Raw genomic sequence first — 68,010 nt, forward strand, 5'->3', positions numbered from 1 at the left:
GGGAATGGGTTTTCTGAGGTGAGGCAGCAGGAGCATGGAGGGAGGGGGAGCATATTAATCGTTTTGCTTTCGTTTTGTTTTGGCCACGCGGCACAGCTTGTGGCTTGTGGGATCTCAGTTCCCGACCAGGGAATTGAACCTGGGCCACAGCAGTGAAAGCCCAGAATCCTAACCACTAGACCACCAGGGAACTCCCTTAATTGTGTTTTTTATTTTCTGTTATCTTATGGTGTTTTGACATTTGGAAAATCTTGCTGGCCCAAGAGAGATGGCACTGCAGGGTAGCCAATTCTTAGAAATAGCAAAGGGTTTCTCCAGGAGTGTGCTTTTTACATGCAAACCAACGCATCCAGAGTCCATACCCACTACTACCCACTTTATCTAACTCTCACACACCAAACCAATACTTCCCTGCCCTAAATCATCCAGCTAACTAGGCAACTAGAGACCACCCCTACAGCCATGGAAACCCCAGTAAAGGACCTTAAGCTCCCTACATCCTTGCTTCTGTCTCCAATTCACCCAGATGTCTTTCTCATGTGACCCTGAGTGGCCTGGGGCAACCCCCTTCCCTTGGAAAGTGTAAGTAATCAATTCTTTTTTCAGTGACATTAGCCTCTCTGAGTCGTCACTCAGTCACCTCCATAAATTAAAATCTGTGGGTACAATCATTGAGACCGGGGGATTTGATTGGGGAGGGGCATACAGAGCTCTTCAAGGTAACAGTAAGGTTCTATTTCTTAAATGGACTCGTGGGTTCAAGGGCATTATCGTTATTCTTCAAACTGCATGTATATGCCTTTGTATTTGTGGTATATTCCACAATAAAAATGAAAAAGTCCATAAGCATTTTTATTTATTATAAAAGTAACGCATCGTTGCACCAACATTAATTTCTTAGTTTTGATAAATGTACTATAGTGAGGTAGGATGGCAACATTAGGGGAACCTAGGCAAAGGGTATGTTGGAATTCTTTATATTGTCTTTGCAAGTCTTCTGCAAACCTGAAATTACTTCAAAATGAAAAAGTTTTTATAAAGTACTACAGAGGGACTTTCCTGGTGGTCCAGTGGTTAAGACTTTGCACTTTAGGGACTTCCCTGGTGGCGCAGTGGTTAAGAATCCGCCTGCCAATGCAGGGGACACAGGTTCAATCCCTGGTCGTGGAATTAAGATCCCGCATGCGCGATGTGGAAAAAAAAAAAAAAGCACTGAAGAAGCCAAACCATGCAGGGCCTTCCTTGGAGGCCACTCTGAAGTGTTTGGATTCTGTCCTCTGAGCAACAGGGCGTCACTGGAGGGTTTTCAAAAGGTGGGGCAGAGTCCAATGGATGTGAAAAGACAAAACACAGCTTCTCATAAAAATTGAAGACAAAAAAACCCAAAAACAAACCACCGCACAGCTTCTTAAGAATTTCTGAATTGTCATAATGTGGAGGCAGAGCTTCCCCGCCGCCAGATGAAGATGGCCTTGACTGACCCTGGACCATGTGATCCCTGTGACGGTGGACACATGGTGGGGGGAACGCCAGAGAGAACACAGCATCCATTGATGGAGTGGACAGCGGTGGGGAGGGAGTGTCCCACAGCCGTGTCATAGGAGGGTCCTGGGGGAGATGGGGAGGAAATGGGAAGGACAGAGGCTGCCGGGGCTGGTGGGGGATTGGGAGGGAGGCCTGTGAACAGAGAGAGCTGGGGAGCCACCACCCTCAGGCTTCCTGTGTCCCTCAGCCAAGCCCTCAGCCTTCTCATACCCACCCTGCAGCTCCATCGGCTGTTCTCCTGCTTCAGCTCCCTTCCTCCCCTCCCTGACACTCATGCTGATACACCCGCCTCTTCACTTCCTCCCTCCCTTCCTCATAGCTCCCAGAAGAGGCCCAGCTCTCCACCTGGGGTCCCGCCCCCCTTTCCTGAATTTCTTTGAGCTTCTCAGCTCATGAAATTCTTCCTCGTAAAATTCGATGAAACTTCCCTTTGATCCCAGGCCTCCCTCCAGCTATCACCCTCCACCCCCTCCCCACTCAGCCCCTGGAACCTTCCATCCCACAGATAAGAGCCACACCTTTCCTTTGGCCTACTCATCCCCTAGTGCTGCTGTCTCTCCCTCGATTACACCCCTCACCTCCTGAGGAATCATATGCTTATTGGCTTATCATCTGTCTCTCTCACTAGATCATAAGGTGATGTCATGAGCTGAATAGTTCTCCCTCCAAATTCGTGTGTTGGAGTCCTAACTCCCGGTACCTCGCAGTGTGGCCTTATTTGGGGATACAATCTTTAGAGACTTTAATCGTGTTAAAATAAAGTCATGAGAGGGGGCCCTAATCCAATAGGATGGGTGTCCTTATAAAAAGGGGGAAATCTGGACACACATATACACAGGGAGAAGGCTTTGGAACATGAAGATGGCCATTCATAAAGCAGGGAGAGAGGCCTGGAATGGATTCTTCTCTCAGAGCCCTTGGGAGGAACCAATCTTGCTGACACCTTGATTTTGGATGTCCAGCTTCCAGAGCTGTGAGGAAATAAATTTCTGTTGTTTTAGCTCCGCAGTCTGTAGTATTTTGTTATGGTGGCCCTAGCAAACGAATCAGCTGACGACAGCAAGAACTTTGTTTTGCTCACTTCACTGTTTCTGGTGCCAAGAACAATGCCTGGCACACAGTAGGAACTCAATACAAGTGTCTGTTGTTTGAAGGAATGAAAGAACTCCTTTCCAAACTCAATGGACACTTCTTCCAGTCACCTGATAATTATTGTTTAAAATATATTTATTAGAATAGGGGAAACATGGAAAAGATACAAAGGGATTAAACAGTGAAAAGCATATCTGCCCAGAGATGTTCTATGAAATAAGCATCACATGCTTATGTAGATGGGTGGCCTTTGAAAGACTTTCACAAATCATTGTGTACCAAACACGCTGCTGGGCACTTGATGGTCTTACTGTCTTCACCTTGTGAAGCCAGCCTCCAAGATGACCCCCGGTGACCCCTGCCTTTTTGTAAAGTCCCCTCCCACACTGAATAGGACTATGATAGGATATTGTGGAAATAACAGTGTGTGACTTCTGAGGTGAGGTCATAAGATATTGTGGCTTCCACGTGCTCTCTTGGATCACTTGCTGGGGGAGGAATCCCATCGTCACGTTGTGAGGCTGCTCAAGCAGCCGTGTGGAGAGGCCTGCTGGGTGAGGAACTGAGGCCTCCTGACAGTAGCCAGCACCAAATCATCAGCCATGTAAGTGCGCCAACTTGGAAGCAGGTCTGTCAGCCCCAGTCAAGCCTTCAGATAACTGTAGCCCTGGCCACCATCTCGACTGCAACCTCGTGAGAGACTCTGAGCCAGAACAGGGCAGCTAAACCTTCCCAAATTCCTGATCCACAGCAACTGTGAGACCCAATAAATGTTCACTGTTGCTTTAAGCTGCTGAGTTGTCAGTCATTTGTTACCCAGCAGTAGATAATGAATACAGCCTTGAAGACAGCTCCACATCAGCCCATTGAGAGCAGTGTCGTTCTGTTTACTGCCTGACAAAGATCCCATGGGCATATTTTAGTCCCTGATTGAATGTGTCTCTGAGCGCCCTTAACATAGCCTATCTTTCTCCCAATGAAGCATCCCCTGGCTTTACCCAAAAGACTCTCTCCTCACTTCCTTGGGTCCCAGCTCTCTGGTTCTTATTCCCTTGTGGGTGTCTATTCCACCCCTTAAACGCTGGGGCTTCCTGGGGTTCTATTCTGGGCCCTCTTTCCTTCCCATTCAACATTCATGAACCATCTCAAATGACCAATCTGTCCAGCCTCTCCCCAGCCCCTCATTATGCTGCCAACTCCCCAAACCCCCTCTCTGTCTCATATCTCTCTAGAGCCCTAGATCATCCTCCCTCTGGACAGGGGCATCCCACAGGAACGCCAGGCTCAGGAGTTAAAAAATTAAATGTATCTTTTTCCCCAGTCCTGCTCGTCCAGGTCCAAGTATGCCTCCAACTAAGAGATGGTCATGCCTCCCACCTATAACCTGATGCCATCCCGGACACCTCCTTCTCTCCCAACAATAGCAACCAATCCAGCCTTGTGGATTTTGCTTCTTGGAGAGTTAGTTTAGGATTTCTTTTCTCTTCCTCATCAACCCCCTCAGTCCAGGCCACCGTCTCCTCCCACCTGGACAGCGATAGCAGCCTCCTCACTGGTCTTCCTGCTGCCATCTGCTCCATTCTCTAAATGACAGTCAAAAGGACCTTTAAAGTCTACATTTGACTTTGTCCCCTCCTCTGCTCAAATCTTTTGCTGACTTACACTTTCCATAACGAAGAAAAACAAAATTCTTAACATGTTGCATAAGTTCCTCCTTGAATTGGCCTGCACCAACATTTCTCCATCTCACTCCTGCCTCAGGACATTTGCACTTGCTACTCCCTCTTCCTAGAACACATTCCACTCAGATACTTTATGAGTCACTGCCTTGTTTCCTTTAAGTCTCCACTAATGGCCATTTTCTCCAGGAGGCCTTCCTGTCTGCCCCTCATGAAACAGGAACCCCCAGCCTCTTACCCTACTTTATATTCCTCCTCAGCACTTATCACCTCATGCATGTTATTTGCTTGTTTGCTTACCAGTTTGTGTTTTTCCCTCCTTCCCACTAGAATGTAAGTCCCATGAGCGCAAAGATTTTGTCCACTTTGTTCACTGTGCCCAAACCCAGTGCCTGAAAAAGGTCCAGCATACAGCAAGCACTCAATAAATATAATCAGTGAGTGAAATTCCTACTTCTTCCTCCCTCAGATTTTGGGCTTCAGCAACACTGAACTGCTTTTGGCTGCCCAAGCACACCATGCTGTTTATCACCTCCAAGCCTTTACTCATGCAGATCCACCTTCCTGGAGGGCCCTTCCTCCGCTACATAGATATTTCATGGGATTCCTTGAAGAGTCTGCTTGGGTTATCACCTCCTCCAGGCAGCCTTCCCTGATTACTGCTCCTTTGCCTGGTTAAGTACCCTTTCCTGGGCTCCTGCAGTATCTTGGACATCTCAATGGTCAGACTTATCATTGTGCTTTTGAAGGACCCATTTGTTGCTTGTTTGGTTATTGTGAGCATCTTGTTAGCAAACCTTCTTTCTGGTAAATCCTTAACATACAGTCTGGTAGAGTCAGCGCTGAGTGAATGCTTTTATGACTGACTGAATGCTTTTATGACTGACTGAATGAGTTGGCTTGGGTCTAGCCATAAAAATCACTCTGTGACTGTGAGCAAGTCCACGGCTCTCTGTGGACCTCAGTTTTTCTCAGTCTGTGAAACCAGGTGTCTCACCTACCAGCTGTGTTTATGAAAATATACAATTTCCAGTCCCAGCCCTGGAGGTCCTGATTCTGGAGAAGAAAGGGACTTCTGCGTGTAATATACCCCATGGGTCATTCTGATGTGGTGACAGCTGGACACCATGGCTTCTGAGACCCCCTTCTCACTCTGCAGACCTGAGATTCTGCTTTGACAAGAAACCAGAAAGGGAAAGTGGCACTTGATAGCCCCTGTAGAATAGTCCTGGGGGATTCCCTGGGGGTGGGGGGTAGAATACAGGCAGGAAGAAAGCGACCTTCCCCCCGACCCTATTAGCACTGCAGATTGAAAGAGGAGGAAAAAAACAAGCACAGCTGCACAGTACAATTTAGCCCTTTCATTAGGAGCTAAGTTCTTGGCTGGCTGGTGGGAAGAGGCCGCAGTATGACCCTGGCCCCCTCCCTGTCGCCATTGCCATAGCACCATCTGCCCAGTTTTTTCGCACTGCCCAGGCCGTTTTACCCTAGCAAGAGGCCTGGGGTGTCCTTGGGTGGCCCTAGAGCCGTGAAGTGGGGCCACAAGGGGAAGGGGTGTTCTCATGAGAAAAGAGGGAGAAAGAGCTAGAGATTTGGGGAAGGAGACATTTTAGGCCTGAGAATTCCAGGGATGAAGGTAAATCAGGCTAAGCTGTGGCTGTTGGGGGCATACATAACTTGGGAAGCCCCACATCCTATGTTTTTGCAGCTCTGCCATTCCAAGGTGATGCGGGAGAAATTCTACCAGCCCCTCGAGCCCCACTTACCTTCTCTGTGAAATGGGTGTCCCCATAGTGGCAGCTTGGGTAATATTGTAAACAGGCCTGTTGTGTGCCTCCCATTTCCAGCACTCTGGAATTTGGGGGTAGATTCCTGGGCTAGAGGTCAGGATAGAGGGTTTGAATCTTGATCTGCCATGGACACTCTGTGTGTCCTTGGAGAAGACTATTGCCCTCTCTGGGTATTTTTGCAAGGTAGGTGGGAGCAGAATCGAGGCTGTCTAAGGCAGTTTGTACTTCAATTACCTTATCCTTGCCCACATATCAAGAGTATTTACTATCAACAGAATTTATCACTGTTGCTGTTGACCTTAATCACCTGGCTGAGGTAGTGTTTGTCAGGTTTCTCCATGTAAAGTTACTCTTATTTTTCCTCTCCACACTGTGCTCTTTGGAAGGAAGTCACTATGTGCAGCCCACACTTTAGGAGTGACAAGTTACGCTCCATCTCCTTGAAGGTGATGTATCTACATAAATAATTTGGAATTCTTCTGCAAGGAGATTTATCTATTTTCTCCCACTTATTTATCCACTCATTTATTTATATCAGTATAATGCTTTATTTTCTTGCTCAAATTGTCCCAGCTTTGGTCATTAGAAGCTCTTTCAGTTGTTTCCTGTGTCCCTTTGACATGCTGCCATCATTGCGGGTTTTGTTTGTTTTTTAGCACTTCCTTACTTTCTGGCACTGCAAGATGGTCCAGGCTCATCTTGTGTACTCCTATCCCAGTCCTAGAATAAGCCACTTTTCCAAGGAGCCCTGGTTCTTTTATTGGAGAATGGTATTAGAAACCAAGTTGTGGATGCTAGATGGGCTCATTGCTACTGGGGTGTTGTTGTTTCTAAGCCCTCTCAGCTGATGGAGCAAGGAAATAAGTGTGTATAGGCTAAATTCTGTGTATACACATATCCATACATATTTTTATATGTATCTATCAATCTACCAATCTATCTACATCTGTATCTACGTTAAGCTAAGCATGATGAGTTCACACTGTCTCCAGCTCTAACCCATTACCACATGGACCAGTCTAGTCCCTTGCTTGTCTGTAACTTCTCACTCCAATAGTGAGAGACCCGCACCATTCTTCTTCTGACGGTCAAATTGTCTGAACTTTGGCTGATGGAAGTCCTTTTAAGCTGGCTTCTTTCACTTGGCTTCACCATTCTTTGAAGGCTTTCTTGCTTCCTGACACAAGACATTTCAGGTTCACCTCGCACCTTCCCCGCACAATCCTGGAATCAGCCATTTCTCTAAGAATGTGGGTCTCCTTCAGTGGGGAATGGTATTTAGGAGCCAAGATCTGAGCAATGGGTATGCTAATTGCTATGGGAGTGTTCCCTAGCCCTCTCAGTGGGCAGAGCTAGAGAATATGTGTGTGTGTGTAAAGCATGAGCTCACACTGATGTCTCCAAATAAAACTCATAGCCACAGACCCTTCCTCTGTTCCATATTTTAAACTTCCATTTCCCATAGTGAGAACCCAGGTTCCCAAATCATCAATATATTTACTCATTTCTTCTATCAGACAACAGATAGTAGTTTCAGAATTATAACACCAATACCTTTGCCAAGTACTGCTAATTAAAGTTTCTTTGTAGTTCTCTTTGTTCTTAGAATATATCCTACTAAGAGTCTAGGAATAAGAGTTCTGTGGCCAAACTTACTTAAATTAATTGTTTTCTTTGTGTGGTTATATTATGAATTTGACATACAATTAAGCTCATTTTTTTCTCTTTGTTTTCAAGCTTAGAGTCTAGGTTTTCATCTTCTCATTTAATTTTATTTTTGAAAATGTAAAATGTCTACATGGTTAAAAAATCAAAACTGTATAAAAATATATTCAGAGAAGTCTCACTCCCATCTCTTTATTCTCTACTGCATTGCCACAAACTCCTTACGAGTAACCGTTTGGGGTTGGCCAAAAAGTTTGTTTGGGTTTTTCCAAAAAACCCAAATGAACTTTTTGGCCAACCCAAATAATAAGTTTCTGATTTAACCTTCCTGGGTTTCTTTTGCATGATCAAATAAATAAATACATGCGGAAATATATAATTAAAAAGTTTTTTCTTACATGAAATGTAGCATACTATACATAATCCTTTACACTTGTTTTTATTTTATCTTTTGGTTTAACAATGTATGTTTTAAATCACTCCATACAGGTTCATAGAGATCTTCCTCCCAGCTTTTATGGCTGCATAACATTCGTTGTATGGTACCAAAATTCATTTTGCTATTACAAATAATACCTCAGTGAATAATCTTGTATATAAGTTTTTAAATATTTGTGTAATTATAGCTTTAGAATAAATCCTAGAAGTAAGAATCCTGGGTCAGAGGGTACAGCATGTCATTCTGCTGATATTACCAAATTCCCACCAATGATGTATGAGAGTGCTTATTTGCTCAAAGGCTCATCAACATGTGTTGTCAAGCTTTTGAACTTTTGCCAGTTTGATGGATGAGAAATGGCATCTCAGTGCAGTCTGATTTGCATTGAAACTTCTCATATGTGTCAGTCCCATTCGTGTATACACTTCCCCAGAAGGGCTGGGCCATTTCAAACAACCCCAGTAGACTAGATTTCAGGGTTGACCTAACCCCATGTTTGGTTGGTGGCCATGGCTCCCATCATGCCCAGGGCCAGTGGGGTCTCCGCAGAGGATCGCAGCTCCTCACTCCCCCTCTCTGGTTCCTGAAGGCCACTGACCCTACCCTCAGCCCCCCACCAGGCAAGGGAGAAACTGCTTCCTCCACACAAAGAAGACTCTGAGTGAGAAGGATGACGAGGCCTCTGAGAAATGCTGACGTCTTGACCTCCTCCACAACTCAGAGGGCCAGCTGGGGCCGAGGAATGACGAAGCCAGGACCTCAGGGTGCAAAAGACTGGGGTGGGACTGCTTTTCGAGGAAGTTGGATTTGGAGACACAGGGCACCCAGTCTCCCCAGGATGATTGACACAGCCTCTTGCTTACCTCTCAGACTTAAGGCTCTCCCACTCCATCCTCCCCTACCTGGCTGCCTGTGTGACATGCCTAAAACTTAGAGATGACTACGGCACTCCTGTATCACAAACTTTTTTCGGCTTTCTAGTTCAGATCTGACCTCTACTCACTTTCTGAATAGAATCTCCCTCCCTACCTACACACCCTATATCCATCCATCCTCTCATCCATCCATCCATCCATTTATCCCTTCATTCATTCATCCATCCATCCATCTATATTAGTTAGATGCACAACAAATTACCTCCAGCTCAGCATTTGAAACAAAAATAAATACTTATTTTTTTACACAGTTTCTGTGGATTAGGTGTTTGGAAGCAGCTTAGCTGGGTAGTTCTAGCTCAGGGTCTCTCATGAGGTTGCAATCAAGTTGTCAGCTGGGGCTGCAGCCACCCAAAGGCTTGTCGGGCTGGAAGGTCCACTTCCAAGACGGCTTGCTTGCATGGCTGCTAAGTTGAGCAACATGGTTAGTGACAGAAGTCCTCAGTCCCTCGACACATGGGCGTTTCTGTAGAGCCTCCTGAGTGTCCTAACAACATGGTGGCTGGCTTCCCCCACAGCAAATGATCCAAGAGACAGCAAGGTGGAAGCCACAATGTCTTTTATGACCTAGTCTCAGAAGTCACACACCGTCACTTCCTCCACATTTGATTCTTTCAAGGTAAGTCTCTAGATCCAGCCCACACTGAAGGGGCCTCCACTTTGGGAAAGGAGGAGTGTTAAGAAATTCGGGGAGACTTCCCTGGTGGTTCAGTGGTTAAGAATCCGCCTGCCAATGCAGGGGACACAGGCTCAAGCCCTGGTCCAGGAAGATCCCGCGTGCCGCGGAGCAACTAAGCCCGTGCGCCACAGCTACTGAGCCTGCACCCTAGAGTCCGCGAGCCGCAACTACTGAGCCCGCGTGCCACAACTACTGAAGCCTGCACGCCTAGAGCCCATGCTCCGCAACAAGAGAAGCCACTGCAATGAGAAGCCCACGCACGGCAACGAAGAGTAGTCCCCGCTCGCCACAACTAGAGAAAGCCCGGGCACAGCAACGAAGACCCAATGCAGCCAAAAATTAATTAATTAATTAATTAATTATTTTAAAAAAGAAAGAAATTCGTGGGCATGTTTTAGAATCACCATGCTATCCATCCACCTAGCTAACAAACATTAATTGAGCACCTGTTGTGTGCCTGGCCTTGTGAGCAACTCATAGTCCAGAACCTTGAAAAAAGCATATTATCTGGATCAGGGGTGCAAACGCAGAAGTCCGCAGGGTCCAGGAAGTAGCATGAACAAGTAAAGTGAACCAGGTGGGGACTCTGGTGAGCTGGCTACCAAGTGCCTCAGTGAACGGAGAGGTTGCCACCCAGCTTCAGAAGTTTATGTAAAGCCTCCTTATTTTTAGACATTGACAACTGATTTTCTTTGGTTTTTTTTAAACCTTCTGTTTGCCTGGTTTGGCTCATATGCCACCAGTTTGCAGCCACATTGACTTTTTTCAGTGTTCTTCCCAAACATTCATTTATTCATCACAAACATTTGTATGCACGGGGCCCCTTTCACACATTACAGATATTACCTGTCATCAGCCCCTGCACACCCTGTTTCTTTCTCCCCACAGTGAACTCCTATTCTTCCTTCACAACCCCGGTGCCAGTGTCCCTCCTCTGGGAAAACTCCTTGGACCCCACCTCTAGGGGGTGTTACTGGTACCCTCCTCTAGGCTCCTAGCATATTTGTGTCCACAGCTCCATTCCAGCACTTTCCTGCTTCCTTTACCAGAAAGTGAGCTCCTGAGGGATGAATGAAAAGACAGGTGCTGCTGAGCAGAGCGGGGAAGATCGCCTGGGGCCACCAGGCAGGGCTTCCCAGAGGAGGTGGTCCTGGGAGGACGAACAGGACTTGCAAAAAGGGGATCCCCTGGTGAGGGGAAGAGGATGAGCAAAACGACAGAGGCAGGAAGGCGTAGGTCATGTCTGAGGCTGACAGAGGCCCAGCTCCTTCCTCCTTGGACCTTCCCTCAGCTGGGGGGCTCTTGGCTGCCTCCCCAGATGGTGAGGGGCGAGGTCTGCAGGCCCTGAGGAGCTCCAAGTGGCCAGGGACGGGGGGAGATGGCTGGAACGAGAAACCCAACTCCTGGATGAGTCATCCATGGAGCCAATCCTACAATAACAAGAAAGGGCTGGACTAGGAGGAAAAGAGATGGGGGGTGGGGGGCTAATGGATGGACTGAGGGAAGCAGGATGGCCCTCAGTGCCCCCTGCCTTGGGGTCTCCAGCCCCAAGTTCCCCTGGGGCCTTGGCTCCTGGTTTCCACAGCCCTTGGAGCTAGACACTTCTCCAGTCCTCCATAGCCCCCTTGCTGGTGGGTGTCCCTTCAGCCCCTGCCTTCCTTCTACTGTGTTCTCTACCCAGCAGCTAGAGGAATCTTGAAAAAAAAAAGCTGATCACATTACTCCCTCCTCAATTCCCTCCATGGCTTTTCAGGACTCTAAGGAGGCAATTCATACTCTCTGTGATCTGCAGAACCCTGCCCACCTCTCCCACTTCTCGTGTCCCTGTCCCCCTCACTCTGCCTCCTTTGTGCCTTCAACCCGCTCTCCTGCCACAGGACTTCTGCATGTGCTGTTCCCTCTGACTGTAATGCTCTTCCCTGCCTTCTTTCATTAGTTAATGCTTCCTCTCTTGTCAGATATCAGCTTAAGCATTCAGGACACCTCTCCCAGACCCCTAGAATCTACTGGGTTCCTTTGATATGTACTCTTTTTTCTCTTTAACAACAATACCCCCATTTGTATGAAGTGTTCATTATTAAGATTTGATCCCTTACCACACTGTGTGCTACACGAGGGCAGGGACTCTCTGTTATGTTCACCCTGCTACTCCAGCTCCCAGTACACACGCTGTCCGTGGAATAGAGTGGGCAATCAATCAGTGCATCTCAGGAACCACTATCCCATGCAGGACATGAAAAGTGCTTGTGGCTATTGCCTCACAACAGGCAAGGGATGGAGCCAAAGCAGAGGCTACTGGTTCCATTGTACAGCCAAGAAAACTGAGGTTCAGAGAATTTAGGCAAACCCCCATGATCCCCCAGGGAGGTAGTGGGCAACCAGGGACTTGAACTCAGGGCCCTTACATATATATCATGGGCTCCTCTACCATGGAGCAGTTTTAAGAGCAGACCAAGTAAGAAAGATAGTAGTCCTGGCTGGGCAGTGTGACACTGTGTGAGTCACCCCTCTCTGGGTGGATCTCCCTGCTGTAAATTAGGACAGTTAAACAGTTAAGTTTTAAGTTTCATGGGCCCTGAGAGGTTTTGTTCTCATGGATTTCCTTCTCTGTCCCTGCTACCAGATTGTGGGCATCCTAGGAGAAGTTGGGACAGTGTCTAGGGTACCTGTGTGTCCACAGGCGTCCTCCACTCCTAACGCAAGACCTGGTATCAGGGAGCTCACTTAAACATCATGTTTTCCCCTGCAAGAAGAGAAGGTCATTGAGGGAGAAAACCATGTCTTTTCTGTCTTTTTTCTTCCTACTGTTTATGAAGTGGGCAATGATCATCAAAGCTTTTGTTGGCCTAACCTGCATTTCCATCTCCCTCCTTCTGGTTTCTTTGAGAAGTTCTCCCCACTCCATGCAGTCCTGGTAGAGCTACCACCATGTGTTCCCACCTGAGGAGTGGGCACAAAATCTATTTTGACCAATCAGATTACCCTTGTTACCCTGACCATAGTGATTGGTTCAGGAATAGACATGTGACCCAAGCAAGGCCAATCAGGATCTTCCCTAGAATTAGTATATAGATGTAGGGGAAAAAACTTGTTGTCATTGTACTAGGACCTGAGTAAGCCTGGAGTTCCTGGAGGCCTTCTTCCTTGGCCACAGGGAAAAAACCACCAGAAGAATGATGACAGAGCTCTGGCACCAGTTCTCACTTTTAAGACCCTAAATCCCTTTTTTATTTAAACTAGGTTGAGTTGAACTTCTGTCATTTACAATCAAGAGTCCTTGATGGGTAAGGCCAATTTCATCCAAGGGAGGCCATGGGTTATGTTACTGTGCCCTTCAGCCTCCCTGTTCTGAGTCGCTCTTGGCCCCCAGCCTTCACAATCATCTCTGTGCCACCCCCTACTGTCACCATCAGAGAAGAGAAGCAAACCACTCCTTTCCAACCCAGACTTACGTAGCTCAGTGCTGTGTTAGTTGCAGCCTCTGAGAAACAGAAGCCAGAGACAGAGTTAGAAGTGCAAGGGATTCATTGGGGGTGGTGCTTGTGAGGAGGATAAAGGGGAGAGGGAGCAGGGAGAGTCAAGGAAGAGCCTTCAAACCATGCCACAGGTTCGACATCTGTGAAAGGAAAGGGGGAGGAAAGAAGGATTGGGTAGAAAGAGCTTCGGCCTGTGCTAGAGCACTGAGGAAGTCTCAGCCAGCCCAATGGGGAGCTCTGGAACAGAGGCTGTTTACCGAAGAGTCCCATATCAGGCGGAAGGGGTAAACCCTTGTACACAGTGTGCTCAACCAGGGGCTGCCCAGGAAGCATGTGGCCTCAGTCACAAGCTGTATCTTGAGTCATCCACAGCTCACCGAACTTCCTGCAGCAGGCTTTCTGTTGAAGGGACATGTGAGTGGCACACTCCATGGCTGATACAATACCTTGGAACCTACTCATTTTAGTAAGGGTGTGTAGGGGGCAAGATTCAAACCCAAGCCTTCTGTCTGCAGAGCCTGTGTCTTCTCCAGTGTCAATCTTCCTTGTACTTAGGGACCACAGATGGTAAATAAGTCTTGTCTGTAATGCCAGCTCATATTGATTGGTAGCAGCTGCCTGGGCTCTGTGTTGAGGAGGATTCTGAGGATGCTTTTAGGTTCAGCAGGAAGTTCCATGATTGATTAATGATGTCTACTGTGGGTAGGAGAGGGGTGAATGTACACACGTGTGCCAAGTATTTGCTATCCTGATAGTAGGAATAAATAAATATTTATTGAATGAATAAATTCTGAATCCCATGACATTTTAAAGAAATTAGGCAACTGTCTTCCCCCAAGTAAGACTGTCCCTTGATGAGATGTCCTGGCATCTGGCCCTGGGAATCTCAGAATCATAGGTAGAGCTGCCACTTGCCAGGGACCTATTATATGCCAGGCACTGTGTGAAGCCCTTTCAATGCATTATCTCATTGGATTCTCACTAAAATCTCATGAGGAGAGGATTATAACCTCCATTTTATGCTGAGGGTACTGTGGCCTCAATCTGTGCAAGGCTACTCAGCACATCAGTAGCAGAGCCCATTTTCACATCCCGTCCCGGTTTTCTCCACTCCACCATACATAAGACCGGTGATGGATTTTGTTATTTCTCCAAATTCAGTGTAGCAATTGGAGCAAGATTCAGTTATTCATTTACCAAGAGAGAGGAAATGAATACTTGAATAGTCTTTGGAAAATCCTTTGGAAATTTCCTGAGAGATGAATCAAATCCAATCCAGCAGTTAAGCCCGTGTATTTAGAGGCTGATTTCACAGCCATTCGTCCCTAACATAAACACCACCATTTTATGTGTTGTATATTAATTCTGCTCTGTACCAGACACAATGCAAAGCACCTTACACTCATTAATTTACTTAATCCCCACCATGATCCTATGAGGAAGTAAATATTATTCTCTCTGGCTTACAAAGGATGAAGCTGAGGCTCAGGAAGGTGAACTTATTTGAGGTCACACACAATATGAGGCCAAGGGTGTATGGATATGTATGTGTGTGCACATTTTTGGTTGGATGTGGACTTGAACCATCTAAGTAGAAAGTATTTTTGGAAGAACATGTGATAGTAATAAAGTTGCAAAGAATGTCAAGAGACCCAAGGAATGGACTTTATAATGAGCACTTGTGGTTTATATGCAATTTCAGATCCATTCCCACCCTTCATATGCAACCTAATTTCCTTTTGGATGACCAGCTGTTCCTGATATGTTCAGGGTTAGTGGAACCTTGGGCACGTGGCCCAATGAGCATCTCTCTTTTAAGTCTTTGAACCTGTCAAGGAGAGACGCATAGCTTGGGATTCATTGTGGTAGCACAGGAAGGTAGTTTGTACCATCATTTCTAGAGATGGATAGCCTTGTCCAATTTTGGACTCCACAGTTAACTCCTATCCAACTTTAGGCAAGCTACATAACCTCTCTGTGCCCCAGTTTTTTTTTCTTCATCTGTAAAATGAGGACAATAATAGAATCTTCATCATAACTCTGTATTACACACTTAGAGAAGTACCTGACACAAGGAAAGTTCTACTTTGGTGTGTTTGTCTGTCTTGATGTAATTCCATTGGTCATCAAGGGTTTACAACTCATTCCTGCCGATGAGACTCCTGGAGCATCTCACTTATCTTGTGCTTTTCAGAGGATGGACCCTAGTCTTCTCGTTGATTCTGTGAGCACCCGATACTCCACTAGTCCTTCATTTCTCTGCCTAACTAACTCACACTCAGTCCTGCTGCCGGCAAACCCAGAACACTAGATGTCATGTCAATTCTGTCTCACTGCAAAGCTGGAACTCTAGAACCTCCAAGTTACGATCCCCCCAACTCCCAGCGGAATTCTGCACCTGACATCAACAAGTCTGTTCTCTCGAAAACTCGGGTCTGGAGTAGTGATACCAAAACCATCCAGACCGGCTCTTGCAGGTTGGAGAGGGTTTATTTGATTGCTGAATACATACCATCGAGGGATTCCCCCAGGCTGAATGGCACGGTGGAGCTAGTGGGGATTCTTAGTTCCGAATTAACAATGAACAAATGGAGGTCCAGGGATGTGAAGGGACTTGTTAAAAGTTACCTAGCAGGGGACACGGGTTCGAGCCCTGGTCTGGGAGGATCCCACATGCCGCGGAGCAACTAGGCCCGTGAGCCACAACTACTGAGCTTGCGCGTCTGGAGCTTGTGCTCCGCAATAGGAGAGGCCGCGACGGTGAGAGGCCCGCGCATCGTGATGAAGAGTGGCCCCCCGCTCGCCACAACTAGAGAAGGCCCTCGCACAGAAACGAAGACCCAACACAGCCAAAATAAATAAATAAATAAATAGCGTTCCCTTTAAAAAAAAAAAAAAATTACCTAGCAAGATGGAATGGCTCCTAGCTCGGGTTCTATCTGCTAAAAGACTGGTTAACCTATGTGGGTTGCGAGGTGGGCTGTGAAGATTGCTTAGACTTTGAACTTAAACCCTTACTACTATACTCTGCTTTCAGTTCTTCACTTACTCCCAATTTTTTTAAGCTTAGTACCACCTCAGGGCCTTTGTACATGCTTTTTTTTTTTTTGCCTGGAACTCTGATTCTCCCCCCCACCCCATCCCCCATTCTTCACCTAATTCCTTCCCCCTTTAGATCTAGGCTTCTCTCCTCCTTCCTAGACCACCAGCTCTAGGCTGATCCCCCTACTGTGCCCAATGCTAACATTTGTCTGTTTCCTTATTAGCAGTTCCCACACTCAGGTATTACTTTTTTCTGTTTTTCCGTTTCTTGCCAATCTTCCCCACTAGGTTGTACATTACCTGAGGGCAGGGGCTCTGTCTTGCCCTGGCTCAGTGCTTGGTACAATGTTTGATAAAGTAATGGGTGAATCCGAGAGTCATCCAACCAGAAATAACTTTAGTTATCGTCTAGTTTCCCAGTCTCCCTCCAAAGCTGAGGCCTAGCAGGGAACAATGGCTTGGCCACAGTCACACAGCCAGTCACTATTTGAAAGAAACAAGACCAGAGCTCACAAACAGCCGCCATCATCTCTAAGCCACGAGTTGGGTGGTCATGGTGGGGTGTAGGTGGGCTTCACGGGGGAAGGGCGTTGGGACATATGCTTACTCCTCGCCACCAAATCTAAGAGGCAGGTACTATCATCACCATCATCACCACCATCATCATCACCATCATCACCATCACCATCAGCATCCCCATCTTACAGATGAGGAAACTGAGACTTATGAGAGTTGGTGACTTGCTGGAATGTCCCAACAGGCAAGTGCATGAGGAAGAGATTCGACCCCTGTTCTGAATCCGATGTCAGTACGCGCTTCACCCAGTGTCTGGACTGCTCTGGAGCCTCGTTCTGTAAAATGGGCGCTTCCCGGGGATGGGCGGGCTGCGAGACAAGGGAGGCGGGAGCGCGGGGAAGGAGAGAGGAGCAGCGCTGGCTCGAGTTCCCCTTGGCAGCCGCGCGGCCCTGGGCCGGGAGGGGGGCGCCTGGTTCTCATCACACGCCGCGGCGGGCGGGGTGGGGGAAAGGCGCCGGCTCCGAGGGGCGACCATTGGCCGCCGCCGGGTCCCACGCGGGGAGCAGCCCCCGCCCCGCCCGCCCCGCCCCTGCGGCCGCCCTCGGTGATGGCCCGGCCGGCGCCGCCCGCGGCTCTTCCCGTCTCTCCCTGTCTCCAGTCTCGGTCTCCGCGCGTCTCTCCCGCACCCCTTCTCTCTGTCTCTATCACCGTCTCCCCAGCTCCCTTCGGAGATGAGGCAGGGGTCGGCGCCCAGGGCCAGCCCGCTCCGCCCGCTCCAGGGCTAGGCGGGGGGCCGGGGACTGCACCGGACAGACCGACGCGCGGACCGGACCCAGTGAGCCGTCGCCCAGGAGAGGAGCAGCCGCCGCCGCCGCCACTGCTTGTACCCCGTCACCATGGTAATGCCTGCCAAGGCCTGGACCACCTTGCTCTGTCCCCTTTTGATGGGGGACAGCCCTCGAGGGGGTGTCCAGGGCAGACCCCCTACCTTTGACACTGAGACAACCCTCAATTCCTGGCTAGGGGTCTGTGCTTAACTGCCTCCACCAGCAGGGGAAGGGTGGAGGGTGCAGGAATCCATCTCTGGCAACGATGTCCTCGCCATCTGTCCATGTGTGAAGTGGATGGAGTAAGATTGGATGTCTGGTAAACTTTGATACTGCCCCATCCCATAGCACAGATCAGAGCTGGAAACCTACCTCTGGACCTTGGACAAACTTGGGGTGGTGTTGCATTTCAGACTTGAGGCTGAGGGTCAGATATGCCCACTGTTGCCACACAAGTTTGGATGCGGATGGGGGTTAAAATCTTCTCTCAGCCCAGTCAGGCAGCACAGGGCAAGGAGGGTTAGGGTACAGAGTGGAGAGGAGGGAATTGCTCACCAAAACTTGGGGTGGTGTTGCTCCTTTAGACTCAGGGCAGCAGTGTCAGATCTGCACATGGGCCCGACATGAGGTGCTCCCATGGGAACTGGGTGGGGAGGTAGGCCTAGGAGAGGGGGAGGACAGAGGGCAATACCCCACACCGTGTCTTCCTGGGCTGGCACCTCAAGAAGGTTGTGGTGTTGTGTGTTTGTGTTTGTGTCAATATCTGGTAACAGAAAATGAAAGAAAAGCCTGTTAGCAGCGAATCTCAGCCCAGCTCCAGCCAGGCCGAGGAGCCCCAGGCCAGTTCACAGGAACAGTAGGGATTTGGAAAAGGGCTGTGGGGACAGGTCGTGGCTTTAGCCCCTTGACTGTGATCGACCAGGTTGAATTTGTGTCGGTTGAATTTGTGCACACGCAGAATTCTATACAGACATGTTCACACATACACACAGAGAGCATCCAAACATGCTCCCACTGACTCACACGGCTGAATACATGTGCCCTCTCACACACGAGCCGTGTCCACCTGCTCTCCCAGATTGCTGGAATATGAGCATACACCTGCATACATACTACAGACATAACTGCAAAACCAGGCTCCTAAATCCGTGTACCGCAGGGCAGGTGTACACACACGTTACTCTTGGAGCTGTTTGGCAGTAATCATCATAAGCTAATGGTTATTCACGTCTCACCACAGGCAAGGCTCTGAGCTGGGCAGTTTACCTGCGGGAGATCACGTAACTCACACCTACTCTAACAGTAAACCTGCTGGTGTCTCCATCCAACAGATGGAGACCCAAGGCTCTGGGAACTTAACTGGCTGCCCAAGGTCACTCTACCAGGAAGTGGCAGTTAGGACAGCCTGAATTCTGAACCTGACTCGGCTGTCGTGGCCACCCCAGAGCCACCTGCACCAAGTGGTGTTTGCCAAACTTTGCCTGGCTTCAGACTTAACCCAATTATTAGCTTTCGAATCCAGAAATTCCTCGCTGAACCCCAGACCCCTCAGATCAAGGGTCAGGCACTGGGTGGCTCCTCTCAAAGGGTGAACAACTCTTTTCTGAATGGGAGTGAGGGACAAGTTTTCCTCCCACCTTTGTCTTTAAATATTAAAGGTTGTCACCTGCCCATCTCTCTGGCATCACCTCTGTACTCCAGCCACTCTGACTTTGGTTCAGAGCCTCTTGTGTTTTGTGCTCCCTCCTGCCACAGGGCCTTTGCACATCCTGTTCCTGCTAAGTGGAACACCTTCCCCTAATGAATTCCTATTCATCCTGTGAATCTCCACCCAAATGTCACCTCCTCAGGAAAGCCTTTCCCGATTCCCCTGACTTTCACGCTAGCATGCTGTATATCTCTCCTTCATGGTACCCATCACAGTTGTAATGTTTGTGGGGCAATTTGATTAATGGCTATTTAGTGTTCTGGGGCAGCCCAAGGTCAGAGCATCTTATGACAGGGATGTAGGGTTTATCCCATCCCACATTTCTGAAATTTCAGTATCGTCATAACAAATTTTGCATATCCACTTACTGGATAAGGTATTATAAAAAAATTATAAAATTTACTACTTATTATTTGCTTAATATTTTTCTTTAAATCAACTTACTTTATAAACTGAAAAATATATTTAAATAGGAAATTTTATATCATGACCAGGAAAAATCAGTATTCATTGTCATAAATAGAAAGTAACTGTAAAAATACATACAATGAAGGCAAATATATGTTAGAAAATTCTGGCTCGATCAAGTTGGCTATGGATGATTCTAAGCCTAAGGACGATTTTCTTTTTCTTAAAAGGAGTAATAACTAAGTGTCTGAGAGGTGTTCAAGATATACTGGCACTGAACTTTCTTTTTGATGTCATCAAGAGGACTAGGAGAGAATTGGAGTAACTTTCTTACTGCGATTTCACGTCAAGTTCGTGGCCTCCCCACATCGTCTTATGGGCCACCTGTGATCCCATCGCATGCTTTGAGAAAAACTGATTGAGTCCAATTCAGTTCATTCAACATTGTCAAAGTACTTACCTCATGGTGGTCCCCCAAAGTACCTACTGTGTGCCAGGCCCTGTGTAAGGATCAGGGCCTGGAGATGAGTCAGCCCTGCTCCCTGCCTGGGGGGCTTGCAGTCCCTGGTGAAGGCAGACCATTCCCTGAGAATTCTGTGCTGTATGATGGGTAGTGGGAGTCTGTCCCTTTGCCTAGAAGCACATGTATCATGAAAAAGAGACGCGGGTCGAGCAGGGCTCTGAAGGGTGGGAAAGAGCTCACCCAGTCTGGAGAGGGGTGAGTGGGAGTTCAGGCAGTGCTTCCCAAAGTGAGGAACCCACCATGGGTCCTAGGAGGGGAGACTTTTGATGGCACTTAGATGCGCACTTTTTATATAGCTTTTCATCTTAATGGGTGTTAGGAAGTGATTTAAACAGCACAATCACATGATAATAAATACAAATAAATTTAAGTTGAAAATGAAGTGACAAAAAGACTAACATGAAGTAGAGAATTAATATTAAGGAAACAATAAATTAGGTTAGGTGAACAGCAAGAAAAACTCATGAATGCGACGCATGGGTCTTTGGGAAGCCCCAAGCTACAGTGTTGTGTGTATTAGACATAGGAAGGGTATGCTGGGTGTAGATTGATGGGCCACTAATGCCAGGCTGAGTTGCTCAGGCAATGGGGAGCCACTCAAGATCGTTGAGCAGTAGAGGGTCACAGTTGGATCTGTGTGTTAGAAAGGCTATTGTCGTGGCCAAAGGGGAGCCTGGCCTGGTGGCAGGGAGCCTGGGGAAGAGGCAGAGGAACTGGGAGTTATGTGGGCAGGTTCATACTCCAGCTCTACCATTTACTTGGGCTCAGTTTCTTAATCTGTAAAATGGGAATAAATATGCCCATTCCCGTAGAGTTGTTGGGAAGATGAAATAAAAGAATGTACAAAAAGTTCTTAGGATAAGGCATGCCACAGAAGCCTTGCTCAGTAAAAAGAAGCTCTAGTAAAATTGTTATTATCCTTATGTGGTTTAGGTGGGGGATGGTGAACCCCAGGGCAGAGGCAAAAGGGATAAGAGGGAAAGGAACAAACACAAAACTAAGGCCCAGAGAGGTGAACTGACTTGCTCAAGGTCACACAGATGATACATAACAAAGCTAGACTTGAATGTGGGTCTTCTAACGCCCACTTGCTTCTCAGTTCACTGCATCTGGGTTGTTTTTCCAGTTTCTGAAAGGTTTTATTAAGGAGCCAATTCTCACTCATACTTCCACCCACACAAAAAAGGATTTAAAGCAGGAGAAGCTTTAGTTGGATGTGAGCAATAACTTCCTGGCAGCCAGAGCAACAGAACGCTGGGTTTAGACTTTCCATCCTGGAGAAGTTCAAGAGGAGGGCCGCCAGTAGTTGAGCCTGGTGGTCACAGCTTGACACCCACTGGGCTGCATCTGGCTCACAGATGTGTTTGGTTTGGCCAACCTTTAAAATTTTGGGAGGTTTTACTAAAATTTCAATAGACCTGGCAATGCTGGGCAAAGGCAACTCTTGGCTGGAGCTGATGAGATGCGGTGTGCGCCCCAGGCCCCACCACTCCCTATTGTTTCCCTGACACTGAGGCCGACTGTCAGGGGCCACTTACCAAGGGGCTAGAGGGGTTATTTTCTCACACTTGGACCAATTCCGTCTTCCATGTCAACTCTCAGGCCCCCGTAGGCATTTGTATTTGTGGCTGCTGGTTTAGACCCTCCCTGGACCTCAGTAGGGAGATGGATGAGACAGACATTTGTAACCTTTCTCACCAACTGTGAGTTAACTGATCCCATTTGGGAACCATCCCAGCTCCAAACCTTCCTGAACCTGATTGTACCTTGAATTCTAGAAAGGCCCCGCTTGGAAGGGCCCTTAGAGATAGATAAGCCCAATGGTCCCATTTTACAGATGGGGAAACTGAGGCTAAGATAACCCAGTGAGTCAAGGGTGGAATCTCACCTTCCCTAGGCGTTTCTGCCACGGAGGAGAGCAGGGGTTGAAGGTAGTAGCCCTAGGACACTGCCTACCTCAGATTTCCTCAGTTCTCTCTCTTCCCAAGCTAGGAGGTGTCGATGCTAAGTGATGCTAAAATCTTTGCCTGTTGGAGAAAATGGATAAATCTGGACCTTTAAGAAGAGTTCAGCCCACCTCTCAGAAGGCCCAGCTAACAACATCTGGTGAGACCATTTAAAAAGGGAACCAGACTTAAAAACACACACACACAATCACACTTTTTTATCCCCACCCCCAATTATAAGAGCTCTACAGTCTGGTAACAGAACGTTTGGAAAATCCAGCAACTATGAGGAAAATTAAAACTGTGACTTACAAGGCCCCTGTCCCTCACAGCCCTCAGGGGTAACTGCAGTTAACACTTTATTTCATGGCCTCTCGGCTTACACACATTTTTACACAGTGGAGATCACACTGCATGGGAATTTTTTTTAAAATTCCAATGGTCAGAAGAGTAGTTACTGCTGGACTGGGGGCTTGGCCTGGGAGGGGGCTTCTTTTTGGGGTGGCGGAAATCTTGTCTGTCCATCTGGGTAGTGGTTCCAAGGGTACATACAGAGGTAAAAATGCATCAATCTATGCTCTTTATACTTGTTTATTTTACTTGATAAGACTTAAGATCACAATAATAATAGAGGCTCATTGCAAAGACATTGATCAGAAATTTACAAACACCTGTACTCCCACTCCTCCCCTGCCCAGACAGGATTGCTGGGAACAGACACTCTTCTGTGTCCTTTGGCACCATACAAGGTTCCTTGGGTCAGTCCAGAAGGTCTGTGAGCATCATATAGGCGCCAGCCCCCTTGGTGGGCTCCATCTCTGGCCCTGAGCCACAGGGGAGGGGGCTGAAGGGCTTCAGACTGGCTCTGGCCTGTGGCACCCTCTTCTTTCTCAGCTTCACACCATCTCCTGCCTCAGCTCCTGTCGAGGAACAGTTAAAGTCCCGGCCTGGCTGCGCTCATGCGGGAGGAATGGAAACATGTCGATTAAGTTTCACGGAAATCATATTGAGGGGCCCACGTCTGGCCGATGGTGTTTGGGTTCCTGTGGTCCCAGGCTGGGCTGCCCGTTTGATTTTGAGTGGAGAGTAGCCAGCTCTCCTCCCTGCAGCCGCCTGGGCCTCGTCACCGTGTGCTTCCCCCAATACTTGGACAGCTTATGAGCCCCTGGGGCTCAGGCCTGTAGCAGCAGGTAATGCTCTGGCCAAGAGCTCGGAGTCCCGTTGACTTGGAACATTCTTCCTTTTTACTGGCTGCCCCTTATATGGTTACAGTGTGTGGCCAGCTGAGCCAGTGTGCGAAAGCCAAGACGTTCCAGGCTGCAAGCCTTGGTCTGTGAGAGGTAAACATCATTATTGGGCCCCACTTGAAACAGTGCAGGATAGACAGCTGGGAAGGCCGCCTCCAAGGCTGATGGCTGGTGGTGGCCCCAAGGCAGACACCCAGGGACAGAGGCAGAGGGTAGGCTTGACCCGTCCAGACCTGCATTGGATCCTGGCTCTGTCTTTCTCCCCTTCTCTGTGATCCTGGACCAGATAAAGAGTCTTACTTTCTTTATCTGCAGAATGGGATGTTCCTACTTTGCCCCTAGGATGGTTGTGTGGCCAAGAAAGAGAATGTGAGTAGAGGGCCTGGTGAATAGCAGGCACCTAGAAACTGTCATTATTATGGGGGTGACCCTTGTGGATTCAGGAAGGGACCAGGAGGGGAAAGATGTCTTCAAACAGAGGCTGAGACTTGAGCTTTGTCCGACAGGATGAGTAAAAATAAATAACCACAGCAAAAACAACAGCAGCAACAACTTTACTTTTCTTAAGACTCCTATATTTGTTATCCCCTTCTATCTCCAGAATAGTCATCTGAGCAAGGCAGGATGGGAACTAGAATCCCCATTTACATATGGGGAAACTGAGGCAGGTCACTGTTTTCCAGAAGTTGGAATGCAGACCAAAGTTGAGACACAGGTGGTCACAGACCAAAACTAAATAACATGGAATCGTGTGGTAAGAATCGGTCTCTTTTGAACTCTCCTCTGATCTTCTGAGGACCCAGGGAGAAAGTCTCCCTCTTGTGAAAAGATGTCTTTAACACCTTTCTAGGGTGTGGCAATCTCCTTTTGGAAGAAAGAGAGATGTCTTCACTTTCAGGAGATCACCAGATGTCCCTACAATTTAATGGCAGTATTTCTTTTCATTGTTTACTTTTTCTTGTCAGTATTTTTTTTACTGAAGTATAGTTGATTTACAATGTTGTGTTACACATCTTTTGATATTCTTTTCCACTATGGTTTACCATAGGATATTGAATATAGTTCTCTGTGCTATACAGTAGGACCTTGTTATTTATCCATTACTTTTTCTTTTAAAAATAGTTTATTTTTCTAGAAATTGAATGGTAAAAATAGATTTTATATAATAAATGTGTAATTATTTTATAGTTCTATATTAAAATATTTATATAAATATATACTTACATAAGATATATACATAGCTATTATAATCATACATATATACTTATGAATAAATACAAAAATATATATTTAAATAAATTTTTAAAATATAAATATATATATTTAAATAAATAAAAACCACCCAATGCATCATTGTTTTTTGTTTTTGGAAATTTAATCATTCACTGATTTTAATAAATATTTTTTTAAATTTTTTTTAATAAATATTTTTTTAAATAAAAAAAATTTATTTTTGGGGTTACATTCTATTTATGCCAATTGATACTGATTTTTCCATTTAAAGTAGTGATATCCATATAATAGTAACTATAATCTGACTACAAAAATAGAAGTGATGGCTGTTGTTTAAAGGGCACCTACTAAGTTCTAGTCCTGTGCAGAGAATCTACATGTATTCTCTCACTCAACCTCACTCAACTCTTTAAGACAGGTACAATGACAGTCTCCAGGTTTTTCTTTGTTTTGTCTTATTTATTTATTTGGCTGTGCCGGGTCTTAGTTGCAGCGTGCAGGATCTAGTTCCCTGACCAGGGATCAAACCTGGGCCCCCTGCATTGGGAGTGTGGAGTCTTAACCGCTGGACCACCAGGGAAGTCCCAGTCTCCATGTTTCAAGATAAGGAAACTGAAGCAGAGAGGGGCAAGTAACTTGCCAGGTCACATGACCAGTAAGTGGCAGAGCCAGAATTTGAACTCGGGCAGTCTGGCCACATTCTCATAACCAGTATGGTGACATAGAGTCTCCATTTAGAATGCAATTATGTACATTTTTTAAAGTAAGTGGATTTGGGGAAAAACAGTAAGTGATAATAGTACAAAAGGTATTCAGCTATGCTAACATTCATGTAGGTGACAGTGAATGATTAAATTTCCAAAAACAAAACAAAATACAGCTAGCCCAACTCCATGTGCACACGAGGAAAGAGGCCCAGAGAGGGAAAGCGCTACTCAAGGCAGCACAGTGAAGTAGAACCTAGGTGAGGGGAGGGATGTGGCAGGGGAGGGGTATTGACCTAACTGACTTAGTGTGTCTATGTGTTCATGGATGTCAGAGATGTCAGATAGGGTCCCCCAACTTCCTGTCCTCACTGCTGTCCTCAGTATTACATGGTCAGGGAGGGGAGGTGGTATTGGGCATGCTTGGGGTTTGGCCTTGCTTGGAGGGAGGTGAGGCATTGGAAGAGGTCACGAGGCCAGATGAGCCTTTCCCTGTTCTGCCAAATTGAACCCGCACCCCGACTTCAGTGTGAAAGTAGCCCCTCCTGGGCTTGTACACTTGTGTGTGTGTGTGTCCCCTCTGGGCTTACCAATGACAGTGCCAGGACCCTCATTCCTTCAGAATGGGGGCTGTAGACATTCATTCATTCCTTCATTCATATATTCATTCTATAGATAGCGATGGAGGGCCTACCTTGTGCTCAGCTCTGTGTGGGTGCTGGGAACACAGCAGTGACACCAACATCTGTCTAAATGCCCTGGGCTAGCGTCTCCTATTTTACAGCCTCCTGGCATTAGAATCTTTCTGGGATGGAGACATGCTCTCTTCCTCTCCCTCAAAGTCTTTATTTCCCTGTCTCCAGGGGCTTCATTTATAAAAGTGATTTTTCTGTTCTAAATAAGCTCCCTTTATGCTGGATTCTTGTTTATTCTCATCTTCCTTTACATCCTTCAGCGATAGATAGACTCAGAACTTGCAGCCAGTCTGGGGCAACCAGAATGGCTTTCATCAGGCTTTTTTTTTTTTTTTAATTTTTTTAAATTTTATAGCTACTTTTATTTTATTTATTTATTTATTTTTGGCTGTATTGGGTCCTCGGTTCGCGCGAGGGCTTTCTCTAGTTGCGGCAAGCGGGGGCCACTCTTCATCGCGGTGCGGGGACCGCTCTTCATCGCGGTGTGCGGGCCTCTCACTATCGCGGCCCCTCCCGCTGCGGGGCACAGGCTCCAGACGCGCAGGCTCAGCAGTTGTGGCTCACGGGCCCAGCTGCTCCGCGGCATGTGGGATCCTCCCAGACCAGGGCCCGAACCCGTGTCCCCTGCATTAGCAGGCAGATTCTCAACCACTGCGCCACCAGGGAAGCCCCATCAGGCTTTTTTAAGAGTCGAAAATCACAACCCTTGGATCCTAGTATTATAGCTGGTTGGGACCCTCTGGCCTTGTCCCACTTGCCTATTTTACAGATGGAAAAGGTGTGATTCAGAGAGGGACACTTTATTTATCCCTCCACATTTACTGAGCACCTATATTGTGCCAGGCACTGAAAACCCTAGAAGAATAGGAGTCAGTGCCGGCTGTGTTAGTTTCCATTGCTGCTGAAATTAATGACCACAAATTTAGTAGCTTACAGCAGCATAAATGTGTCATCTTGCAGCTCTATAGATCAGCTGTCCAACATGGGCCTCGCTGGGCTCAAATCAAGGTGTTGATGGGCTGCATTCTTTTCTGGAGACTCTCAGTGAGAATCTGTTTGCCTTTCCCAGCTTCCAGGAGTCGCCCACATTCCTTGGCTTTGCCTCCGTTTTCAAAGCCAGCAGCATTGCCTCTCTCTGATACTTCTTCCACAGTCACCTTTCCTTCTGACTCTCGCCCCTTCTGCATTCTCTTCTACTTTTGAGGACCCTTGTGATTGGATTGGACTCACTTGGATAATCCAGAATAATCTCCCTACTTTAAGGCCAGCTGACTAGCAACTTTTATTCCATCTGCAACCTTAATTCTTCTTTGCCATGTAAGGTTCCAGAGATTAGGATGTGGGCATTGGGCGGGGGGCGCATTATTCTGCTTACCACTCCTGTCCTCAGGGAGCCCGGGGTCCACTGAGGGAGACAAAAATCAGCGTGGGATTTGCCATGGGAGCCCAGAAATGGGGACACCTGACCCAGCTAGGGTGGGAGTGGGAGATCAGAGAAAGTCTCCTAGAAGAGACGAGGGCTGGCCTGGATCTTGCAGAACGAGGAGTTAGCCTGGTGGGAATGGAAGTAGAAGGCATCCCTGGAGGAAGGAACAGCATATGCGAAGTCCTGGAGACAAGGGAGGGAACGTGTGTGTCATAGTGGCAGAAGCCTAGGGAGAGCAGTGAGGCTGGAGGTGAGGCCAGGTGCTTTCTGAAGGCAGTGGCGAACCTTTGAGCAGGAGACTGACAAGGCCAGGTTTGCATTTGAGAAAGATCACCCTGGGGTACTGGTGGAGGAATGCTGGAGAAGAGGGAAACTAGAGATGGGAAACCAGTGAGGAGGTGATTCAGTGGAAGAGGTGATGGGGGCCTGGATGTGGGCGGAGCAGGCGAACAGAGCGAAGAGAGTGGGTTGGTGAGCTGATGGAGGCGAGAAGACTGTATAGGATGTGGCTGAGGGTTGTCTGTGGGCAGCGGAGGCAGGAGGAAGGGGCGGGATGATGAACAGATTTCTGGTTTAGGAGTCTGACTGGATGGGGAGGCAATCACTAAGGTAGGGATGTGGGGGGAGGAGTAGGCTTAGGAGGGTATTGAGTTAGATTTATGTATTGATGGTCTGTGCCCCATAAACATCTAGAGGAGGCATCCTGGATAGATGAAGATGGAGCTCGTATCAATCATATCAACTTGTATCAGTTAGTTACTGCTGTGTAACAAACCACCCCAACTGAGTGGTATAAAACAGCAATCACTCATTATCACTCATGCGTCTGCATGTGGACTGGGGCTTGTCTCATCTAGGGTGGGCTTCGCTGGTGGCTCAGCTTCAAACTGCAGGTCTGCAGGTCTGCAGGTCAGCCAGGTGGTGAGATTTGGGCATGCTGACCTCTCCTTTCCCTCTGGCCCTGACCTGGATGCCTTCGCCTGTTCCTCTACTCCACCTTGGATCAGCAGATGACGTTTGAGCAAAGATCTGCAGGAGGTGAGGGAATGAGGATGTCTTAAGGAGGAGTATTCTAGGCAGAGGGAACAGCCAGTGCAAAGGCCCTGAGATGGGATTGTTCCTGGTATGTTTGAAGAACAGGAAAGAAGGCCAGTGTGGCTGAAGGGGGTGTGTGAGTGGTAGGGTGTAGCAGAGGAGTTCAGAGTTAGCAGGAGCCTTAGTTATCTGAGGCCAGGAAGGTCAGGGGAAGTGGCCCCTACCCTTATTATTATTGCTACTATCACTTTTCATCCTCTCCTCCTGTCCCCCACAGGACCCCCCATCCTTGGATGCAGCCATCCAGCATGCCCTGGCGGGCCTCTATCCCCCTTTTGAGGCCACAGCACCCACCATCCTGGGTCAGGTGTTCCGTCTCCTTGATTCTGACTTCCGGGGCGATGGACTGAACTTCCTCCTGGATTTCCTGATCCCTGCCAAGCGCCTGTGTGAACAAGTGCGCGAAGCAGCTTGTGTAAGTCAGAAGGGATGTGGGACCGGGGGACAAGCTCTCCCAGAAGGCCAGGGGCTGGAGGTGAGCAGAGAAGGAGGTGGGCTGGTGAGTGTGTTGTTGAAGAGCATGAACTGGGGACGTGGGATGGCTTTCAGGTATCATTGCTTGCTCCAAAAAAGACTTCAGCCCCACAAATGGACAGGAAGGTCACTTGGCCCTTTACCCTCTGACATCTAGGAGTCAATCACGTTTGCACTTTGACTAGAAGGGAGGGAGGCCAGCCTTGTGGGTTCTCTGGCCCCCCAGGAACTGGCATTGTGGGCATCATCTGGCTGTCTTGGCTGAAGTGGTGCAGCTTCAATGGAAATAGTAGAGAATGTCCCAGACCTTCCCTGGAGCCCTCGTGGCATCTGGACTCTCACTTTCTTCCCTGGAGACTCCTTCAACCCAGATCTCAGGGAGGCCTCTCCTGAGGCAAAGGGGAAAGAAAAGTGTTTTAGGCAGGACTCACTGGCTGCAAATGACAGATCTTTACTCAGACCAGGACAGGGTGATTCGGACCAAGGCCCGAGATGTTCCACTGATCAAACTCCTCGAGGACTCTTTCTGTCTCTTGTCTCTGCTTCTACTGCTTGCCAGAATCATTCTTACAGGCTAGGTGTTTCTCAAGGCTGGAGCCCAGGGCAGCAGTAGGATCAAAATCCTACTCTGGAGAGGAAAATGAACTCCTCCCCATCAGTTGCAGATAGAAAATCGCAAGGAAGGATCCTGATTGGCCAGACTCGGGTCCTGTGTCCCTGCTTGGACCAATCCCTGTGGCAAAAGGAATGGGGTACCAGGATCGGCCAGGCTTGGATCCTGTGTCCATGCTTGGACCAATTATTGCAGCCAGAGGAATGGGATACCAGGATTGACCAGGCTTGAGTCATATGCCTACCTCTAAGCTCAGAGGGTGGAGACTGTTTTAAGAAAGGGTGGGGAGAGGCCTTTGGAGACCAAAGCCTCAGATGCCCACTGCTAGAACTTACCCACACCCTTCACAGAGTTGCTGACTCTGCCCTACTCTTCTGTTATTCAGTGCCCACCCCTACTGCCCCAGCGTCAAGCATCGCTAACAGCATCTTAGGTCCTACTAGCCTTTCCTGAGTTGGTCATGCCTGTCGGGGACCTGGCACATCAGGAGGACAAATAAGCAGAGGGACCATGTGCATCATTTCAGTGATAGAAAGAAATTGAATGTAGCAGCTAAAAGTTCAGACTTAGGAGCCAGAATTAGAGGTGGTTGGAACTGGAAGGAAATAGATCATTCATTTAAGCTACTTAGCACAGTGCCTGACACACAGAAATAGCTCCATACACATTTGCTGTTCTTTTAGGAGAAGGAAGAGTCTCACTGAAACATTGCAGCCAATTTCCACACATCCATGTTGACATTATTTAACCCATATCCTCCCCATCCTTATTTCTTCTCCCTGACAAGCTGTACAACTGCCTGCTTCCTTTATTTGGCCATTAAAACTGCATTTGCACTGTCTCTTTCCCCATTTCTTCCAGGGACAAGGGTCACAACATTTAGATTTCTTTATTTTCAATTATCTTTAACTTTAATCATAATTATAAGTGAATTCGTGTCGTCTCAGAGCAGGGGGTAGTAGCGTGGGATTAATGTATGCCCTCAGGAGTCAGGTGCCCCAGGTTCAAATCCAGGCTCCATCACTATGAAGTTGGGGGATCTATGTCACCGCTCTGAGCTTCAGTTTTCTTATGTAGGAAGTGGGAATGTTAATAACACAGGATGTATGTACCTCACCGAGATGATACACACAGCTTAGCCCAGAGCCTGGCATGAAGTAATTGCTCAGTAGCTGCTGGCTGTTACTTTCCCACTGTCTCCTTTCTCCCTCTGGAATAAGAATGTGCCAGCCTCAAAGTCTGCCTTTATAGCCACCAGCACCCAGAAAGACAGCCACCATCAATGAAGTCTAGAGGGACTAAGGACAGATACAGCCGACTCCAAATGTGAAAGTCTAGGCACAAGTCCTGCTTTTGCTACTTTTCAGCTGTGTGACTATGAGGCAATTCTTTAGCCTCGGTTTCCTCATCTGTAAAGTTGAGGAACTTTCCTGAACTGCCTGCACCACTGAGTTACTGAGAGTCAAATAAGATAATCGCAACAGTCATTTCTATGGTGCTTTGCTATTTGCAAAATACCTCTGGGCTGTTTCGTCTCGTTCACTGAGAAGGTGATGGAAAGGATGTTGTAAACAGCAGAAGGCTATGTGAAAAGGCTGGAGTAACACAGACTCATGGGGTTTATGGATATGAAGCTTCTTGGAGACAGCCGAATCTGCAGTGTAACTGAAATGAACTGGTTTATCAACATGGTAGGTACAAGTATGTTCAGATCACATTATTTCCCCAATTAATCATTCCAGGAAACACCTGCTTAATTAACAGGAAGTTTAGTGTCACCCTCTGGAGGTCTCCTGTATACACATCCAAATTATATGAGATTATCCAGGGTTTATTCGATCTGTAGGAATCAGATCAGACTCTTTTCCAAAAGTCAGGTAGAGAAAGACCTGTTGTCAGTCTGGTGGAGCTGTTGTTTCTGTTGTTGCCACATGGTGTCACTGTTGAACACTGGGTCTGCACAGCCCTGACAGCCCCCTGGAGAGGCCCCAGGATGACTTGCTGTGTCTACCTCTATAGAGAATTGCTGGCACCTTCTGTTTAAATTTTTTTTTTATTGTTTAGCCTCACCTGCCGTGTTGTTAACTGCTAATGGGAAATAAATAAATAATAAACAAACAGATAAATATTCTGGGTCTGACTTTCAGACCCAGAAGAGCGGAATGATTTTTCAGGGCCAGCCAGCAAGTTCGTGGCAGGGTCAGATTTCCTAACTTCTCACTTAGTAGCGTTTCTACTTCACTCTGTAATCTCTCTACTTTACAAATTAGAGAATAGAATAAAGGCAGTAAGTAACCTTTTTTAAAAATTGGAAATCCTACAATTTTTCAAAAGGTAAATATTGTCAAAGGGAGAGGGAAATAATATTTATTGAACATCTACTTATTATATGTTATGCATTGTGTTGGTTTTTAAAAAAACATAAATGTATTTATTATCTAACTTAATCCTCATACCAACCCAGTAATACCACTACGTATCATTATTCCTATTTGCAAATAGGGAAATGGAGACTCAAAGAAGTTAAGTCATTTGCACAAATTAGTGATTCAGACCTTGGAAGCCATGTCTCCCTGGCTAAAGAGGAGGGTTTAGCTTGAGCTGGGTTGAGAGAAGTTTTGATAGATGGAGAGGAGAAGGGAGCCAGCAGGACGATCCTCATGGGAAAGGCACTTGCTAACTGGTGCCTGGCACTCAGAGCTTTTCTCCTTTGGCCCAGTAGGCTAGCAAGTATTTTCAAGGTCAGGGCCAGGACTAGGGTGAGCCAGAGGCGTGGAAAGCAAAACATTTAAGGAGGCGCTCCCTCTTGGGGCTGTTTGACTTGCAGGATGCTGAGAGTGGGGCCTCCTTGGATGCTGTGTCTTAGTCACCTTTCTTGCCTCACCTGAGTCCCCGACCTGTTCAGGGTTCCTTCTGGGAGAGGGAAGGAAGCAAACCCGTGGGCGGGGTTTTCAGGGCCAGATTCTCTGATGCCATCTCCTTCTCTTTGCAGACCCCCTACTCACACCACCTCTTCCTGCATGAAGGCTGGCCGCTGTGCCTGCACGATGAGGTTGTGGTCCACCTGGCATCCCTCAATCCCCTCTTATTGCGCCAAGGTGACTTCTACCTCCAAGTTGAGCCCCGGGAGGAGCAGTCCGTCTGCATCATGATCAAGTGCCTCTCTGTGGACCTCCACACAGTGGACACGAAGCCTGTTCCCGAGTCATCCTACCCTATACTTTTCACCCAAGCCTGGCTGGAGGCCATCAACAGTGACTTTGAGGGCAGTCCCCTACACAGCTGCCTGGTAGCTTCAGAAGGTGGGATTGCCCCTGTGCCCTGGACCAAAATAACCAGCCCAGAGTTTGTGGATGACAGACCCCAAGCAGTAAATGTCCTCTCCCCAGCCTGGAGATCCCTTCAATTAGAGGCACTGGATTTAAGCAGCCCCCAAGAGCTGCACCAGGCCAGGTCCCCAGGCAGCCAGGTGCTACTTGCCCAGAGTTTGGCCAAGGACAAGGGCAGGCCACATGGGGACAAGTATCCAGGACTCATCAAAGTGGAGCAAGCTGGGCCTGGGCAGGTGGGCTTCAGGATGGACCAAGTGGCCAGCCAGGACTTGGAGGGAGATTATGTGTCTCTCCTGGACTTTTCCCAAGAGAACCGAGGAGTGTCTCCCAGTAAGGAGGTGGAGACATCCAGTGGGTATCCTTTTGGGGCACAGGAGGAGGAAATCCCTTTCTCTCAAAGGATACTGCCTCTCTCAGGGGCCAATGGGGGGCCTTCCTTGGAAAAATGGACTGGTGAGAAGCCAGCACGTTCGGGGGAGAAACCCTGTGTTTGGGACTTGAGGAGAAAGGTTAATCATAAAGTTCCCACTCAAGACTCAGAACACCAGCCCCAAGAGCCCTACCTCAGCGTCCTTGTAAACCCACTGCACTGTGCCTCGGGCCTCGGGCCAGGTGTCTCAGAAGAGCCAGCTCCCTCCGAGACACAGGGACCTCTGGGAGACTCAGAGAATATAGTCCAGTTCAATAAGGGACCAAAACAAGCATCCTCTGTCCGGCTGCGCCCAGCTTCCCCTCCTGCTCCTCCAGCCCCTGAAACCAAGATGGAAGAGAGGACCCAACAGGAAAATGGGAGACTTCCCAAGCCTGTGGCCAGGCCCCGTCAAAACACTTCCCCCACTCCTGGGCTCAAATTCTCTTTCTTAAAGTGGCAGAGGCAAGGCCCTGTGACCCAGGAGAAAGCCTCGTTCCAGCATGACGGGCCCTGGAAAGTCTTGTGTTCACTCTACTCTCCCAAACACAACCGAGACAAGTGCTTGGGGAAAGGTAAGTTGCCCACTCGCTCAGCTGGACAGGGGAACTGTTCTCTGCGTGTGATCAGGTGACAAGGTGGCACAGGCTGTCAGGGACAGAGACCCACCTGGCCTGGCTCAGTCTCAGGGATTTAGAGCATGGGGTGGCATGTCAAAAGACTTGAGGTCTCATGGGCCTGGAACTGAGCAAGTTTCTGTGATTGTGTTGAGATGGCCTGAGTCTACACCCCAGCTTGGCCACGCACTGGCTGGGTGACCTTGATCAGGGACGTAACCTCTCTAAGTCCAGGTCTCCCTGTCTATACAATGGGGATCTCGTCTGCCTCCTCAAGTTGTTTTGAGGGTCAAAAACACACCAGAAGTAAGGAGCTTAGCACAATGCCTGCCCCATAGAAGGAGATCAATTTTGTAAGCTGTTACTATTAGAATGTGAAAGAGAAAACATTTTCCCTGGGAAAATCCATCTTCTGCTTAACACTCTTTGTTGGTTTTTTTTCCCCAGCTGGAACAACTCAGACCAAAACATCTGGCCCAGACGCTGACTCAGACCCACTGACCAAGGAAAAGGCTGGCTTCCCAGAAGCTTCTGCAGGCCCTCCAGAAAAAGGCCCCACTCTGAATGCAGAGCCCCCAGGGCCTGAGCCCAGGTTTGGGGCTCTGAGCATGGAGATCTTCCATTCCAGGATAGCATGCCTGCCAGGTCCTCAGGGATTGTAGGGGCAAGTGGAGGTGGAGGGGAGAGAGAGCTGTGGGGATGGGGAATGGGGCTGGGGTCCCTGAGTACCCTCAGATGCGGGTGGGTATAGGGGAGGCAGGGAAAGTCCTAGAGGCCTGTGTTCTGGATCAAGCCTCCCTGGGACTCAGATTCCATATGTTTCCAATGAAGGAGGTTAAAGCAATTTCTAGCAATCCATCCATCCACCCATCCTTCCATCTTATTTCAGTGAGGCCATCAAGGTGGATGTCTTAGGTCAGGTTCCCTAGAAGCAGAGCCTAAGACAGGGATCCTTGAAAAAGTGCTTTATTTTACTGAGGGTTGCTCTCAGGGGAAGGGGAGTAAGGGAAGCAGGGCAGGGCAAGGGAGGAGCTAAGCCTGGATGTGGCCTGATTCCCCAGGGCGGGGGATGGGGGATGGGGGCCAGTTCCTGGAGCATGAATTCCATCACAGAGATGGTTCCATCTTAAGGTTCAGGGGCTGACTTTTGTACCCCTGGATCTGTCAGTCATCAACTGCAGGCTGACCCTGGGATGGGGATGCAGGTGAGCCCATGACCCAGTTCAGCCGAGGGCAATTCTTCAGACAAGGGGACGTCTCTAAGCCAATTTACAGCCAATAATTACTGTCTCTGGGGGATGGGTGCTCTGGCCTGATGAAGGGGTCTGGTTGGGCATTAACATCATCCAATACTGAGAGCATTATCACCCCTGTTTAATATTTATTCATCTTTGCAATTAATATTTACTGAGCACCGCTGTGTGCCATGCCCTGGGCTTAGCACTGAGAATTCAGCAGGGAACCAAGCCTGCCCTCAGGAAGCCTATATTCTAGTGGTGGAGAAAATTCAACAGGTTATTACAATACAGTGTAAAAAAATTGTGACTGTGGGGCAGTACAGGGGGCTGTGGGAGGACAGATGAGGCCCCTGGCCCAGGCTTGGGGTAGAGGAAGTAATGTGAAGCTCAGTCCTGTAGTATGAGTAGGTGTTATCCATGTAAAGTGGTGGGAACGGTGTTCCAAGCTGAGGGAACAGCATGTGCAAAGTTCTGGCAGCAAGAGAAACCACCGTGCTTTCTGGGAACTGACTGTTCTGCAATTCTGTTTTATTTCATAGACTTCTAAATCTCTGCAGGACACGTCTGTGGGGACATTGCTCTGTCATTTTGAAGCTCCTGGGGAGCATTGTCTGTCACCTTCTTGGTCATCATTGTTGAAGCTCATGCTGTCTATTCCCATATTAATGTACACAGAATCTCACGATCCTTTTAGGGCTGTCATGTTACAAGAGCTCAGATTTTATACATCCAAGTCCCTGTTCTTAGAGGCTGGAGACCTTCATTCTAGTTCCAGCTCTACCCCTAGCTCCCTGTGTGACCTTGGAAGAGTCACTTGCCCTCTCTGAGCCTCACGCTCCTCCTTGTGTAAGAGGAGAAGGAGAGGAAGCACATTGGACTTGACTCGCTGTCACTCTTTCCACAATTACTCTCTTGTAATTTGTTTGGCTTGCAACATATACTGATGGGTCCCAAGTGCCCGAACAGTGCCTGGCACATAGTCGGTGCTCAAAACTATTGGAGTGAATGAACATTCTCCACATGAACGTTCTTTCCATTCCCTTCCTTGACCTCCTCTTCATCAGCGATCTTGTCCTCATTACCCCAGCTACTCCTCCCATGGCCGTCCCCCATAACTCACTGCTCCCTCCCTCATTACAATGTCTCTCTTCCCAGATCACACATTACCTCAATTTCAATAGCCCTTTTGTCCCCCAGAACTCTCAACCCATTGATCCAACCACCTTTTCACTGTCCCTCCCCACCCTCCATCATGTCCCCACTTCCTCCTTCTCAGCCTCCATTCCATGGCTCATCGATGTGATCACTTCCTTTTAAACACTCTCATGTCCCTTGCCTTTCTCTTCTGCCTTCGTACTTTCCTGGAGAAACCCCAGCCTCAGTTAAATCCAACTCTCTGCCTGCTTTCCCCCCTTGCACCTTTACAGCTGAACAAAGCCAGAAAATCCACATAGCCACACCGACTGGTTGCCCATCTGATTCCTGACCACTGGCCTCCAGTGGGTACCACTGGTGCCCATGGATCCTGTTACTCTTCCAGAGTCTTGAAAGGTGCCCCCACTGTCCTTGCTGAATGACGATTTCACACCTGCTCCCTCCTCTGACCTTCACCACCATCTCCCTCAGCCTTACTCTCAGCTGATGACCTTCCTTCTTGTTTCACTGAGCAAGTAGAAGAAATCAAAAGGAGAGTCCACAAACTCCTGCCACCCCATTTAGCTACCTACCTGCATCGGTACCCACCCCCTCAGCATTCTATTCCAGATACAGGGAACAGTCCCTCCACTGGTGCACTGCACCTCCCCACATACTCAAAAACATCCCTCTGGCAAGATTCTCCTCTCTTCCCTACATAATCACCTTTCCTCCTCTCCATTGGACCATTTCCATCAGCATAAGAGCATGCCCAGCTTGGAATGACCCATTCTACGCCCCTATTCTCATCTTTCTTTTACATCAAAACCCCACATAGGAGTTGTCTGTGCTCCGTATCTCAGTACCTCCTCTCCTCTTATTCTCTCTTCAACTCACTCTAATCAGAGTATTTCCTCCACCTTGACATTGGAGCAGGTCTTTTCAAGGTCACCAATGACTTCCATGTTTCTAGATCCAATCGTCAATTCTCAGTCCTCATCCTCCTTGACCCATCAGCAGCATTTGACACAGATGACTGCTCCCTCCTTACTGAAAGGCCTTCTCAACTTGTTTTTCAGTCTTTACTCTCACCTGGGTTTCTTCCTATTTCACCGGCCACACCTTCTCAGCCTCCTTTGCTGCTGCCTCCTCATCTCTCAACCTGGAAACCTTGGAGGCTCCCCAGAGCTCAGTCCTTGGACCCCTTCTCCTCTCCCCCTAGACTCACTTCCTTGGCGATCTCATCCCATCTCACTGGTGAATATTTGTTTTAAATGTTGTCTCTACACTGATAACCTGCACATTTATTTTTCCAGCCTGGACTCTGCCCACGAACTCCATACTCATCCATCCGTCCGTGTACTTGATGTTTCTACTTAGATGTCTAACAGGCATCTCTAACGTAACATGACCAAAGATGGACTCCTGATTTCACTCCCCCCTGCACCCTTCCCAGGCTTCTAGTCTCTCCTAGAACACTAGATCCTGGAGGACTTTCTCTTACACCCTACATCCAGTTTGTTAGCAAGTCCTGTCAACTCTTCCATCAAATTATATACAGAATTTGATGACTTCACACCACCCAGGGCCAAACCAGCATAGTTGCTTGCCTATTACAGTAGTATCCTCACTGGTCTCTTTGCTTCCATTGGCGTTTCCTTGTAGCTGAAACAGTCCCCAAAGTCTGTGCTCCAAGATCAAGACCTGCTCCAGGCCAGCCCGTGTGAAGCAGACATCCCAGGCTCCCCATTAGGATCTTTCCCTCACCTCCTTGCCTCCTTTCTTCTCCTCAGGTCCCTTCAGCTCCAAACTTTCCACAAAGATCTGTTCTCAGGAAAGAGACTACTCAACACTAAGGTGTGAATGACTGCTCCCATTCTGAGGGTGGGAGTTATGTATTCATTTCCAATGGTGGTCATAGCAAATTACCAGAAACTCAGTGGCTTTAAAAAACATAAATATAATATCTTACAGTTCTATAGGTTAGAAAGCCCAGATCTCCCTGGGCTGAGATCAAGGTATCAGTGGGCTGTATTCTTTTCTGGACACTCTAGGGGAGAATCCATACCTTGTCTTTTCCAACTTTTAGAAGCTCCCTACCTTCCTTGGCTTGTGGTCCCTTCCTTCACCTTCACATCCAGCAACAGCACATACCTCTGACCCTTCATCTATCTTGATATCTTTCTCTGACTGGCTGAAGCCAGGAAAGGGTCTCTGCTTTTAAGGATCATGTGATTAGATTGGGCCCACTTAGATAATCTAGGCCTAGATTATCTCCCCATGTCAAGGTCCTACCTTAGTGACATCTGCGAAGTCCCTTTGCCAGGTAAGCTAGCACATCCACAGGCTCTGGGGATTCCAGAATGGACATCTTTGGAGCCATGAGTCTGCCAACCACAGGCACAGAGCCTCTGGAGAGGGCTTTTCACAAAAAGCCCCTGATGCAGAAGAGAGGGAACAGGGTCCCAGGGGTTGAGACCTCACCCTGAGCTTTCAGTTGCTCTGTACATATCTTTAAAATCTTTGTCTTTAAAATTTCTATACATTATTATAAAATTCTTATAATTAAGAATGATATTTACACTTTCATATAAAAATATATATTTCTATATTTTAAAAATGCTTTAAATTGCTTGCCAGTTAAATTACTAGCATCCCCCCCACCCCCGCCAAGACTTGGAGTGAGTGCTTCAGAAGGTACAACAAGTTTTTCAGTGCCTTTGGGTAACACCACCCACCCACCACCTCCCAACCTGCTGTCTCCATTTCTTCCTGAGATCATAACCCAATGTGAACAGCGCAGCTTCCAGCCAGGCTCTGAGATGTTAACGATGGTATTCCTGGCACCAGCTGTCAGATGAGGGCCGCATCTGGGGCAAAGGGGCCTCCCAGGTGAAAGCAGGTCAGGTGGACAGCTGTCCATCACTCCAGTGCACTCAGCCAGCATCTGTGTGCTCAGCCGGCCCTGGCTGTGTGCAGAGCCCTGTGCCAGGCAGAGCTTGGCGGGGGGACCAGACACTTGAACTGGTCACTGTGTCCCAGTATGGAATGTCCTGAGTGCTTGAACCCTTTGCTACTCAAAGTGTGGTCCGGGGACCAGATACATCAGCATCACGCGGAGCTAGAGAGAGATGAAGAATCTCAGGCTTGCTGGACCACAGCCTGCATTGTAGCAAGATCCCTAGCACACCAAAGTTTGAGAGGCCCTACTCTGACCATTTATTCATTGGTCAATTCCTGACATTGATTATTGGCTCCCGTCCTGTGCTGAGCACTGGCATATAAAGAGTTTGAGCCAGTGAACACCCCTAAGGAGCCCTCAGTCTTGCAGGATCTAAAAGAGGCCTAGGCTTGCTGGGGGAACCTGGGGTGGGAGAAAGGTCTCTATAGAGGGCAGGGAGGATGTCTTCCTGGAGGAGGTGGCATCTCAGCTGGACTTTGAAAGCTGAGGAGAGTTTCACCAGATGGAGAGGGGAGAGGGAAGGGAACCTCTGGCAGAAGGAACAGTGTGAACAAAGGTGGGGAGGTGGGAAAGGGTCAGGCTCATTTACGCGATGACGGATGACCCATTCCAGCTGGGCCATTGGTGACAAGGAGAGACATAGTGTATTAGTCTGCTAGAGCTGCCCTAACAAAGTGTCATAGACTGGGGGGCTTAAACAACAGGAATTTATTTTCTCACAGTTCTGGAGGCTAGAGGTCCAAGATCAAGGTTTTGGCAGGACTGGTTTCTTCTGAGCCTCTCTCCTTGGCTTGTAGATGGCCATCTTCTCCCTGTGTCCTCACATGGTCTTCCCAATGTGTGTCTGTGTCCAAATTTCCTCTTCTTATAAGGACACCAGTCATATTAGATTAGGGCCCACCCTAATGGCCTCATTTTAATGTAATCACCTCTTTAAAGACCTTATCTCCAAATGCAGTCACATTTTGAGGTATTAGGGGGTTAAGACTTCGACATATGAATTTGAGGGGAGAGGACACAATTCAGGTCATAACCTAAAGTATACGAAATGAGGCTGGAAGAGTGTGCAGATCTTGGGGAGACTTAAGTGCCAGGTTGAGAAATTTGTGCTTTCTGCATGAGGCCATGAGGAGCCATGGAAGGTTCTAGAGCAGGGGAGTAGCACCACTGGAGCTGTGATTGAGCTCCAGTACAGCAGACAAAAACTCATCTCTCGGTGTGGTCCAGGGTCAAGGGCTGAATCAGGCATGACCCCCACCTTAACTGGCAAGTTGAGTACTGTGGCAGATGGGGAAGCTGCTTCCTCTCTCCAGGCCTCAGTCTCCTCATCAATAAAATGGGCTCCGGGACATAAAGTAGCATTTCCTGACCTGAGGGACCCAATGGCTCTGAGAGGATTTCAGAGGGATATGTACAAACATCTCTAACTTTGCAAGTTATGTATTTTCTTCATGATTTAATTATTTCACTTTTTAAAAACTTCCTTTTATGAATAATTTCAAACATAGAGAAAAGTAGAGACTACAGAATAATGAAAACCCATATACCCATTACTCAGATTTAATAAATCTTAACATTTTGGCATGTTTCATCTTTTTTTTTTCTGAAGTATTTTAAAGTAAATTACAGATCTTCATATTTTACCTGTAAATATTTTAATGCACATCTCTTAACTACAAGGACATTTTCCCTAATAACCACAATGTCATTAAGCACACCTAAAAAAATTAAAAATAATTCCTAATACTACTCAATACCCAGCTCATATTCAAATTTCCCATATTGTCCCCAACAAAATGTTTTCCTTTTGGAATTTAGTATAAATGAATATTAGGAAAAATCAAACCCATGATATCAAGAGGATATAAAAAAATATATATACATATATATGCACATATATGTACAAATATATATATTTGTGTGTATATACAAATGTATATATTAATGTATATATTTTTGCATAAAATGTATATACAAATGTAGATTTTTAAATTTTAAAATTTTCAAACATATGTGAAAGAAAGAATGCTCTAGATGGTTGCACCCCTGTGTAAGGCAGCACTTGTGAAGGTGGTTAAGTTTGTCCAAGGCTTCATGAGCTACAAAGGGTCTCACACACTTATACACTATGGAGGGTTGTACCCACATGCAGTAGATCTTGCTCATTGCAGGGTGGCCTTGAATGAGTTGACTCTGGGGGGCAGGGCTCCGAGCCCAGGGTGCAGGACAGGCTCAGTTTCCAGAGGCCTGGGACTCTTTCCCCCTGTACTTCCCCTTCCCCGCAGCGTAGACAGGCTGTGCTGACCCCCTGGGACTCAGACTCTTGACCCCTGTGGGGAGCACGGGGCACCCTGTCCTGATTCCTGGAACAGGAAATAGTCGGTGCAGAACTCATGGCTGGAAGTCAGCAAGAATAAATAGTGAGCTGGCAGCCATGGGCTGCACACTCACCACACGGGGGGCTGAGATGAGGACAGAAATGATGATTGTTATAACGACTGCTGTTTATCAGGCCCTTGCCCTGTGTCAAGTGCTTCTCAGGAACTGTTTCATGTAGTCTTCAAAATACCTTCATAAGTTCAGTATTGTATTCTCCCCACTTAACAGATGATGAAACTGAGACTCAGAGACACACTGACTTGCCTAAGGACACACAGCAAGTCAGTGTGTCCCTTAAACATGGGTTTAAGCTGGGACTTAAACCCATGTCTGTGTGACCCCAAAGCTCATTCCATGAGCTTCGTTTCCCAGGTTGCCCAGTACAGAGGGTGCCCAGAGGAGGGTGAGGCTGCCTCTGCATGGAGGAGTGTTTCAGGGATGACTTTTCTGAGGAAGTGGCTTTTGAGCTGGGTCTTGAGGGATGAATAAGAGTTCAGAGTTCACAGGGGGAGGAGAGAAAGGGTATTCCAGGCAGAGGGACCGGTACAGGCAAAGGCTTGGAGGCCACAGAGCAGGTTCCCGTAGAGGGGGCTCCACCAGAATTCTCAATGTGTGTGCTTTCTCCTGTAGGAGGTCGGGACAGGGCAGGGCGGCCCCTGCTTCTGGTGTCAACCACCAAAGGGCCCTGGGAGGCACCATGGTGCACGGCCTCAGAGGTCACCAAGCTGTTCTCCTACCTGTGCACCATCCCCAGGTAAGGGGCTGGGCCAGCCTGACCACCCCATCCCCCCTCGACCTCTCAGCCCAGAGCCCAGCACCAGGTAGCAGATGGAGAGATCCTTCCATCCAGTCATCTGTTTCCAGAGCTGGTCCTGAGCCAGATGCTGGGGGGAAAGCAGGACAGACTTGGTGCCTGCCATCAGGGCGTTCACAGGCTGGCAGGGGAGGTGGATGGTGTGCAAGAAACAGACATGGACAAGCAGCTCTCAGGGGTATTAATGTGGCGAAGAAAACAGGGATGTTGTAGATCAGTGGTTCTCAAACTCAACAGGCATCAGAATCATCCAGAGGTCTGTAAAAACAGATGGCTGGGCCCTACCCCCAGAGTTTCTGATTCACTAAGTCTGGATAAGGACTGAGAACATGTATTTCTAACAAGTTTCCTGGTGATGCTGATGCTGCTGGGCTGAGGACACATTTTGAGAGCCACTGTTGTAGAGTGAGAAGGGGGTGGGAGGCAGCTAATTTCAATTGAGAAATCAGGGAAGTCTTCTCTGAGGAGGTGATAATTCAGCTGGCATATGAATTATAAATATTTGTTGAACAAATGAAGGAAAACGTGAATGGGTGAATGAATGAATAAGTGAGAGCATAAAAGAATGAATGAGTGATGAGTGACCAGGCTGACTTCTAACACCTCCCCTTCCCTCCACCCCCCCATTCAGACTTCATGTTGGACTGGCTGGGGAAGAGGCACCATCTTTCCTCTGAGTCCCAGCCCCCAGCCAGAGCGGTCTCAGAGGTGGTGTTTGCTTGGGACTGTGGCTATAGATCCCAACCTAGAGGTTCTGTTGCTGGGGTAGGGGGTGGAGGGACTGATGGAACCCTTTGGAACCTTCTCCACCCAACAGGAGCCATCGCCACTACCTGCTGGCCACTGAGATTTTTCTTCTTGTCCAAAGTGGAGTGGCTTTTCTGGTCTGAGGAGGAGATGGAAACCCCCATTCTGTGCTAAGTGGCATGGTAGACAGAATGCTGGAATCGCACCAACTTGCTGTGTTACCTGTAGGTGGTAACCTCCCCTCTCTGAGGCTTCCCTGAAAAAGGGGGATGACTAAGTGGGCTCTGAGGACCAAGCATGGTCACAAGAGGTGGGGGTGAGGTGCAGTGTGAACTATGCATGGGGTTCTCATATGCTGGGATGGCTTCTCCACTGCATTGCTGGGCACCTGCCCTGGGCCAGGCTTCATGCTGGGCCATGCTAGGGACCCAGATACTCCTATATTGGGCCTTGACCTCTACGGGCATCCAGGCTGGTAGTGGAGGCAGGTGTAGAAATAGACCTCTCTCCCAGCATGGGCATAGCTAGAGGCAGGTGAGGTGTGGGGCACGAAGTCAGAGCCCTGGCCTCACCTCCGAGAGCCTCCTCTCACTGTCTGCTATGACACCGCCGTGTACCTCAGTTTCCCCCCCTAGGATAGTGATGACAGCAGACATTGACATGCCTGTTACTCTGCGCAGCCCCTGAGTAATGAATTTACAGTAACGAATCCATCAGTCCTCAGCACAGCCCCCTGAAGCCCACACGATTATTATCCCCCCAGAGAGGTGAAACAGCATGTCCGGGTGACTGCCATAGCTCCACCCCGCCACTGGCCACCTCTGGTTTCATCTATGAACTGGGTGCTTGTAAGGCTTGGAGGCGGTTGGGGGTTATTTTCCCAGTTTGACTGAATGGTCAGGGCACTTGGAAGCATAGACTCCCTGGCTCCAACCCCAGCCTGCTGGACAGATTTCTTGGGGGATGGAGCGGGGGTGGGGGTGAGGAATTGGTATTTTAACAAGTCCTGCAATTGGGCCACTTTGGAAAATCCTAAGGTAATCACTGAAAAGTGCACTGTGAACCAATGAGGGTGTTTTGGCTGCAAGTAACAAATTCCAATTCAAAATGTCTTACCTGCTAAGGAAATGTATCAGTCTATGTCTCTGCCTTATATCTCTTTGTAAGAACCTTTTAAAGGAGAGAATATCTTTCCCAAAAGCCCCCAGCAAACATCCCCTCACATCTCATTGGCCAGAAAATGTCACATGTTCCCTATCTAAACCAATCATTGGCCAGGGGAATTGGGTCTACTGTGGGCCTCAACCAATCAGAAACCAGCCCCTGGCGGAGGGGGGACATGATTATATGGAGGGAATTGGATTCTTGAACAAAGTGAACCTTCTGCCCACACAAAAGGGGTGGATGAAGGTTAGGTGACTCCTACTGCAACTGGGATAGTAGCTTATAGTTCATGATTATTAGGGTGTAAGAGAGAGCTGTGTGAGGTACTGTGGGAGCACCGAAGAGGGGATAATGGACTCTGCCTGGAGAAGAATCATGGAGGGCTTCCTGGAAGTGGTGTGTGTCAGGGGCACAGGGAGGCACTGGAACTTTGTCCCATGGGATGAAGAGTTCACCAGTAAATCCAGGTTTCTAGCAGCCAGTTTCCCTCAGCTTCCACTAGGTCCTTCCCCCTCGAGGGCCCTAGTTCATCCAGCAAGACTGCCAATTCTGTTTACCACCCACAGGCCTGAAGATAAAACCAAGGGGCTGGCGGTCGTGATTGATGCCAGGAAACAGCCTCCACATCCTGGTCTGGTCAGTGCCTTGCAGGCCACCCAGGTGAGTGGGAGGTGGTCCTCAACCTCGCAAGCCTTGGGAGCACCGGGGGCCTTAGGATATTCACAGATCCTGAGGGGCTCAGAGCTGGGACCAGGAGCCCAGGTAGGGAGTCTTAGCTGCACATAACAGAAACCCCAGCCCAGCCACGCTTAAAGACAAAGGTCATTCGTTGGTTTATCTGACTCGACTGTCCGGGAGTTAAATCCAACTTCAAGTATGGCTTGATTCAGGGGCTCAAATATTGCCACCAAGATCGGGTTTCTATCTCCCTATTTCTGGCCCCATTCTCCTGGGAGAGTGCCATTCTCAGCCAGGTCCCCCTCTTGGTGGCAGTGTGGTTCCCGGCAGCTCTAACTTCATATGGGCTTTCATTTAAGTCCAGTAAGAAAGAATGATTCTCTTCGCAGAAGTCTCAGCAAAAGTTTCTTTGTGTCTCCTTAGCCCAGGTTCGCTCAGCTGTCCATCCATCAGCCAATCTCTGTGTCAGGGGAATGTGACATGCTGATTGGCTTAGGCTTAGCTCATGCACTGAGAATGGGGGAGGGAAGAGGTTGCTGACTCACCAGTATGGGCAGCAGCATAAATGGAAGTTTGGCATATGCTCACCTCATGACCTCCACCCCCTCTTCCTCTTCCTTCTCCCTTTACAGATGGGGAAACTGAGACCCAGAGGGGGTGGGGCACCAGGGAAGTTTGCAGTCCAGCTTGAACCTGCTGTTCTCTTGACTTCCAATGACTCCCAATAAGTCATTTGACTCACCCTCCAAATAAGGATCCGAGCCCTCCATACCACATAAGGGTCCCAGCCATGGGAACCCTCACCCCATCCCTGTGGCCCATTTGCCTACACCTTAGCCGGGAGGCTCAGTGAAAGCCTAGGCAGATCAGCTCTGAAATGATTCTCTCTGACAGGCTCTGGTCCCAACCTCCATCCGTGCTCTGCTCTTCCTGGGGGAGCAGGAGGCCGCTCTCCAGCTGGAGGCACTATCTGACATCCAGGTGAGGGGGAGGCAGCATCGGCTGAGGCGGAGGGGAGGTGGGCTGGAGCTGAGCTGGGGTGAAGAATGGCAGAATTCACGAGCTAGGAGAGGCCCTGAAATAATCAAGTGTAGGTCCATTAGATACGAGTCCAGGATGCTACAACTCTTCTGCCCAGCCCCCATGGCAAGCATTGCCAAATCAGTCCCAGAATTATTTCTCCCTGGCAACCCTAGCAGCTCCCGGTGGGCACTACCACGTGATTGAGAGCTGCGCACAGCACGAAACCCACTTGAAAGCTTCATCTTGTCAACCCCTCCCCCCTTCTTCTCAGATGGGGAAACTGAGGTCCAAGGCCACACAGCAAGCTAGAGGGGCCGTTTCCACACCTTACCTGGCTCTTCCTGTATCTCTCTCCCTAGTTTCTCTCAGCATCTCCAACTTATATGCTAAGTTGATTCGGGACTTCACAGGAAAGAGCACTGCAGCTCCCTTTAATCAGTGCCATGCACCACAGTCACGAGAGTGGGCACCCTGCCCTCTGCCCTGTTTCAGGAAATGATTTTAAAGGTCTCCTTCTACCTCCTGGTTAGCAAAGAGGCACATTGTAAACTAGATGTGTACTTTTCAAGCTTTTAGGTGCCTATGAATTTCTTGGGGATTGTCAAAGTGCAGGTTCTGATTAAGTAGTTCTGGATGGGAGCTGGGATTCTGCATTCTAACGTGCTCCTAAGTCATGCTGGTGCTGCTGGTCCGTGGACCACACTTTAAATATCAGGCATGAAAAATGGGCTCCAAAACGCCACAGAATTCTCCCCATCCCAAGCTTAGGTATCTGGAGCCACTCATAGCATAAGCCTCAAGCATCACTGCCTGGGAGATGCGGTCACCTAGTCCCTGCTCCATATCTTAGGGGATACTGTTAGGATTTGGTGACCTTTCTCAACAGCCCCAAGAAGATAGTACCTTGATGGGTCTCCAGAGAACAGTACAATGATTACAAAGGAGTTACATGACATGGGCCAGCTTCAGTCGGTTTGTTTGATTGCCTGGACAACTGAGCTGGGAAAGAGCCCAGCTCAGAAGGAAGGAATTCCGTGATTGATTAATATCTGCCTCGGGCACAGGCTAGGAGAGTGGCAGTACAAATGCTGTTTATTTGCCATTCCTTACCCAGGGTCTGGTTCTCAATTTTGATTTGTCAGAGTTTCCAGAGAAGATCCCTTGCCCAGACAGCAGCTCTTAAAGCCAGGGCCAGCCTTACCCATGGGAAGTGGAGTGGTGTTAGGACGTGGGTCTGGGCAGGACCTTCTCAGACATCTGTCTCTACACTGAGTCCCCTGGTCCTTCTGACTTGCTTCTTTGTCTGCAGGTAGAGGTGCTGACCTCACTGAAGGCCCTCAGCCACCACGTGGACCCCAGCCAGCTGCCCATGGCCCTGGAAGGCCCCTTCCCCTACTGCCACGGTGAATGGGTGCAATTCTTCCAGGTGTCTACCATCACAGCCTTCACCCCACACCCTCACCCCTTCTGTTTCTCCCTTCACCGTCCTGCCCCATGGATCCACTGAACTTATCAGGTTCAAAGACAGTCATTCAACAAGTGTTTATAATGAGGGTGCAGAGTGGAGTGACTAAGAGCTCAAGCTCTGGGGCCAGAAGGCCTGGGTTTCAATCCCAGCTCTGCTGTGTGACCTTGGGTAAGTTATACACCTTCTCAGAGCCCTCTTCCTCAATGACAAAATGGGGCTGATGTGAGGCTTGAGTTAAGGTGTGTAAAGAGCTTAGAAGAGTGTCTGGCACATGCTAAGAGTGATGCTAGTGTTAACTGCAAATAAATTTACAGACATCTGCTTTGTGGACACACAGAACTCGGGGAGCTTGGGGTCTGGTGAGGGAGGCAGATGTGCTCCCTCCTGTAAGAGGGAGGAAGTAAGGAAACTTCCAGGGCTGGGCTCCTTTCCTGTGTGACCTCAATCCTTCCTCACCGCAACCCTGCGAGGGGGCACCTCATGCCCAATTTAACACGTGAGGATGCATAGGATGGGCACAACTTCCACGGCCACACACAGGAGCTTATGGGCTTAAACCGCACCAGGACCAGTGCCCGTAGTTGCCCGCCCAGGGCTTTCTCTAGACCAGGGCAGCTCGACTTCAGCACTGTTCACATTTGGGATCAGATAATTCTTTTCTGGGGGGCGTTGTTTGTGCACTGTCATGTGATTAGCACCATCCTTGGCCCCTACCCACTCTGACAATAGCATCCTCCAAATTATGACAACCAAAAGTGTCTCCAGACATTGCCAAATGTCCCCTGGGGTACAAAACCATCACCCACGGAGAACCACTGGTCTATAGTCTAACGTGGCTGTTTGCTTATTTGCTTTCGGCCTGGTGCTATTCTTCTTAAGATTGGGTCTATTTTTGAATAGACCCTGTGTTCAGAATTCAAATGGTACAAAAGGGTATATACTGAAAAAAATCTCTTTTCCTATTTGTCCCACAGGCCCCCAGTTCCCCTCTCCAGAGGCCTCCAATTAATCCAGGGGCTTTTGAACTATATTTTTGCTTTAAAACCTTCCCTTTAAATGAAATCTTACCTATAGAGCCAGCATATAAAACTGATAATGAGGATGAGTATCGGTGCTATTCTAAGTGCCTGGCACAAATAAACCCATTTAGTCCTCCCACAAACCTCTAAGGCAGGAAATGGGGAAATGATCCCATTTTACAGAAGAGGAAGTAGAGGCACAGAGAGGTTAAGAAACTTGCCCAAGGCCTCAGAGCTAGTAAGTGGTGGAGCTGGGCTGAAGTGGGACCCGGAGAGGATGTCCTCTACCCCTGCCCTCTCACCCCCTCCTACCATTCCCTCTCCCACAGGCCTGGGAGTAGGTCAGGCCTGTCTTCTCTCTTTTTCTCTCTCATTCCCAGCATGAGTGGTTCTCAAACTGTGGTCCCTGGGCCAGCAGCATCAGTGTCACCTGGGAACCTGTTAGAAATGCACACTCTCAGGACCCACCCTAGAGAAACTAAACCAGACACTCAGGAGGAAGGCTCAGCAGCCTGCTTTTTAACTGACTTTCCAGGTGATTCTGATGCAGCTAAAGATTGAGAACCACCACCCCGCGTGTCCTCCTGGTGGGAGGAGGGGAGAGGCACCCTCTTCACTGGCGCAGGCTAACATCCCCACTCTGGCCTCCTTTCCTGCAGAAGCTGGACCCTTTCCTTGCTGACCTCCGCCAGGCCTCCTCGCTGCTAAAGGCTTCCATCAAGGAGTTTGAGAAGGGTGACCCCCCTGGAGGGGTGCAGGTGAGACAAGAGCCTGAGGTGGGGAAACCACACCACATCCCTTATTTCATGGACCAAGGGCTCAGTGAAGGGGCTCTGTTTTCATTCATTCATTCAACCGATATTTACTGGACAGTCACCATGTGTCACGGCCTGGAGACCCAGCCTGGGGCAAATCAACTTGTCCCTGCCCTCATGGGGCTCATGGTACAGTGCGAGAGGTCATAATTTAAAAAATAAACAGAAATGGACATGTCATTACAAGCGATGCTGAATGCTGTGAAAGTAAGATTGAGAAAAATGGGAAAGGAGGGTATAGAAGTTGAGCCTTGAAGGATGAGACGGAGCAATGGAACTTGGTCTGTGCTTGGTCTGTTCAGGAAGAGCAAGGAGGCCAGTGTGAAACAGAGTGGGGGAGGGGAGGATAGAACGAGAGGATCTTCTGGATCCACGGGGCTGTATCAGGGAGGAGTTGGGTTGGGATTTGATTCTAAATGGGCAGAGAAGCCGCTGGAGAGTTCTAAGCAGCGGCACTGGGATGATCAGATTGGTACTTTGAAATCCATCCGGTTGTCATTCAGAGAACAGACTGCAGGGGGAGCCAGAGTGCCGCAGAGAGATCAGTGAAGAGGTTGGGATGGGCGTCCCAGCAAGAGATGATGGTGCTTGGACCAGTGAGGTTGCCACGGTGATGAGAGGAAGCTCGGCTTGAGGAGATGTTTTAGAGATAGAAAGGAGAGACTTTCTGTAGAACCTTGAACGCCAAACTGGGGAGTCAGGTGTGATTGGGGTGTGGGGAGCCCTGGAAGGTTATAGAAGGAAAGTGGGGATTGAGCCTCAGGCCACCTCCCTACCCTGGCAGGAGGCCTCCAGGTGTCTGAGCAAGTCCAAGGAGCTGATGGAGGCTGTGCTGAGGGACCCAGGCCTGTTGGGCCTCCAGCGGGAAGGCGGAGCCACCCTGGCCAGGCTGCGACAGGAAGGCAGCAGGCTGAACTTCAACCCGGACGTCAGGTACGGACACCGGGCTTTTCCTTCCCCACCCCATCCTGTTCCCCAGACTGGGACTCAGAGCTGGGGTCACTTCGCTGAGGGCACACATAGGGTGGGCTCTGAAGATGCCCAGGATGGGGTGTTTGTCGGGCCCACATCCTGGGCTGAGGCCTGATCACGGGCCCCCAGCCTATACCTCGGCAAGTCCCTTCCCTGCTGCCCCTCCTCAGCCCAGGCATCAGAGGACAGCACCCCCATTTCTGGTCACCGTCATGGACCAAGGACGCTCTCTGACCCAGACACTGGGCTGAGCCCCTTTAAGAGCCTACCTCTTATTCCTCAAAAGACCATGTGAGGCTCACTTCCTCCTATTTGGCTGATGGACACCTGAGGCTAAGCGAAGGGAAGTAACAGCCAGACCAGCTGAGCACTAACCCCTGCACTGCCCTACCCTTCGTGGCAGGGGCCAGGGGAACCTCGTGGTGTGCCAGGGTCACAGAACCACGGAGCAAGAAATACGCATTCCTAGAAAGAACCAATTTTCTTAAATTTAGGGGTGGGGTGGAGGAGGAATGCAAATCAGTAATTAAATCAGTCGGTAGCTGTGTGTATTTTATCTCTGTTAGAATGAGCACAATTACAAAGTTTGCATAAGCTTCCAAGAACATTTTATTTATTTGACCTCCCCCTCCTCCTCCTCCCAATAGCAGTTAGTATGAACACAGCATCGTTCTGAGGGCTTTAAGAATATTAACGTGGTTAATTCCCACCCACGAAGGGGATCCTAGTATTATCCTCATTTTACGGTGGAGGAGCCTGAGGTTCAGAGAGAGGTTAAGTGACTTGCCCAGGGCCACACAGCTGGGATGTGGTGGGGCTGAGACTTGAACCCAGGCAGCCTAGCCCAGAGTCTTGAACACACCACCCCTGAGCTCTGCCCACAGAGAGATTCATGCTGTTGTGAGCGCTGGGCAGCAGTGGACCCTGGTGCTCGGTGTGGAGTCGTCCTCACTGCCCCTCACACAACTTGGTGGGGCTGGCACTGCCTTTCCCAGCATGCCCCTGCCTCACTGACTGGGCCCCCAACCCCTTTGGTCCAACATAGGCCCCTCCAGACCGTTGGCCACCAGCAGCTCCACCAGGGGGCGCTGTGGTCCCACGTGAGCCGCTGCATTTCTTGGGCAGCTCCTGCCTGCCCGCCCGTTTCTCCCTCCCTTATGCCAGACAGATTGGCATTTTCCATCCCGTTCACGCACCCTGGGTGCTCACCCCTTCCATGGAAGGGCAGTGACCTGTGGGAAGCTACAGTCAGATAAGGAGGCTTAGGGCAAGGCTCCCTCCAGGAAAACGGGCTCTCCTTCCATCTCCTCTTTTTCCTTTTCCTTCTAAAGGACCCCAAGGGCAGAGGAGGGTGGGGTGGGATTTGAGGGGTGTTGGGAAAGCCCTGAGGTTCCTCCCTTCACCCAAGTTTCTCCTGAAATCCCATCCGCACCCCTTCATTTATGTCTTGCTGGCTTTGATCATTTTTTTAAATCATGTGCAGAAAAGGCCGTGGACTGAGTTCCAATTCAGACTGCCATGCGTTGAGTCAGAACCTCGCTCTGGAGGATCAGTTTTCCTACGTGTAAATGTTTTCCTATCTGTAAAATAGAGGCCAGAGTGGAGAGGTGTGTTACAGCCATTTGTCATCATTACAATAGAAATAACAAGCGCTTTGTAAATAAGTTCATTTGTACCATTTTTTTAGATTCCACATATAAGCAAATGAACTTATTTACAAAACAGAAATAGAGTCACAGAAGTAGAAAATAAACCTGTGGTTACCAGGGGGAAGGGGGAGGGAGGGATAAATTGGGAGATCGGGCTTAACATATACACACTACTGTATATAAAATAGATAACTAGTAAGAACCTACTCTATAGCACAGGGAACTCTACTCAATACTCTGTAATGGCCTATATGGGAAAAGAATCTAAAAAAGAGTGGATCTATGTATATGTATAACTGATTCACTTTGCTGTACAGCAGAAACTAATGCAACATTGTAAATCAACTATACTCCAATAAAAATTAATTAAAAAAAAAAAAGAAATAACAAGCGCTAACAGCACCGCGGGCCAGGCACTGTGTTAAGTGTTTGAGTGCGTGAGGGCGGGTTTGCCTGAGGAGCTTTGGAAAGCGCTGAGGTCCATGCCACACTCTGAGCAGGACTCCGGTGGGTCAGGGAGGGGCCTGGGCATTGAGATTTTTAAAGCTCCCAGAGCAGGTTCTAATTGTGTTGCCAGGGTTGAGAGCCAAGGGGTTAGATCATTTAATTCTCACAACCCCCATGTGAAATGGGTTCTGTTATCCCCATTTTTTATAGCTAAAGAAACGGAGACACAGAAAGGTTGAGAAATTTGCACAAGGTTCTGTTACCGGAAGGTAGCAGGGCTGGGATTTGAACCCAGATCTCTCCAGCTCGGTTCATACCCTCCTGGGGAAAAGGAGGGTCATTTGGTTTCTCGCTGTGTCCTCTGGTCCTCCCAGTCCCACGGAAGGCCAAGGCTGAGGCCCAGAGAGGTGTAGGGACCTGCCCAAGCTCACACAGCAAGTCAGCAGCTGAAATACCCAGGCCAGGGCCACAGAGCTGGTGGGAGCCAGGGAGGCATGCCTACGCTGGGCGGGAGTGCTGGGGCTCCAGGGCAGGGGGTCAGCATCTTGGGTTTTCTCTCACACTCCTCGGCCTCCCAGGAGCCATCTGGCCGAAGCTGCTGCCCTGTACAGCCTCGTGGATGAACAGCTGCATGTCCTCGTCACTGTGTCCAACCACCTCCTGAGGAGGCTGGAGCTCCGCGTCCACCTGGGCCGCCTGGAAGCTGCCATCCACCAGGTGAGAGAGGAGGAGGAGGCTGGCCCTGGGACGTGAGGTGGGGTGGGCGGTTCCTGCCTCTCCAGGCCCCACCCCAGCCAGGCGCTTTGCTCTGGTATAATGACACCAGGCTGGCACTTCTTGGAGCACATGACAGGCACTCCATAGTGCTTGATAGGTGAAGACATAACTCCAGAAGCTGCATTTCTTAAACACCAACTTTGCGCCAAGCCCTGGGCCAGAGCCTTTGTGTCCATCGCCGCTTTCCAGCCTCATCCCTTACCAGTGATGTGGGGAAGATGCTAGGATTTCTCCTACTCATCGATAAGGATACTGAGACTGGGAGACATTATGTCATCTGCCCATAGTCGCACACCTGGGGGTCTGATCCTGGAGCCCACACCTGGCACCACTCTGTCCAACTGTTGATGCCTAGAACCAACGCATCCCTTCATGCTCTGGGCCGTGGAGCACAGTGTGCCTGGAGCCAGATGGCCTGGTTCCAATGCTGGCTCTAGCACTTACTAGCGGTGTGACCCTAGACAAGGTATTTAACTATTCAGTGCCTCGGTTTCCTCACCTGTTAAATGGGGGATAATATTAGTGCCTGCCGCATGGGGCTTTGTGAGGATAAAGTGGGTGATGCTCTTTTAAGACACCCCAGAATACAAAGAAGACTTCTGCTCATGGGATCGAGAGCCATCTTACCCCCTCTGTCCTTCCTTGAATCCTCACGTCTACCCCATTTTGCCACTGAATAAACTGAAGCCCAGAAAGGGGAAGTGACTTGTGCAGTTCACACAGGGAGTTCATGGCAGGTCCGTGCACCTTCCTCTGGCGCTGTTTGGATGCCCCCAGGGACGGGGACCCCTTTGGATACTTGAAGAACATGACGGTGTGACCCCCACCCCACCCCCACCCCAAGCTGCCTCCTCTCCTCCCCAGAATTGGGAGGGTTTCAGTCCAGGCCGGTGGCATAGGCCCAGCCCCCAGATGACTGAGGACAAGACTTCAGCTTCCCAGGAAGGCAGCGAACTGGCCTAAGGATGTCTCCTCAGCAGCCCCTCATGTCCATACCTCCCTCCCCTGCCCCAGGTCAGCAACTGGATGGAGCAGGAAGGAAGCCAGTGCCTGCAAGTGCTGACCCCCAAGGACGGAAGCTTGGAGACAGTGGAGAAAGCCCACGCAGAGTTTGAGGACTTCTTCCTTCAGGCTGCGGTGTGTTTCTAAAACTGAGGGGTGGGGGTGGGAGCAGATAGAGAGGGCAGGAGACGGGGGTGGCACTGCTGGGGAAAAGTTGTGGAGGCGGGAAAGTGCAAGAAAGCTTCCCAAGACAGTGAGGAGAGCAACTTGGATCACAAAGCATTCAGCTTAGATATTGTCTCCTCCAGGAAGCCTTCCCTGACTACCAAGTCCAAAGATGACACATCTCAGAATGCCTGGAGGGTTTCTTAAAATACACATTCCAGGGTCCTACCCTAGCCCTACTGAGTCAGCCTCAGAGAGCTGGGGTTGGGGGAGAGAATCTGCATCCTTGATGTGCTGGGCCCTAGGGCACAGGGTGATTCAGCCTCTGTTTCAGCCCTCGGGGAACTTCCAGGCCAGTGGAGGGCGGAGACAAGATGGGGGGCTGGGGGCAACAGGGAAATAGCCAGAAAGGGAGAACTGTGGGGACACAGATGAGGAGCCTGTAACCCAGACCCTGGGGTTGGAGAATTTTGCCGGAAGAGGGTGACGCTAAGCAGAATCCCAGCAGGCAAAGTAAACCCTGGGTTCCCATTTTATAGATGAGGACACTGAGGCTCAGGAAGTCTCATAACCCGGTAGTAAGGCTGGAGCTGAGTAGACACCCCTCCCCTCCCTGCTCAGGCCCAGTACCGCCGTGGCCTGGAGCTGTGCAAGCAGGCGGCCCAGCTGGGAGCTGCAGCCAGGGCCAGGGAGGCGGGAGGAACAGAGCTCCCGGAGCTGGCAGGCTTCACCTTCACCCAGCGGGCCTTCCAGGCTAAGCTGACCCACTTCTACATGGCAGCCGAGCGGCAACGCACAGACCTGGAGACGCTGCTCCACCTCCACCACTTCTGCAAGAAGGTGAGCCTGGCGGCCCACCTGCATAGACTCCCCCCGCCAACACCTAGGACGTAGGGTGGGGGCAAGGAGCAGCCTAGACACAGCACTAGGCTCTTTTCATTCCATAGTCCCGCGAGGGGGAAAACGCATTACCTGCATTTTCCAGAAGGGAAACAAGGTTTGCAAGGTTAAGTTACCCTCCTTAAACCAGGTCCGGCTAATCCCTGACCCCGGCTTGTCCCACTACACAGGCAGTCTCCCAGTGACCCGGATATCACCTCTCAAAGGAAATCACCTGCTTCTTAAACGTTGGGATTAGGGGAAGGATCCTGGGGATTTCTGAGAATCTGATCAAAGCCATAGACTTTCCCTCCACACACAGACCTCTGCAGGCAACTTCACAGGGTCAGGACCAGGCTCAGAACCTTGATCTCGTCCCACCCCTCTATTGCAGTGTTAGGGAAACAGGATCAGAGAAGTGCCATCACTTAGCCAAGGTCACGCAGCAAGCCATGGCACCATTCTTGTGCTCTTTCCCATGCCCCACCTTGCCCTGCACAGATGGGTTGGAGGGGGACACTGGGGAAGGAAGGAGGGGACAGTTGGCTGAGGGTGGGCCCAGAGGCTGCTCTGAGCATCCTCGGAACAGAGGCCTCAGTCCTCACCAGGAACCCAGCGTTTGGCCAGGAGGGAGGAGGAGGGGGTAGGGCTACTGGGGCAAGGGTCGGGGGCATGGGCAGAGGTGAGTTAGGAAGCAAGAATAACTCCATAACTTTGCATCTGTCATCTCTTGGAACCCAATGTGGCAAGGTTGACCAACTCCATTGTACAGATGAGGAAACTGAGGGCCCAGAGAGGGGCAGTACCTTGCCCAAGGCCACACAGCTAGAGAAAAGAAGAGCTGGAATTTGAACCCAGATGTGTCCATGTGCTATGTTCTTCTCCAAAGGGGAGGGAAATGACAAGCAGTTCTTGTGTCCAAGCAGACCTGATGACGATGGTGATGAGGGTTAGATGACTATTATGGGGTAGCCCACATTATTGACTGTGTTCTCCCCGCCAGACCCTCCTAAAGCACTTTGCAAACCTTGCCCGATTTAATTCTCATCATATCTTTGTGAGGGAGGGGCACCAACATTGTTTCCATTTTACAGATGAGGAAACTAAGGTCCAAAGAGGAAAGTGGCTTTCTCAACATCCCCTAGCCCGGTTGGTCAAGCAGGATTTGACTTCAGAGCCCCCGCCCCTCCTAAATCCTTTTAGCCAAATCCTTCATTTTTCTGATGGGGAAACTGAGGCCTAGGGGGAGCAAGGGAGCAGCCTGAGAGAGCTGTAACCCAGATGAGACAAGAACCCACACCTCTGGCGTGGGCCCAGTGCCCTCAGCTGCCCCCGCACTGGCCACTGAGGATGGAGCATGGGAAGAGCCTGACCCCAGCCTCCCAGCTGTCAGGCCAGCCCAGCACACAGGGCACCAAGAACGCAGATGCTTCGGGGGCAGCGGGAGGGACTCGGTCAACTCACACCTGGGGCACTGGGAGGACAGGCCACTCTCTGTCTCCCTCAGGCAAGGGGGGTAGATGTGGGCAGAGGCAGTGAAGGGATCCCCCGCGCCCAGCTGTTCAGAAGTTAGAGAGCGAGACAGCGGCAGGATCTGAGACTTCGAGTTAGGGCTACACCTGCATGGGCTCTGTGATCTCAACAGTGGCCTTCACTGCTCTGGGCCTCAGCTCCTTGTCAAGAATAATGATGATAATAATAATAACCAATGCTTACGTACGGAGTTCTTATTGTCTGCAGGCCCTGTTCTAGTCATTTCACATATGGTTTTATTGTCACACCAACCCTGTGAGGCAGGAAACACAGAGAAATCAAGTCACTCACCCAGGGTCACACAGCTAGGAAGTGGCATAGTTGAGATTCAAACCCAGGTCATCTGGCTCTAGTGCAGAGAAGTGAGAATTAAATTAAACGTAAGTAACCCCTCCCCCTGCCCCTAATAATTCCAGATTTGAGCCCCGACTTTGCTCAAATCTGGAATTATTATTTTTAACACGGATATTATTATTATCATTAGTAGTAGTGGTAGGAGTAATGCCTCATGGATTAAGGGGATCTGGAAGCTTCTCTCCCTTGTTTACTAATTTTAGCTGATTTCAGCCCCATCGGCCTTCCCTGGAGAAAGCAAACTGGCTCCAGCACTGAGGCCTTTGCACTGGCTGTTCCCTCAGCCTGGAAAGCTCTTCCCCTCGACAGCCCCTTCTCCTCTCTGGCCCTGAATTTTAATCTGCAAAACAAGGGGTGGGGCAAGATGATTTCCGAGGTGTTCTCCACCTCTGTCCAGCTTGGCCTGGAATATCTGGTCCCAGACAGACAGACGGACAGACAGGACGGCTCAGCGCTGGGCTCAGCCCCAGGTGGAGAGCAGGCATGCGGCAGCTTTGGCACTAAATAATAATAACACGATTGTGTCGCTAACGGAGATTTATGGAGCCCTTTCCCAGCCATGAGCTCAGTGTGCTTCTGCAAATATGAAGCCATTTATCTAAAGACAAGTTCCCTTAATCCGCAGAAAGATGGTTTCCTCGGAGAAAATGGTTCTCCAATCCCCACCGCCTAACAGCTTGCTGTTGGCTTCTAAATTAATGGAGAGAAAGATTATGTTTTTCACGAGCTGCTGGGAACATGTTGGCTCCTTTGCAGCCTGCAGACATTTTGTGGGTGAAGTGGGGACAGGCAGGATCCTAAAATGCGGCAGAGGCCCAGCCAGAGTGAGGGGGCCTCCGGGCCTGGGCTGGCTGACAGTCTCACTGTGTGACTGCAAGGGCAGGGCCCTGCCTGGGCCAGTTTCTCCTGTGCAAGGAGGTGCTTGGAAGATACCCTCTTGAGGGCTGGACAGAGCTGAGTTTGAATCCCAGCTCTTCCCTGACTTGCAGCGTGACCTGGGACAAGTGATTTCACGTGTGTGAGCCTCAGTTTCCTCCTCTGTAAAATGGGCTGCTGGTTCAGTGTGATCCTACATGAGATGCACAGAGCCTGGCAAATAGTCAGTGTTCAGTAAATATTAGCCAGACTCCTCCCTCAGCACCACTTATGAGGGGTTCATACAATCTGAGAATCCAAATTTTCAGCACTCAAATTTTCATGATTATGTATCACAACCTCTACTTTACTGAGGGGGAAACTGAGCCCCAGAGAGGGGTGAGTCCTTGCTGGCCCCTAGGTCTGTAAGACTGTGCCTGAAGATCCCAAGGGTGCTGGGGACTGTTTCCCGGTGGGTAACGGAGGGTGGTGTTCCCTGGGGAAGAAAGGGAAATATTGTCGTCATCAGCAGTGGAGAAAATCACAGCTGTGCTAAGAGAGGCCCTAACACGGATTGGACATTTTTGTATTAATTCAGTCTAGCTATATTTATTCTTTAAGCCTCCTCTTGGCTCAGAGAGGCATATCCCTGCCCTCATGGAACCCCCATCTCCCTCTCTTCTTGTTTCCCAGATGACCTGGTTCCACATGGACTGCCAGGACCTGATGGCCCAGCTCAGGCTGGGCAAGGCCCAAAGGGCCAGCCCTGGGGACCAGCGCCGCCTCCACCGCTACCTGCAGCGCCTGGCGTCGGAGTTCCCTGCTGAGAAGCTCACGGCCATGCGGCTGCAGGTGGCCTCTCTGAGCTGGGAGGCCCTGGGCCAGGACCTGTGGGAGGAGGCCCGGGAGAGGCACGAGGAGATCCAGACCCTCCTGAAGAAGGCACTGGCCCACTGTCCATGCCCGGCAGGTCCCCCTTCCCACCCGGCGGGCCGGGAACTCAGAGCGGCGGCCGCCAAGGGCCAGGGCCTGAATGGAGAAGTCACTTACAAGGGAAGACGGGACCTGCCCCTCCAGGACTCACTGGGTCTGGATCATTCGCCAAAATCCTGTTGGCCTCCTTGGGCCCCCAGACGCGTACAGAACAGAAATTTCCAAGCAGCCCGTCCACCCCAGGAAGCTGGCCAGGCTTTTGAGGCTGATGAAGGCAGAAGCCCGCATGGGCCCCTGGATCCTGCCCCTGAGCGTTTTCTCGCCACCCTCTTCTCCTGGCAGCGGCTCCCCAGGCAGAGTCAGATCCCCCGGCCCACTGGGGGCAGCTTCTCCTCGGAGGGGACAGACTCACAGACGTCTCTGGAGGACTCACCCCACACAAGTCCCCCTGCATCCCTCTAGCTGGGAGTTCCCATCCATCACACCAGGCTCCGGCAGGGATGGGTATGGCTCGGGTGGGGCCCAGCTAAAGACATAGCTGGGGAGCCCTGGACCATCCGTCAGGACGTGGCTACTGAGTTTGGCCCGTGCTCGGTGGACAAGAACGCACGCCTGCTCCCGGCCCCAGGAAGCTCTGGGAAGACGCGACTCACACATCCAGAATAGTGAGAGTGGAGGGCAGGGCAGGACGCGGAAGAGCGTGAGATTGGCTCCAAAACCCTGCAGTCTCATCGTGGAAAGAGCTGTTGGTACCGATCCTTCCAGAGATCTCCGACTTAGGCAGGCCAGATGCCCACCTGGGGTTCAGGGGTATGTAAGCTTCCCCTTGGGGCACAAGGGGCAAAGTTGCCCTCATAATAGAACCCAGGGTGGGGAGATTGGGGGAGTGGCTTCTTGTCTTAGGGTCCTACGAAACAGATCCCACAAGGATTCGAGTGCGCATTTATTTGGCAGTGATCCCAGGAAACACTGGCGGAGGAGCAGGGGAGCGAGTCTGGGAAGGGAATAAAGGGGGTGCTGTCAAGTGAATTACCACATGTAATTTATCCACTGACGCCACTGGCCTCGGGCAAAGAGAATCACCTGCTGGAGGCCAGTTAGTGTACAAGGAAGGGGTAAGGGAGGGGGACTGTCTGCTGCACCTCTACTCTGTCACTTGGCTCCTCCAACAGACATGAGCATCAGTCTCAAGTTCAAGGAACCCCAGAGAGGACCACCTCCCTCTCCCATGATCTCTGCCTTCTTCCCCTCCCCACCACAGCTCCTCAGACCCACCCCCAAGCCCAGCCTCTCCTTGGGCACAGCCTCTGGGGCCTGGCGTCATCGGGTTCTGCTATGGTTGGGGCTGGAGGGTAGGGAGCCTTGTCCCCATCCAGCAGGTGGTGCGGGAGGACAGTGGGAAGAGGCTTGAGATGCTCTGATTTCAGATAGAGCATCTAGAAGACAGCCCAGAGTGACCATGGCTAGCGCCTCCCCTGAATGTCATTATCCTGAGAAAGTGCGCCCGTCTCTGCCCTGAGATGCATCACCAACATGGCCTCTGGTAGCCCAGCCCTGGAATTTTCCTGGCTCCAGGAAGAGGGTGGGGTGCACATCCTCCCACAAGATGAGTCTGTGGAAGGAGAGGGAGGCAGGACCGGAGCGGGCCTGGGAGGACAAACAGGGTTTCTCAAGAGTAACCTCGGGCTTCCCTGGTGGCTCAGTGGTTAAGCATCCGCCTGCCAATGCAGGGGACACGGGTTCGAGCCCTGGTCCGGGAAGACCCTACATGCCGCGGAGCAACTAAGCCCATGCGCCACAACTACTGAGCCTGCGCTCTAGAGCCTGCGAGCCAGAACCACTGAGCCCACGCTCCGCAACTACTGAAGCCCGTGCACCTAGAACCCGTGCTCCGCCACAAGAGAGGCCACCGCAATGAGAAGCCCGCGCACCGCAACGAAGAGCAGCCCCCATTCGCCGCAACTAGAGAAAGCCCGCGCGCAGCAACAAAGACCCAACGCAGCCAAAAATAAATAAATAAAATAAGTAAACTTTTAAAAAATGATTAAAAAAAAAGAGTAATCTCAGCAGAGAGAGCCACACAAACCTCAATGCCCAAAATGTCTTCAGGAATCTTCCAGGACTTAAGATTCCGTCAAGAGTGGTCTGGGGCCTGTCTGCCTCAGAACCACGAGCAGAGCTGATCAAAGGCAACGTCTTAGGGGATCCCACCCCAGATAGTTAAAACCAGACCCTTGGGGCAGGGGTGGCTGGAGTCTGCACGTGTAACCAAGTGTTCATGAAACACAGTGAGGTGGGGTGCTGTTGGGAAACCCTTGTGGCTGAGAACTGAGCCTCCCCCAACCCCCACCTCAAGCCAGCTCTGATTCTTGCATTCCAGTCTCTTGCCTTCTGTCCAGACAGGCCTGAGGATGCAGGAGGCATTTGATCAGTCCATCTCCATCCAGGCCTGTTGACTCAGAGGGGGGCCGAAGGCTCTTAAAATGCTGTTGCCATAGCAACAGCATCTAGCCAGTAGGGACCACAGGCAGGGAGCCAGGGTACCCGGGGTGCAAGGATGAAAACTGACTTCTGAGAGACTACAGCTACTGCTAGTGCTCAGGGGGGCTGAGGAGGGGTATGGATAATCCAAGAATCCTTGGGAGGGAGGGGCCCCCAAAGCCATCTTGTACATCCCTCTGTCTCCAGAAAGAGCCGAACGCCCACAACTTGTCTACTCACAGCAGCCCAAAGGGGAGAAGGGGATGCAGAAATGAAATATAATAATGAATAATAATATTACTAGCCAACATTTATTCTGCATTTTCTTTGTGTCTGACTTGGTGCTAAGCCCTTTAAAAGCTTTGCGGGGCTTGTTGAAATGTTCACAACAATCCAATGAAGCCAATACTAGTTTCACCCCATTTTACTGAGGAGGAAACTGCTTTTCAAGCTCCAGGGGTTGGTGGGCAAGAGGTGATAGGAGGAGCATGGCCTGGGAGTCAGGGACCTCACGTGACACTTCCGCCCTGCTGCCAGCTGCCTGTGTGACCCCGGGCAGGTTGCTTCCCCTTTCTGGCCCTTGGTTTACCCTATCTGTACAATCAGGTCATTGAATGGATAAGGATCTTTCTTGTCTTTGGAATCAGAGAGCCCAGCCTTTGAATCCAGGCTTAATAACCTGGTGACTCTGAGCAGATGGCCGCCTCTCAGTTTTCCCATCTGTCCAATGGGTCTGTCAAGCCTGCTGGGCCAGGATAATAAGATCCTGGGATCCCTGAGTTCCACACCAGGCCTCTTCCTCTCCAGAGGGGTGGCCATCTTGTAAAGTCTGAGAAACCCACTGGGGCAGTTGTAGGACTGAACCCAAATTGTAGTCTAGGCACTTTACAGACTACGGTGTATTTTTTGTCCATCCATTTCTTCATCCAATATTCCCTACAACCCTGAGGGCACAAAAGTCACACTATAGGATGTCTCCATTTTACGGATGAGAAGACTGAGGACTGGAGAGGGGAGGTGACTGGCCCAAGGTCACACAGCAAGGAAAGGAAGGACTAGAGAAGGGGAAGCCTCAGAATCTGGACCTAGTTCTTGTCCATGCCTAATCCAGGAGAGCAGATGTCAGCCACTCTGAGGTGGGGACCCCACACCCTCATGCCTTCAAGTTACCCACATCAGACCCTGACAGGGCAGCAAGCAACACAGGCTGCCCTCCTGGAACAGAGATGTTCTGTTCTCTGCGAGCTGTGAACTGGCTTCCAGCCCAGGACAAGCCCATCAGGCCCGAAACCTCCCAGCTGCAAAATAGCTCTCTGAGGCCAGAGCCAGTGGGCCTCCTGGAGAATAAACAAGCCCTCTGGCTGGGCGGCAGGATCCTTGGATCCCACCCACTTCAGTCTGGGGCATGACGGGGACCTGGGTGAACCACCGCACTTCCTCAGGCCTCATTTTCTCCATCTGTGAAGTGGGGGGATTGGGCAAGACCAGGGATGGCAAACGGGTGTCGTCTGGCCTGTGGAACTCCTGATCTGCCCTCCCAGTCCTGCCTCCCTCTCTGTGTACTGACCATGCATCCAGGCACCCAGGCTGAAAACCTACAAGTTGTCCTTGAACTTCCCCAGAGCTCCCAGATCCACCCCCCTCATCTCTCTCTAATCTTCTTCTTCTTTCTCCCTCCACCTTCCCATCCTCATCCCAGTCTCCATCCTCTCTCCCCCTGGACAGTTGTAACAGTATCCTCAGTGGTCCTCCTGCAGCCACTTGGGCCCTTTTATCCATCCTCCACAGAGAGGTTAGAGGGACCTTTGCAAAATGTAAAATAATGCCACTCCCTGCTTAACAGAGCCCAGTGGCATCCCATGGCTCTCCAGATAACCCCCATCCTGCCCATCGCTGTAATCTACAAAGCTCTGTGGGGTCAGGCCTCTGCCCACCACTCTAGCCTCACCTTACTCCCCAGTCTCCATGTTCTCTGAGTTCCAACAACACTGACTTCCTTTTAGTTCCTCAGCCATTCCAAGCTCTTTCAAGTTCCCCTAGAAGCACACCTGGCAACAAGGATTCAGGTACAGGTGATTTGCTGAAGAGGAGATCATGAGAGAAACCACAGGAAGGGGAAACAGGACAGAGAAGGGAAGGAAACCAATGTACAATTTCAGATCAAGGCTCAGCCTCTGCCTGATCACATGGGGAATGCTGGAGGGTATTTTTACACCTCCCGAGGCACTGCAGGCCTCTGCAAAAGCCTGCCACACAAAGCAGGGTCCAGGAACCCTAGGGCAGTGCTTGCTTGGAGGAAGGTTGCTGGTGTGGGCCCATAGAAGATAATATTCTGTATTACAAATATATAGAATGCTCTCACGACTAAATTATAAATTTTTAAAACTCCAACTTAAAAATAGGTAAAGGATCTGAATGAGCATTTCTCCAAATAAGACACACAAAATTCTAATAAGGACATGAAAAAATGCTCAACCTCATTAGTCATCAAGGAAATGCAACTCAAAACCACAGTGAGATATCACTACACATTTACTAGGATGGCTAAAATTTAAAAGTCCAATAATAAACGTTGGAAGGATGTGGAGAAATTGGAACCCTCATACATTGCTGGGGGAATGTAAAATAACACAGCTGCTTTGGGAAACAGTTGGGCAGACTTTCAAATGGTTAAACATCCAGTTACAATATGACCCAGCAATTCCACTCCTAGGTATACACCCAAAAGAAACAAAACCATATGTCCACACAAGAATTTCTACATAAAGGTTTATAGCAGAATTTTCATCATAGTTGAAAGGAAGAAGCAACCCAAATATTGGTCAACCAATGAATGAATAAACGAAATGTAGCATATCCATACAATAGGATGTTATTCAGCCATTAAAAGGAATGAAGTCACTTCCTAACTTATTCTGTGAAGCAAGCGTTATCTTGATACCAAAGCCAGATAAATATATCACAAGAAAAGAAAATTACAGGTCAATATACCTTGTGAGTATAGATGTAAAAATCCTCAACAAGATACTAGCAAACCAAAGACAATAGCACATTAAAAGAATTATACAGTGTGACCAAGTGGGATTTATCCCAGGTATGCAAGGGTAATTAAAGATAAGAAAATCAATCAATGTAATATACCACATTAATAGCATGAAGGGAGAAAAACGCGATCATCTCTGTTGTCTCAGAAAAGACATTTGATAAAATCCAACAGCTTTCATGATTAAAAACAAAACAAAAAAAAACAAGAACAACAGGAAAAAGTACTACTCTGAAAACAAGGAATAAAAGGGAGCTTATTCAATGTGATAAATGGCATTCATGAAAAACCCACAACTAAGATCAAACTCAATGGTGAAAGGCTGAAAGCTTTCTCCCTAAGGTCAGGAGCAAAACAGGATGCCTATTTTCACCACTGCTATTCAACATTGTACTGGAAGTTCTAGACAAGAAAATTAGATAAGAAAAACAAATAAAAGGAATCCGATTAGACAAGAAAAAGAGCAGTTACCCTGCAAGAGAAAGAAAAGGCATCCAAACTGGAAAGGAAGGAATAAAGTTGTTTCTATTCACAGATGGCACGACTCTGTGTATAGAAGATATGAAATAATCCACAAGAAAGATACTAGAGCTAATAAACAAATTCAGCAAAGTTGTGGGTTACAAGATCAACACACAGAAATCTGTGTTTTTACACACCAGCAATGAACAATCTGAAAAGGAAATTAAGAAAGCAATTTCATTTCCAAAAGCATCTGAAAGAATAAAATACTTAGTAATAAATTTAACCAAGGAGGTGAAAGACATTGTATTCATAGGTAGGAAGACTTAACATTGTTAAAATGTCAATACTATCCAAAGGGATCCTCAGATTCAACATAATCCCTATCAAAATTCCAGCAGCCTTTTTTTGGGGCAGAAATAGAAAAGCTGATCCTCAAATTCTTATAGAATTTCAAGGGGCCCCCCCAAGTAGCCAAAACAACTTGAAAAAGAAGAACAAACTTGGAGGACTCTCAGTTTCCAATTTCAAAACTTACTACAAACCTACAGTAATCAAAAGAGTGTGGTACTGCCATGAGAATGGACATCTAGACACATGGAATCAAAATAAACCCATAGGTCTACAGTCAATTGATTTTCAACAAGGCTGCCAAGTCCATTCAATGGGGAAAGAGTAAGTTCTTAAACAAATGGTGCTGGAACAACTGGATTTCTTCATGTAAAAGAATGAAGTTGGACCTCTGCTTCACGCCATATACAAAAATTAACTCAAAACAGATCAACAACCTAGATTTAAGAGATAAAACTATAAAACTCTTAGAAGAAAACATAAGGGTAGATCTTCATGAGCTTAGATTTGGCAGTGAGTTCTTAGATATGATACCAAAAGCATGAGCAACAAAAGTAAAAGTTGATAAATAGGACTTCATCAAAATTAAAAACTGTACATCAAAGGACATTATCAAGAAAATGAAAAGGCAACCTACAGAATGGGAGAAAATATTTACATATCTTATATTTGATGAGGGCTTAATATCCAGAATATATAAAGCACTGCTACAACTCAGCAAAAAAAGACAAGCAAACCAATTTTAAAATGGGTAAAGAACTTGAATAGACATTGCCCCAAAGAAGATATACAAATGGCTAACAAGCACATAAAAAGATGCTCAACATAATTAGTCATTAGGGAAATGCAAGTCAAAACCACAATGAGACACCACCTCACACCTACTAGGATGGGTATAATCAAAAAAGCAGAAAATAACAAATATTGGTGAGGATGCAGAGATTTGGAACCCTTGTACATTGCTAGTGGGAATGTAAAATGGTGCAGCCCCTGTGGAAAACATTTTGGTGGTTCCTCAAAAAGGTAAACATAGAATGACCCAGCAATTCCACTCCTAGGTATATACCCAAAAGAATTGAAAACAGGGACTCAGACATATACTTGTACACCAATGTTCACAGCAGCATTATTCATAATAGCCAAAAGGTGGAAATAATCCAAATGCATACCAAAATGTGGTATATACATACAATGGAATATTATCCAGCTATAAAAAGAATGATGTTCTGGTACATGCTACAGTATGGATGATCCTTGAAAACATTCTGCTAAATGAAATAAATCAGACAAAAAGACCAATATTGTATGATTCCATGAAATATCTAAAATAGGCAAATTCATAGAGACATAAGTAGGTTAGAGTATATCAGGGGCTGGGAGGAGGGAGGAATAAAGAATTAGTATTTAATGGGTCCAGAACAGGCAAATCTATAGAAACAGAAATTAGATTAATGGTTGCTTAGGGCTGGGAGTGTGGAGTGGGAGATGAATCCCTAAAGAGCAAAGGGTTTCTTTTTGAGGTCATGAAAATGTTCCGAAATTGACTATGGTAAAGGTTGCACGTATCTGAGAATATAGTAAAAACTATTGATTTGTATACTTTATTTTTTATTTTTTTTTAATTTATGTATTTTATTTCGGCTGCATTGGGTCTTCGTTGCTGCACACGGGCTTTCGCTAGTTGTGGTGAGTGGGGGGCTACTCTTCGTTGCGGTGTGAGGGCTTCTCATTGTGGTGGCTTCTCTTGTTGCAGAGCACGGCCTCTAGGAGAGCAGGCTTCAGTAGTTGTGGTGCACGGGCTTAGTTGCTCCGCGGCATGTGGGATCTTCCTGGACCGGGGCCCGAACCCATGTCCCCTGCATTGGCAGGCAGATTCTCAACCACTGCGCCACCAGGGCAGCCCTGATTTATATACTTTAAATGGGTGAATTGTATGGTATGTGAACTATATCTCAATAAAGCTTTTTCTTTTCTTTAAACAAACAAACAAAAACAGATAGAAGCCAGAGGAGGGATGCACAGAAACAAAAAATCGTCATAGGGAATCTAGCGTAGCGCTGACAATTTCTGCTTACAAGCTCTTTCTTGTCTCAATACCTGGAAAGTCCTTCCCCTATCTTTTCAATTAGTTAAGCCCTCTTTATCCTTCAGATATCATCAACAGGGTCAGGCTTTCCTGGTCACTCTGAAGGAGTCAAAATCCCCCTTTATAAAGACCATGTAGTTCTTTCATAGCACTTATCTCAATTGCCATTTTGCAATATTTTATTAATGCTCATATCCCCCACTAAACTGTGAGTTTCACAAGAGCAGGAACTGAACCTGCCTGTTCAATGTATCCTTGGCACAGGGAAGAAAATCGACAAAATTTGTTAGACGAATTGATGAATGAATAAATACCAACTTTGATTGATTAGTAGGGACTGCCTAGAGCACCTGGCTGGCTCAGTAAGAAGGAACTCTATGACTGATTAATGATCTCTGCCATGGAGGAGGGCCGTTATAGAGATACTAGCCTTGTCCCAAATTTGCCATCCCTGAATTACAGAGG

General features: G+C 48.9%; 1 protein-coding gene across 1 annotated transcript; it reads left to right on the top strand.

Moving 5' to 3' along the window:
* Positions 1-27,993: 27,993 nt before the first annotated feature.
* KIAA1755 (KIAA1755 ortholog) lies at positions 27,994-59,776 on the top strand. Its single transcript, XM_036825227.1, has 14 exons — positions 27,994-28,038; positions 28,888-29,085; positions 32,750-34,073; positions 34,563-34,760; positions 42,459-42,582; positions 45,120-45,213; positions 46,126-46,212; positions 47,564-47,680; positions 49,401-49,499; positions 50,341-50,489; positions 53,203-53,341; positions 54,416-54,538; positions 55,190-55,408; positions 58,883-59,776. The coding sequence occupies exons 1-14, from the start codon at positions 27,994-27,996 to the stop codon at positions 59,582-59,584; spliced, it is 3,618 nt and encodes a 1,205-aa protein (XP_036681122.1). The 3' UTR covers positions 59,585-59,776.
* The last annotated feature ends 8,234 nt before the right edge of the window (positions 59,777-68,010 follow it).

The sequence above is a fragment of the Balaenoptera musculus genome, chromosome 15 (assembly GCF_009873245.2).
Source record: "Balaenoptera musculus isolate JJ_BM4_2016_0621 chromosome 15, mBalMus1.pri.v3, whole genome shotgun sequence".
Lineage (NCBI taxonomy): Eukaryota > Metazoa > Chordata > Mammalia > Artiodactyla > Balaenopteridae > Balaenoptera > Balaenoptera musculus.

Coding starts and splice junctions, on each gene's coding strand:
- KIAA1755 (XM_036825227.1), top strand. CDS start 27,994: ATGGGGGCCTGGATGTGGGCGGAGCAGGCGAACAGAGCGAAGAGA. Junction 46,213..47,563: donor AGGCACTATCTGACATCCAG/GTGAGGGGGAGG, acceptor CTTTGTCTGCAG/GTAGAGGTGCTGACCTCACT. Junction 50,490..53,202: donor AACTTCAACCCGGACGTCAG/GTACGGACACCG, acceptor TCGGCCTCCCAG/GAGCCATCTGGCCGAAGCTG.